The 72,089-nt window shown below is 38.4% G+C and overlaps 1 protein-coding gene, 1 long non-coding RNA gene and 2 pseudogenes across 2 annotated transcripts; 2 read left to right on the top strand and 2 right to left on the bottom strand.

Annotated features, from left to right (window-relative positions):
• Positions 1–4,705: 4,705 nt before the first annotated feature.
• LOC141511154 (uncharacterized) lies at positions 4,706–8,033 on the bottom strand. Its single transcript, XR_012475270.1, has 3 exons — positions 7,911–8,033; positions 6,248–6,315; positions 4,706–5,100 (listed from the first exon to the last, which is right to left on the bottom strand). It is a non-coding gene; the product is annotated as an uncharacterized LOC141511154 (long non-coding RNA).
• Positions 8,034–9,187: 1,154 nt separating this feature from the next.
• Positions 9,188–10,031, top strand: LOC141511939 (jupiter microtubule associated homolog 2 pseudogene; annotated as a pseudogene).
• An 18,009-nt stretch (positions 10,032–28,040) lies between these two features.
• On the top strand, positions 28,041–40,974 carry NEK2 (NIMA related kinase 2). Its single transcript, XM_074222610.1, has 8 exons — positions 28,041–28,299; positions 30,406–30,623; positions 31,946–32,186; positions 33,042–33,124; positions 33,791–33,917; positions 35,840–36,059; positions 36,749–36,874; positions 40,018–40,974. Exons 1-8 carry the CDS (start codon positions 28,204–28,206, stop codon positions 40,242–40,244), a joined length of 1,338 nt encoding a protein of 445 aa, XP_074078711.1. The 5' UTR covers positions 28,041–28,203; the 3' UTR covers positions 40,245–40,974.
• An 11,074-nt stretch (positions 40,975–52,048) lies between these two features.
• Positions 52,049–52,586, bottom strand: LOC141511153 (NADH dehydrogenase [ubiquinone] 1 alpha subcomplex subunit 12 pseudogene; annotated as a pseudogene).
• Positions 52,587–72,089: the final 19,503 nt, after the last annotated feature.

Genomic DNA, 72,089 nt, shown 5'->3' with positions numbered 1-72,089 from the left:
ACTGCAGGGGTTTAGCATTTCCTTCTACAAATGTGGAAACTGAGGCAGAGTAGAGACTTGCTTAGGGTCATACATAATAAGTATATAAGGGCAGATTTGAATTCAGGAAGATGAGTCTTCCTGACTCCAGGAATCATCTAGTATCATCTGGTGTCTAATCTGATATTCTTTAAATTGTACTTAATACTTCTATATATTTCTGATCAGAAATTAGTCTCTTGATCTTTAGCTAATAGTTATAAAATGTCAATCTGCTATGTAAGGCCTGTCTCCTCCAATGTTGACTTGGTCTGTGTCAGTACTATCTGGTCATCTCAATGATAGCAGCAATAATTCCTTACCTTATTAACAAACCTCAAGACAAGAGACATCCTGAATGAGGAAAATCCCATTTTATTTGTAAACATTTACTCTACAGCATGTCTTGTCAATAGGAATTTTAAGCAAATATTATAAGATTTGAGAGAATCATATTGTAAAACCATGTCATCTATGTGAAATCTCATTTGTTATTTAACTCAGTTTTCATGATTTTTTGTCCTTTTTATATAAAATGCCCCCAACATTTTGTATTGGCATTGGCATTTATAATGATGCCATCTATGTAAGATCCTATAGAATAAAACTTTACTTTTAAGACTAACTTTTTTATTTCATTTTTAGCCTAGGAAATTTATGGTTAATGCTAGGGTGTACAGATTCAATTTTTGAATACCTGAATAAACACAATGGAGGAGAAGAACAGTTAATTATGGATAAAGGAAAGGGCACTTGTGGAACACTGAAAACTGCCTTTAGAGAAAACTCAGAATGAACTGGGAATGGAAAGAGTGACAGCTTCACAAAAGAGCACTATGGGGTATGGGGTGGGCTCCTCAGCTTTTCCAATATCCAACTGCATAGGGCCATATCAATCAAACTATGATGTCCCGGTAGATTCACCTGTTTTCCCCCTTTGCTAAAGATACTGACCTCTGACAATACAGTTTAATGACCTTTAGAGCTTTTGGAAGAATCCTTGGGCTAACAAGGAGAAAAGGTTTCCACTTCCCATGAACCTTGCCAGGGAGTTTGAGAAGATATTGATCTGGTTCATGTTCTGGCCCTGCCTCCCTCTGACCTCAGCATGAAAGGATAATGTAATTGAAACCATCCCTTCCTAGGCACAAATCTATTAAGTGCAGCTATAATTTTACAGTAGATGAAAACTTCTTGGAGAAAAGCCTCCCTGGGAAGTCAAGGGAATACTTTTTCCAATGCTTTCTGGCATTCTTTGTCAATTCTTTGTCAATCTCCCTTTGCTTTCCAGTGTTGTTTATGCCCAAGTAGGAAGGAGCTATTTCTATTTATAGGGCTCTTAAGGTCCTAATTCAACTCAATAAGCGTTTATTAGGTGCTGGAGATACAGAGATAAAAAAATCTAACTGTCCCCATCCTCTAACTAGAAGCTTATATTCCACTTCAGGGAAATGGGGGTGAGGTGGGAGGGGTTGGGAGGGAAGGGAATTCCTACACTCAGTTAAATAAATTGAAATACATGTGTGGTCAGGCAGTCATCTAAAAACAGCCTGACTAATGTCAGCCATGGATTAGTAGATGGCTGGTCTGGAATATGTTCTACTTTTCTCCAAGGGAGATTGTGATTTCTGCCTTTTTAGGGAGTAGGAAGAGGGCTGGAGAACATTTACTGCTTTGCTCCCATATGTACCAGATGGGAATTGAGCTAAAATTATATCTATCCATCACACCTCAAATATTGGTAGACTAGGGGTATAATACTTTGGCAGCCCAGGAGGAAAAACCTCACTTTCAGTTTTCCTGATTACTTTCAAAGGAAAAGTAATACTTATTATTGATAGCTTAGATCCCTCTCACAAAAGACCAACATGAAAACCAAAAAAAAAAAAAAATTACTAGTACATCTTGTTAGGGAAGTAAGCAGCCAACTGAAATGAGGAAATCATATGGGTGAGAAATGTCTAAAGAGTACACAAGAGTAAATATCCTCTCCAACTTGGGAGCAAATTACAAACAATTCAGCTCAATCCAAGGAGAGAATAATCTTGGCATTAGAAGGGGAGGAAGAGAGGAACCTCTCTCAGCATTCTCTAGGGTTATGAATACTGCAAGTCAAGGGATGTATGGGGGGGCCAATCCATATCTGTTGTTCCAGGGCGATCTCCTGTCTCCCATTCAAAAGTCTAAGCTTCCCCTTAAAACTGCCTTTTTCAATAAAGTCCTCAACCACCTGAAGAAGTCTCTTCTCCATTCAAGCAGGTATAAAGCCTCATTGGCTCAGAGAGGTCTCTCAACCAATCAGGTCAATGGAAGTGTTGCATAAAGACAAAAAAATACACAAAGTAGTTTTTTTGGGGGGGGAAGGAGATGGGAAGCTCTAGGAGGGAATCAAGACCTCTTGTAGGAGGTGGTCCTGGAATGGAGTCTTATTTAAGGGGCTGAGGTGGGAAAAGAGAGAAGCTTAGATTCATACAAAGTATGAATATCAAGTAGTCCAGATTGTCAATTGTATAGGTTACGTAAAGGAAAGTAATGCATAATCTACCTAGAAAAATAGATTGGAGCCAGATTACAAAAGATTTTAAATGTCAGCAATAGGAAACAAATGAAGTATCTTGATTAGGGGCCAGACCTGTGCTTTATGAATATCAATAAACAAAAATATTTAACCCTTTAGCCAAAAGTTATCACTTCCTCTCCTTAATTCTTGTGGTCTCTATCTATACAATTCTTATATCATTTATCACAGATTGACTACAATTATAATTACTTGTATACATGTTTTATTCTCTCAGACTATAAGCTTCATGAGAAAAGGATAGGATAAATTATTTCAGGCAAATAATGACATATTAAGCACTTACTCTACTCAAACTATTGTTCAAGGTGCTGGGGTGAAAAAGCCAGAAATGAAAGGGTCTCTCACCTCAAGGAACTTTCATTCTTCTGGGGGAATGAAAATTTGTACAGTGAAGAATATTATACAGAATTGAGGATTCTCAAAGGCAATGTCAGCAGAGCACAGCTATCATATCATACGTACTATGTGGAAAGGGCTGAGTATAATCTCAAAGTATAAACTATGTCTACTTTCTGAGGAACAATTTAATGAACTATGGAGAAATTCATCACTATGAAGCTGCTCATGATAAATTCTCTGGCCACAACAACCTACCAAAGATATAAAATGTCTGCCTCAGTCCTAGGTAGCCCATTTTCACTTCCCCATGGTTAGTGGTGGATAGGTAGAAAAGACAGCAAAGGCTACAAAAATAGCATGGTTTTAGATTGTCCATAAACATTTATTTAACTGTCTTTATTTTTTAAAATACTTGTCCAGTGACTAATGATTGGATAAGCCAAATGATAGCAATCATGACATATTTTTCTGTATTTCTTGGGTGGCAAAATTAGGGATAATTGAAAGACTGTGAGCTCCATTGGTGTTAACTCCAACTCAAGTGAACCAGAAGAAGGGTGAGATCCTTTTGGGGGTAGAACCAAGAAGATGCTATTACATCTTCAACTGGTTCTCAAAAGAAAAAAAATACATACAACACACTTTTAAGTTTAATATGAATGATTAACACTTTCTCCATCTTTTCTTAAATCTAAATGATACATAAGACAATAAATCAAGAGCTGATTTATAGCATCTGCCTATTTCCAAGGTGTAAATGCTCACACTGAAAATGTAATACTTAGCTCTCCCAAATTAATAAGACCTGTCTCTAGCTAACACCTTTGATAGACTCCTGAGGAAGACATGACAAGAGTCTAAGGTTTGGACTGATATCATTGGAGGGAATATGAACATTTATGAGATTACAGGTCCATTGTATCACAAATGGAGAATGCATCTACTCTGGGAGGTTTATCTACTACCAGAAGAGAGCAGTAACAGGAATGTCAAGGGAACTGGAGCATTGAAGAGCAAGCTATCACTAGGAAGATCATAAATGATCAGATTGGCCTCAACAGAGGTCAAATGCAAAGTGGCTAATTAGCAGCTTTGCAAAAAAATTGTATGACTCAATAGGGCTTAAATACTAGCCTGCCAATTGATTTTGTTAGTCATGATGCTAATGAATTTTGTTCTAATTATTTCATAATGCTTGCTATAATTCTCTTGTGATTAACATTCCCTTTTCTGTGCGGGAATAAAGGAACTGTTCCATAACCTATTTCATATTTGCATAATGGGTACCTTTTTTACTCCCTCCTTTTTTTTGTTTTTGAAAACTTACAGCTATGACCAATAGTAAAATTTCCCTGAAGTAGCTGGGGTGGAGGAAATGAGTCAATGAATTTGATAATTGGAGAACTTCCAATGAAACAGTGGAGCTTCTAAATAGTGACCTTAACAAGATGCACTGTCTGGGTACAGAGTAAGAAGGGCTTGGATACCCCCAACTTTTATGTATCTCAGCAGCAATTGTCTCTAGCTTCTGACTGACAAAGAGCAAATATCTCAGCAAGTGCTAGAATGCATACCAACCTCCAGTATAATATATTGAAATTCTCCTGATTAACTCTGCTAATATAAAGAATGCTGGACTTATATTCCAAACTTGTCTCTGCTACTTGTTAACTATGTGAATATGAGCAAACGTTTGATTTTTCTGAGTCTTATTTTCCCTGTCTGTGTAAGCAAAATGAAACTCACTCTATCTACTTCATGGAGTATTTTATTTTGTCTGTTTAATAAACTCTAGAGTCAAGATTTAAGAATTCAGTCACAAAGGAATGCTCTTTCTGTGTAGCATTTCTGTGTCAGCCGTGTTTTACTGTGGGCTGAGGATGGCAATCACTGGTCCAGGAGATAGTCTTGGTATCCTTTGTATTCCAGAAAAGTCAAAGTCCTCTTGAGGGAGCTCCTGGTCTGAGTGTTTTATGACAAGCTTTCATCAACTAATATTTGTCATGGAAGCCTCTGAAGAGGAAGAGTTGTTTCACCATGGTGGTTGCAATCATCTGTTACAACTAGTAAAACAGGAACAGAATAGAGGTAGTTCATCCTGATTAAAATGAGAAGATAAGCAGGTCCCATATCTTTCACAGCTGTGGGTGTGAGATGTATTCCTAAACAAGAGATGAAGGCAATAAAAAAAGATAAAGTAAATGGTTTTGATGATTTTGATTATATGAAATTGAAAGTCTTCTGCACAGACAAATTAATGTACCTCATATAAGGAAAATAATCAAGAGGAAAACAAGACTTTGCACCAAATATCTCAGATAAATGTTTGGCATTCATATCTAGATAACTAGATATGACCAAAAACTATTCCCTAGTAAAGGAATGGTCAAAAGAACTGAGCAAAAAGTTTTCAAAAGAAGAATTAGAAACTATTAACAATCATTGGAAAAGAATGTTCCAAATCACTAATAAGAGAAATACAAATCCAAACAACCCTGATGTTTTACTTCATACCCTATAAATTGGAAAATATAACAAAAGATGAGAATAGTCAATGTTGTAGGATTTGTGGGGAGAGCAAGAAGGGACTTCAGAGGTGAACTAATCCAATCTCCTCATTCAGCAGATTAGGAATACAGCAGTAGGTATCAGTAAACACTGGTTTATTAAAACTGGTTAGTTTGGATTAAAGAAGAACTTATAGGTAATTTGGGAATTGGGGAGGAAACCCTTACAACTAAGTGACTCAAAGGCAGGCTGGTATAGTGGGAAGAACATTGGAATTACAGTGAGATGGTCTATCTTCAAGTCCTGACCCCACCACTCATTAACTTTATAGAGCAAATCACCTAATCTCTCTAACCACCATTTTCATTTCCAAAATGTAGGCAACATTATTTATATTTGTCTAAGTATTTTTATGAGGATCAAATGAGATAATGTATGTGTTTGGTACAGAAAAATGTGTACATATATATATATACAGAGAGAGAGAGAGAGACACATATATATATATATATATATATATATATATATATATATATATATATGTTATTCTTTTGATAATCTCTAATTGTCTTCAGTGTAAATACTTAAGCAGATCTCTGATTTCAATGGTATGGGCATTCCTTCCACCAATGCAGATCATCATCCATTCGTGTCTTCTAATCCAATGAGATTCTTTTTCATTTTTGGCCATAGATCTTTTACAGTGAGCCACTTCCAAGTATGAGTTGGCTTTCTCCAAGCCCCTGGACAGTTGTGGGTACCAATGTAGCCGCAATGGGCCAGCCCATTGTTGCTACCCACCTCCCTTTCAGATCATAAATCCCCTGCATCATAGATGCTTTATGCCACTTCCTGGTTCTTTACTTGGCCTGTTAGAGGAAAAATATAATATAATATAATATAATATAATATAATATAATATAATATAATATAATATAATATAATATAATATAATGTAATATAATAATATAAAATATAATAGTAGGTCTGCTTGGACCCTCTATGATCTTGATCTCATCTACAACTAGTATCTAATAAAAGAACAAACTTTGTAAATAAGAAGGTGCACTATAATGAATGGATTGGGACTAGGTAGGATGATTCATGGAAGGTATGGGGGGGGGTGTTTAAGAATGAGCATGGTTTAATTGAGAAAACACTGAACTTGGAGTGAGGAGATGGTGGCTATATCCTGACTCTCACACTTACTAGTTGTGTGATCATAGGCAAGTTGTCTTAGTTCTCTGACCCCTAGTTTCTTCATCTATAAAAGAGTATATTAATACTTATATCACCAACTTAATATGATTGTGGGGGGGTATTTTATAAACTTTAAAACATTCTTTGAATGTGAGTAATTATTAATAAATTTGGGAAGGTATCATCCTCTACTCAACATTTATTCCACTTATGTAATCAGTTATCAGATCTTGTCACATCACCTTCACAACCTCTCTTTTATGCATCTCTTTCTCACCTTATATACTCACACAGTCAACACTTTGATGTAGACCCTAATTTCTTCTTATCTGATCTACTGAATAGTCTTCAGGTTGGTTTCCCTGTCTTAAGTCTTTCCCCACTCCAGTCCATTGTCCACTCACCTGCCAGTCATTTCCCTAACTCAATTTTCCTGCTCAATAAATTCCAATTGATTCCCTAGTACATACAGGATCATATATAAAATTCTCTGACATTTAAAGCCCTTCACACCATGGTCCCTTCTTACTTTTCAACCTTCTTATAGTTCACTCCCTCCACATACTCCACAATCCACTTACACTGATCTTCTAATAGCTTTCTTACAAGGCATCCATCCCCCAGTAGCCTGATTCTGCACTGGCTCTTCCCCATATTTGAAGTGCTCTCTCTCCTCACCTCTACCTCTGGCCTCCTTCAAGACAACTTACAAACCACCTGCCCCAATCCACTTCCTCAGCCCTCCTCCACTTCTAGGGCCTGACCTCTGAGAATCCCTTCCATTTAACTCTATGTATCTCATAGTACCTAATTATTGTCTCCCTTGCTATTGTGTGAATTTCTTGAAGGAAAAATCCATGTTTTTACCTTTCTTTGTTTCCCTTATCACTTCTTACAATCAGTGTCTGGCCCATGTCCAGTCATTTCAGTCATGTCTGACTCTTTATGACCCCATCTGGGGTTTTCTTTAATTGGAGTGGTTGGTCATTTCCTTCTTATTTTTAAAGTTGAAGAAACTGAGGCAAACTTAAGCTGGATTTGAACTCAGAAGAATCATCCTGACTCCAGACCCAGCACTCCATTCACTGGAACAAAGTAAGAAATAAAAAAAATTTCTTGTTTTAATAAATTCTGAAGCAGCTAGAGTGGGGAGTTAGGAAGACATGAGACCCTGGGCAAATCACTTAACTTCTGCCTAAAATTTCTTCAACTATAAAATGAGGATAATAATAATAATAATATAATAATAAATAATAATACAAACCTTACAGCTTTACATTTGTAAAGTGCTTGGCACAGGGTCTGGCCCATTGTAGGCAATATATAAAGGCTTATTCCCTTCCCTTTTTCTTCTCTTGGTGATTTACTGAGAGACTGGCAAAGAGGAGTAGAGGAGAGGTAATCCCAAGTGATTGTTTATTCAGTGATGTCACAGTCCAGAGTTTCTGAGACTCCATGGACCATTCCAAGATAATTAACCATGCTTCTAGCCCTTGAGGAGTCTTCTTTTCCTTTGCTTGTGATCTACTAGGGGAAATAAAATATAGAAACAGCTCTGAACAAGGTGGGCTGGTGAATGGCAATAAGATGGAATCAAAGCACTGTGGAACTTTAAAGGATGGAGAGCTCACTTCCAACATGTGGTTTGTACAGTCCCAAAGCATGGAAATGAGTCAGATTTTCGAATCTAGAATAAAAGCTGGGTTAGACACGAAGAGGGGTGGACCAGATGGGACTTTTCTGGGTAGGAATAAAAGGATACTTGTGGAAACTGGTGGACAACCATGAGAACAAAATCAGAAGTACAAAATCTCTGGTTGAAAAAGGACCTTGGTGACCATCTAGTATAGTCCATAGCCATAAAGGGGCTTCCATTAATAGCAAACCTGATGAGTGGCCCTCCAGCGTGGTCAAAGTCTTCCATTGAGGAAAGCAGCCCATTGCACTTTGGAATAGCCTGATTATTGGGTAGATTTTCCTGATATCTAACCTAAATTTGCTTCTTTAATTTCTACCCTCTTGGTCCAAATCTGGTCCAATCTAATCCCCCTTCCACATCATCTATCTTTCCTGGGTCAGACCTTCTTCTCCCACGGTTTACTAGAAGTGGTAGTATGTGGTAAAATAATGCTGCCCTGGGAGTTGGAAGACATGGGTTCTTATTCCAGTGAAGCTTGTGTATACAGATGATGAAATCGAATTTAAAGGATTTGTCCATAGTCACATAGCTAAAGCCAATGGCGGACTGGTCAGTGAGTTTGTATACACACATGTACACACACATAACAGCATGGGAGAACCCTCCTGGTGGATTTAAGAGATTTTATGGACAAGATGCACACAGGGTGGGTCTAAATGGGGTAATGACGGATAACGTCAGATGAAACATCACCCTCAGTGAGATTCTAGTTCCATTGGAGTATTAACATTTCAGAGTATTTTACTCAGGAATTTTTCCAGTTTTGAATTGATCTTTCCTCTCTAATCAAAATTTGTCAATTTCAGGTTATTTTGGTTGCTTTGTTATGTCCAACTCATAGGACATTTTTTCCCTACTAATTTATCATCTCGCACTAAATAGAGACATAAATACATAGGCATTTTAAAAAAAAGTAAAATTTTGTTTCTTGAGGCTGGAGACTATGTCTTGGGTAATATTCTCTCTACAAAACAATAGTCAGAGAAGTAGGTGAGAGCGGCCAAGTCCTGCTTCTGATTTAAAGAGAAAAAAAAAAGTTTGAAAGAAGTAATTAGATGGGAACGGCGCCGGGAAGGACGCCCCACGGCTGCAGCCGCTGCCAGCATGTTCCAGGAGCGGGGGGCCGAGGGCAGCAAGCCGAGCTCCAGGGTAATGAAACCCCCTGGAGGAAACTCAGGCAATCTCTTTGGAACTCCACAAGATGTTACTCCTTCAAATAGACCAAATACAATGGCATCTGATATCTTTGGAGCACCCGAGGAACCTCAGAATACACCCAAAAGGGTCAAATCCTCCAGGAGGCAAAGGAAGTGGTATCTTTGAAGAACCTACTCATGTACAGGCTCCATCTCGTTTGAATCCCCCTGGTGGGAAGACCAGTGACGCTATCTTTGGGTCTCCAGCACACCCAAACAAGCCCAAGGATCATATTGTTTTACATGAAGGTGAAGACAGAAAATTGCAACTTAGAGCTACAGAGAATACAACCATCTTCCAAAGAACATGATGAGAAATGTGACAAAGGAAAGGGAGGAACGAGCCAAAGAAACTGAGTCTAAACTCATGATTGACAACCATGAGCCCAGGTTGGGCCCTAGGCCTCGTTCTCACAACAAAGTCCTCAGCCCACCAGGTGGCAAATCCAGCATCTCACTAATACATCATCTTCGGACTAGAAACTCTTAGGGTGTCAAGATTTATAGTTTCTAATTAGTACAAGTTGGGGTGGAGTGGGGAGGGAAGGAATTGATGATTTATGTGAAGACTTTCATGTAGCTCGCTGCTCAAACTTGTCTTTTAGAAACATCAAGGGCTACATAGGACCGTCACAGAGCCTTTCGGGAAATAGAGAAAACAAATGTTGTCGGAGCAAGGAATTCTCTGGGTTTGCAACCAAGAATTAGTTCCAGATATGAGAGAATCTTTAATGAAAGAAAATGGGGAAAGAGTAAAATCTTCATAGGTACCAGGAACATCTGTGTTTTGGTGGGCAAATGTTCATCTAGGGATGGTCCTGTAGCAGAAATCATTGACAGTGTCACTGGGGAACTAAAAACCCATGTGAATGACGTGTTGTATAGCTGCCTGAGGGAATGCTCCCCTCCCTTTCTGGTAAAGGGATACGACTTGTGTTTCAGAAGGGTAATTAATCATTTACCTCAGAATCCTTAAATTGTAGTGATACAGGACCTTTACCTTTTATGGGAGCACTACTGATATTTGAGAAAACGGGTGTTAAATCTATTTGTGTCCTTTTAAGTTTGCCTTCATGATGCATTGTTCTTCAGACATCCTGTGAGGCTTTTTGATCTCTTTCCCACAACAGTCTGGGAAAGACTCACTAAGATGCATCTTGAAATGTTATTGCACTTGATTTGACCTCTACAAGTGCTTATTAATTAATTTTCATTTTCTCTTGTTTATGGATCTATCCTCCATGGCAGATTTTTGCCACCAGATCATCCGGGGCATTTGTAGCTTCTGTCATTTGGAAGGCTCTTGGCCTGATTTTAAATCCAGAGCTCTGTCATATATATGAGAGAAAGTTGGATCCTTTATTAACTGATTTTTAAAGTGAATAATATCTCCCCGCCATTCTCTCTCATAAGCCTTAGCCTTTGACTGCCTCTGAAGTCCACTAATTGTGAACAAACTACTTTCACAAACCACAATTCTTTCCTGACCAAGAGGAATAGGGCCTTATAGTCTTTTTTTTAAAGGCCTTATTAACCTATTTCTTTTTGATAATTTGGTTATTCATATTTTTCTAAGACTCTTTTTTTACTGTAAACAGTTGATGGGGAGACCAAATCACTGAGAACCTTTAATTCTTTGAAATAAACATTTTGGACAATATTTAAAAAGTCAATTTTAATACTGTTCAAATACCAGCTTGACAAACTGCTGATTTTGAAACCATATGTGAAACCTTAGTTATAGAGGTACACTGAAGAATAAACGGAGTCGCAAATCTCTACAATATTCTGTCTAGTGAAACTGGAATCATTAGATCTAGAAATTAACTAGATTGGTAGCATAATATCAAGTGGATAAATAGGAATTTTTCAAGTGGAAATAATGGCCTACAATTTTCTTGAAATTTTCTTCAGTCCAACTAAATAATAATAAACTTTATAATTCCATAAAAAAAAGAAGTAATTAGATAACAGTAGGTGAGGGAGGTGATGTGGACAGAGTCAAGATCTTGAAGATTGAGGGGGGAATGAAAACTATCCCAGTTAAAATAAACTTAGACTCAAAAATTCAAGATGAGAGAGGAGAATCATCAGGGTGAAATGAAAATCTAAGGCTTCCTCGACATTCCGTTCATATCATTTGATCCATGAGTGATAAACAAGCTATGTTAAGAAGCTGGAGGTCCCTTCCTGTATCAAGAGACCAGACAGAAATGTAGCAGTTATATGAGTTTTAATTTATGCTGGATCCCATGTCAATGCCACCATAGTAGAAGGAGGCAGCTGTTATCTAGGTCCAGAGGTGAAAAACACTATTTTCCATATTACCATTATGTTAATATTTAGTTTCTTGGACAGATGACTTATTGGCCTCAGAATTGAATAGGAGGAAGAAAACAGACTGACACACAAAGGACATCTGAGGACACCATAATGAAAACAAACAACATGGGAAATGCTAAACAATTTCTCTTTCCCTCCTGCAGGAACAAATAGCTCCTAAACATTTTAGTCAGTCAAGAATTCTACTTTTTTCTTGCTTTTTTTTTTTTCCCTTTGGACTGTAGTCAAGTCTCATGGGAGAAAGATTGTGGTTTTCTGCTGTCCTTCTTAGGGCTACTGGCTAATGGTATTTGTCTTCTTTGTTGTGGAAACATTTTTTATCCTTGGGGATCCTCCTTGATCTCCAGATACCTAGGCCAGTATTTGTAGATGGAATAATATATTTCAAATCCTAGTATTTTGTTGCCAAATTAGGTTAGGAAACTTTGGCTTAAAGATTATCTCTCCTAGAGGGTATTTTCAATTAATTAGAGACATTTGAACACTGAAAAGCTTTTAAGAAATGAGAAATAAATTTCTACTGAAGGTTAGGTTGGTAGGGACTGATTGGTATCTCTCAAATCGTATTAGGTAAGTATCTGTCTATCCGATCACTTTGTATATATCTGGATCTGAATTTAAAGGTGGCTTTGCTGAGGCTGAACTAGCAAATTGCCTGGTACCTTTGATGACCTCCCCAAAGCTACTCCCTGAGAAAAAAGACTTGTCATTTATATTTTTCTGGTGATACTGCATGGCTACAAGTTATGAAATAACTTCCCAAAAGAAATCAAATTCTTAGATTGCAAATATCTTATTGTAATAGACACATTTCTGCTCTGGAAAACTGAAGGGGAAATGGCAGTGGGTGTCCAGCCTCTGGATCCTGTCTGTCCTGCCACCCTACCCCCCCCCACTTATAGTACTACTATAGTCTTCTTCCTACTGCCTACTAGAGTGGGACTCTAGGCTCCCTGGAGATAGTGTGGGGCATTCTAGATCTGTCTCTGTCTCTGTCTCTGTCTCTGTCTCTGTCTCTGTCTCTCTCTCTCTCTCTCTGTGTCTCCTTCCTCCCTGTCTCTATGTCTCTTTATGTTTCCTTCTCTCTCTCTCTCTCTCTCTCTCTCTCTCTCTCTCTCTCTCTCTCTCTCTCTCTCTCTCTCTCTCTCTCTCTCTCTCTCTGTGTGTGTGTGTGTGTGTGTGTGTCTCCTTCCTCTCTGTCTCTATGTCTCTTTATGTTTCCTTCTCTCTCTCTCTCTCTCCTTCTTCTCTCTCTGTGTCTCTATCTATCTCTCTCTCTCCCTCTCTCCCCTCCTTTCTCTCAGCCCCCCATCTCTAATTCTCTCTTTCTTTATCTACACACACACACACACACACACACACACACACAAAATTATCTATCATCTATCAATCTCTCTGCAATATTTGCAAGTCTTAATTTTATGGTGTAACACAAAATTGTATTTTATCTCTAGTGATTCCTCCTTCGATCTACCCTTGCTGTATAGCATTGCCTTAGCTCTATCCTCCAGGAACAAGCAGAATAATCTTATCTTTCTCCAGGAGACAGCCCCCATACACTTGAAGACAACTCTGATGTCCCATTTAAGTCTTCTCTTAGAGGGATAAAACATCTCCCATTCTTTCAGCTGATCCTCATGTAGCCTGATTTCAGAGTACTTCCCCTATCCTAGTTACCCTCTCCTGGATACTCTCCAACTTGTAAAATCAATTTTATTTCACTTTTAGTTCTGAATTTCCTCTTCCTTCTCCCCTTACCTCACTCAATAAGAAAGTAAGAAAAACAAAACCCATTACAAATATAAATATATTTCCTAATGTAACTTGGTTCCCAGAAATGAAGCTCTGGGTTTATATACTCCTAGGTCAATCTTAGGACTTCCTAAAAGTCACTTTTTGGCTTGTGTCCCCAAACCTGCGAACATCAGAATTTGCCTGATTTTGCCTCCAGTTGAGTTTCTCCTGAGGACATCTGCAGGTAACTCATCTCCTTCTTCATAGAAAAAGTTAAAGGTCTCTCAGTTTTCTTGCAAGCACATAGTTCACAATGCATTGATAGACTTCATTAAAACTCACAGAGAACCACAAACCACAAAAGACTCACACTAGAGCTCAGACACTGGACTTACTAATGCATAGTGAGCATGCTTAATAAATCATTATCAATCCAACCTCAGACACTTAAACTAATTAGCTGTGTGATCCTGGGCAAATCACTTAATTCTGCCTCCAAAAAAGAAGAAGGAAGAAGGAGAAAGAGAAGGAGAAGGAGAAGGAAAGAAAGGAAGAAGAAGAAAAAAGAAGAAAAGAAAAGAAGAAGAAGAAGAAGAAGAAGAAGAAGAAGAAAAGAAGAAGAAGAAAAGAAGAAAAGTGGAAGAAAAAAGAAAAAAGAAGGAAAAGAAGAAAGGCAGAAGAAAAGAAAAAGAAGAAAGGCAGAAGGAAAAGCAGAAGAAAAGAAAAGCAGAAGCAGAAGAAAGGAAGGAAGGAAGGAAGGAAGGAAGGAAAGAAAGAAAGAAAGAAAGAAAGAAAGAAAGAGAAAGAAAGGAAGAAAGAAAGGAAGAAAGAAAGAAAGAAAGAAAGAAAGAAAGAAAGAAAGAAAGAAAGAAAGAAAGAAAGAAAGAAAGAAAGAATTGTTAGCAACTGATGAATTTCAGTCTGGCAAATCTCACATTCTAGGGCATCCTTACTTCCCCCTAGGGACCTACACAGTCCCCCAAACTTCTTATACTGAGATGGCATAGTGAATTGAGTACCAAACAGCATATGGAAAGACTGAGTTCAAATCCTATCTCAGATACTTACTAGCTATATGATTTCTGTCTAACTCAGTTCCCTCAAATATAAAATGAGAATAATAGAACTTGCCTCCCAAGATTGTTCTAAGAATCAACAGAAAAATAATTGTAAAGGTCTTTACAAACTTTAAAATGATAGCCATGAAGAACAAATAGCATCATTGTCTTTTTGGATCTTTGCTACATTGGTAGATAGCTCTTTAAGAACTTTGTAGGTAACGGCCACAGCAACATTGTGATGATCAACTATGAAAGACATTTTAATCAATATTGTTTAGACTTTAAACTATCTAGATGAAGAAGGCTGGAATATTGCCATGACTTGGGAAATGATGAGCTAGCAGTTTAGAAAAATATGGGAGGACTTGGACGTAGAAGGAAGATGCTATCTACCTTCGGACAATTAGATGACAAATGGAAAAAAGAACACTCTTCTAAACAATACAAATACAATTCCAAAAGAAACGCTATGGAAAGTGCCATTTACAGACAGAGAAAGAACCCTGGAGTCTGAATGCAGACCAAGGCATTCTATCTTCTATACCATATACTAAAATTTAAAAAACAAATTCTCATGCTTTTCCCTTTTGTTCTGATTCTTCTTTCACAAATGACTAACATGATTTTATATGTATAATCTGTATCAAATTATTTGCTGTCCTGGGGACAGGGGAGGGAAGGAGAGAGAAAAAAATGTAGAATTCAAAATTTTATTTAAAAAATGAATGTTAAAACTATCTTTACATGTAATTGGAAAAATAAAATAAAAAATGAATTTTATAGATATAGCATAATTTGCATAAAGTTTAGTATAGAAATTGATGAAAATCTTTTATGATCTCTTTGTACAAGGCTTTGGTTTGCATTTATCTTTGCCTATCTAATACATTTAAAAAATGTCAGTGGACTGATTGACTGGACAATAGAAATGAGGATTAGACCATAATAAGGTTGGAGTTAATAAAGTCAATCAATTCCCCCCAGCCTTGTGCAGTCCATATTATAGTTTATAGTACTAATGAAGGGCAAATTTAAGGTTTTTTTTCCTGGGCAGCTAGAACTTAGTGGATAGAGTACTGGGCCTGGAGACAGAATAGTCATCTTCTTAAGTTCTGCAGTATAGGAACTCAGCATTATTTAGGAACTCTTTTTTCCCCCCTTTTTCTCCAGGAGGCTTGGCTCAGTTGCTTGGTGTTATCTAGTTCATCCTCTCCTGGAGCCACATGGTTCCCTGGAGGACCTCACACATATGTAGGTAGTTGTGTACTGAAGCCAGCCAGCTGTTAAATTTTCAGTGTGAGCATTTACACCTCAAAAATCAGCAAAAGTTACACATCAAGATTGGATTTTTTAATTTTGTTGATAGTCTAGACTTAAGAAAGTGATGGATAAAATATTTTTAAAGTTTTTTAGTTTTTTAAATACAAAATAAGAAAAGAAAAAATAACCATGTATACAAGCAGAACATAAGAAAATATTCAATATAAAGCAATAAATCCTGAATTTCAAGAAAACCTACATAATAAATATTATACATTATATGCAAAACTGTCCATATTTTTTTTTGCTTCCTTGTAGGTTTTCTGTTATATGCTGTGTACTTTTTACTTTATTTTTTCCTGTTTCTCCACCTCCCCCACCCAAGTCTTCAATTAAGCATGGATATACGAACACCTACATGTACACACAATATCTATAATCATACACATACACATATACATTCATCTGCTTATATGTAAGATCAATGTGCTTATTTCCACTTGTCATCTCTTTGCTGGAGGTAAATAACATCTTCCTTCATAGGCTCAAGTCTTTCCATATTTTTCTACCAGCTTGTTATTTTCAACATCACAGAAATATTTCAACCTTCTTCTTTAGAGTCTAGATATTTTAAATAAATATTTAAAATCTAGAATTTAATATTTATTAAAATGGCTGATAGTGTAGTTTTTCTATTTTTTCTTTTGATTAAATCTATTTTAGCTTTAACTTTGTCTAGGAGAGAAAATTTTAATAAAGCATATTGAACTTAAAAGTACATTGTGGATACTTATTTTATCTCCTACAGATCACTGTGAAACTGTAACCCTTTGTATGTAGGTTTTCTCCGGGAAAATGTGTTTTGGTTGCAGGTCCCCCTGCAACTTCTCTCTGCTTTTTAAAGACTTAATTCAGAGGTATAGCCCAAAGGACACTAAACAGAAGACAGTCTTGAATGTGGTATCAATGAGAGTGTTTACTCTTTGTTCAGGAAAATATCCTCAAGGTCCAGAACAAGGGTCTTATTCTTCCTGGTCCTAGACTTCATGCCTCACTGAATTCAACCTAAGATATTAGCTTTTTCCATTGCCATAACCCCAACATCTAGACAGAGGAGAGATGGAGTCCAAGATCAGAATGAGACATACATTTTTCAACATCACCAATATGGAAATGTTTCCCTCAATAGTGTATTTTTGTTTCAAGGGTTTTGTTGCTTTCAAATCTGGGATGGGGAGTTTGGGAGGTGACTATAGAGTTGCCTATAGCGTTGGGAGGTAGTTATAAATTTGGAGATAGCAATAGTATTGCCAAAAACAAAGGGAGAAAAGAGGGTCATTGAAGTCTTTTTTTTTAAATGGATAGAAGGAAGTACCAAAAGAAACACAAGCAGGACGGTTTTTGAAATTATATTTTGAATTTAATATGTACTTAAGAGAAATGGCAAGCTATATTCAAACTTTTTAAATCTTTCCATGTTATATTAGCATATAGAAATTTTCATTTTATTTGGTATTGTTTAGAATTAAAAACAAAATTTAAAATAAAATCCTAGATCTTTTTCCAGATAAACTGTTTTTTGGTATAAAGTTCAGAATTTTATTTGATATCAAGTTCAGAATTAAAAATAAAGTCCTAGATCTTTTTTCAGATGGCCTGTTTCCTGACCATGTCTTGCTCTTGTGAAGCTATTTTTTAAATCCAGTGTAAGATTTGACATTCATATATACTAAATTTCACATTCTTAGATTCAATCTAACATTTTAGTCAAACTTTTTGGATTATGATGCTGGCATTCACTATGTTATCTGTTCTTTCTAGCTCGTTGACATTTACAAATTTGATAAGCATATATTTATCCAAGTGTCACAGTGACTATCCTGGCTCCCACTGCCCAAAGGTCAGCTTTACATTTCACCCCTTCCTCAGGTTCTCTAGTTCCCTTATGGGGACTTAGGGATGTCCAGGCTGTCTGCCTTTGGCCCCAGATAATGTTCCCCAACTGTAGGTGAGCCCTTTAATCCTCAATTCTATTTAATCACTTAATAGTTGATTATTTTTTAAAGGAACATTTACTTCAAAGTAAAAAACAAGAACAAACATACAAACACCTCCCCCCACACACACACTTGGAAGCATCATCCCAGATGGTACCATTTCTTATTTACTAGAGAGAGGAAAAGGATTAGGGTCACAGTCAAGTTTAGTTTGATATTGTACAGTCATAAGTTCCAAGTCCAAAATTCCCCTTGGGTTCTCATTCTGAGAACCCTGGCTTTTTTAAGGCTTCCCTACAAGACTGGTTGGTTACAAAATCCTTCCTGGAATTCTGGTGCTAAGCTTGCCCTTCACCTAGAACTGAAAAAACAAACCCAGCTTGAAGTCCATTCAGTTCATATCACCCCTGCAGTCAGTAAACATAGATCTTCATGCTCTGTAGACTTCAAGGGAAAGAAGCATCCCTGTCTGGCAGTTTTTAGTCATATAGTCAATCAAAGCAAGCTCTTTCCATTCACATGGAAGGGATGCTTAGGAAATCTTCACTTCAAAGGTAGAGAGCTCCATATTAGGTGATCTGGGTGTATATAGCAAAAGTCCTTTTTACAAGTCCTTGTTACTAAGGGGCAGCTAGGTAGCGCAGTGAATAGAGCACCAGCCCTGGAGTCAGGAGGACTCTGACCTCAGACACTTAATAATTACCTAGCTGTGTGACCTTGGGCAAGTCACTTAACTCCATTGCCTTGAGAAAAAATTTTAAAAAAGAACTTATATTCTTAAAAAAACCCAAATCATCACTAAAATATGTTAAATAGCAATGGAATAAGCATAGATTGGAGATAGCCCCTTCCGGGTCAGTCTTGAATCATTAATGGCTCTTTCCTGGGTCTGCCCAATGAATTAGTTCTAAACTCTCCTAAATTTCAGCTTGATCTTGGTTTTAGAGATCTGAACTCTTGATGAGGCCATGGCTTAAATTAATGTGTGTAATTTCCCTCATTACTATATGAGTACTGATTTGTTTTTCAGTTATGTTTGACTCTTTGTGACTCTATTGGAGATTTTCTCGGCAGAGACATTGCAGTGATTTGCCATTTCCTTCTCCAGATCATTTTACAGATAAAGAAACTGAGATAAATAAGGTTAAGTGACTTGCCCAGAGTCAGTCATAAACTAGTAAGATTCTGAATTTGGATTTGTACTCAGGTCTCCCTGACTCCAGGGCTAGTGCTCTATTCATTGGGCCACCTAGCTGTCATTACTGTTGTACTTCCTTGCTTTGATAAGTGTTTGCCTACTCTCCACAACTGTCCTTTGTATAAGTATATGTAAGGAAGAGAAGTTAGGTGGTACAGAAGGTAAGCAGACGGGGCCAAGTGTCTGAAAGACTCATCTTCCTGAGTTCAAATCTGGCCTCAGCCACTTGCTAGCTATATGACCCTGGGCAGGTCATTTAAAGTTGTTTGCCTCAGTTTCTCATCTGTGAATGAACTGGAGAAGGAAATGGCAAACCAGTTCAGTATCTCTGCCATGAAAACCCAAATGGGGTCACAAAGAGTTGATCATGACTGAACAACTAACAAATGAGAAGGGAAGTTAAACCTCAGACATTAAGATAACTATTATGCTCCAGATTTAGAGCAGAATAACTTTTTTACTACCTCTCCCCAAGCAACCAGGAAAATTATCTTCTATCCTTATTCCTTCCCCTCCTCTAAAAAAAAGGGGGGAAAAAAGAAAAGATTTGTAACCTTAGACTGAAGACATTTTGTATGTTAATAGCTAGATAGAATTGCAAGTCCAATATTCTGCTCAATAATAGGAGAGTGTCCCTTCTGCTACATCAGTACTCTTCAAGTTATCCTTCTCTATCTACTAAGGCAGCAATCTAGGCTCCCTGGAGATGGGGGGAGACATTTCAGATCTATCCCTATAACCTTGAAATACCTACATTGGTCTTAGGTAGCCAACATTTTTTATATCTCTAATGATGACCTCTTTGCCTCTGCCTCTTTGCAGCTTCTACCCACTGCTCCAAATTCTAATCTCTATGGACAGGCAGAATAAATTTAATCCCTCTTCTACAATATAACCCTTCAGATATTTGATGATGGTTATCATGTCCCAACTAAGTCTTCTTTTCTCAAGGTAAAATAGCACCTAGTTCTTTCAACTGATTTCCATGGTTCTTTATCCCTAGAATAACTGTGGACTTCACACATATTCACACCCACATATATGTTTGTGTGTGTACTAACCTATCCCAAGTAGGCAATAGGGGGTCAGAAGATAGAACACCAGGCCTAGATTCTGAAAGAGTCATTTTCCTGAGTTTGGAATTGGTCTCAGACACTTTCTGTGTGACTGGGTCAAGTCACTTAACCTCAGTTATGTCTACCTCAGTTTCCTCACCTGTAAAGTAGAAATAATAACAGTACCTGCCTCTCCGGGTTGTTCCAAGGTTTGCAAAGTGCTTAACAAACTTAGTAAACTCTGACACACAGCAAGCTCTATCTAAATGGTAACTAATGTTATGAATCACATGACAGATTAGCCAAGCTAGGTTTCAAAGCCACCTTGGCACTACACCAACATACTGTGATTACATAATTTTAGTAGCAATATTAGTGCTGTTCTGGTAAAATTCTGAGGGAATATCAAGCAGTTCAAAGATTCTATTTTCTCAGGAGCTGTAATAATCCCCAAAATAAGTAGACAGGCCCAGGTAGAAGAAGATAGAAATAAAACCACAGAATTCTCTGACATGATTTGTTCTCTATGGTTCATCTCCAAAATCAGACAAGAAAGGGAAAGGGTGGAAGGGTCTTCTGAGGAATGTATTATATGATGGTGAGAAAGGGAAATAGGCCAGATACAGGTCTTAACCATATATTATATTAGGAAATCACTGAAAGAGCTAAGATACAAGAAAGGTGAACGTGTAAGTCATATTTAGAGAGAAATAAAGTTCAAAGTCCCAAGAAAGACTTAGGCTATACAAAAGAACATAAAAGTAATATTTTGGCAGTTGGATGGATACAGAATTTCAATCATCTGGGTCTTCCCTTTACCGATGCAGAATACAGCCCTTTCATATCTTTTCATCCATTGCAATTCTTGTATATTTGCCCTTGAAATAAACCATTATACAAATAGGACAAAGAAAGTACATGAAATACCATTGGAGATATAGAACAAAAGAGTGATTGAGTTGAGTAATATTAAATAGGAAAAGCTTCTTCGAAAATGAGATTTTTGAGCATGGATATGAAGAATGAAGGGATAGAAAAAGAATGTGAGGATAAACATGGCCAAGAGTAAAGAGAGTAATGCTCACTAAAAGACAGAGATTCAGTTGACATGAATGTACTTGATTCTGGCATGTCACAAATTATCAGACATTAATTAGCTTGATTAGTCATATCCTTAGTTACCAATGTCTTTAGAAGTCATTTCCTAAACTATGTTTAATAATGGCTCCAAATCATTTTTAAGCATCTCATCAATGGTGTAGAATGTATATAGAAATATAGCTTGTTAGAGCTGAAGGGGACCTTCCAAATCATCTTGTCCAAGCATTTCATTTTATAGATGAAGAAACTGAAGTTCTGAGATGGTGTATCACTAAGTAGAATAAACATCTCCCCCTTGCCCCTTCTAACTTTCTTCATCCATTTGTTTAAGCCTCTCTATTTTTCATAGAAGTTCACTGGGTCCTGTCTAAATCACCACATATTCCTGAATAGTACAGGACCAAGTTTTGATTAGATGTACAATACAACTATCTGCAAAGAGAACTGAGGTCTACATTTTATCTCCATCTTCTCAGTGAGGTGAATGCCTCTTTTGTGAACCTTCTTTCTTGCCATTCCCAGTCCTTCAGCCCCAGATCTAGTGATGTCTCCAGGTGAAGCATAACTAGGAATTTCTGTGCCTAGTTAAAAAAAAACCCATAAAACCCTGGGTCACTTAAAGGAGTTGGAAAAGTGAAATGTGGAATGTATTACCTGGGTAGACCCCAGGAGGCTAGTGAGTAGGGGGGACAAGTGGAGGAGCTGGTTGCATAGTGGGCAGGGAAGCAGGGCACAACCGAGGAGCCCTGAACAGCCCATCTGAAAGCTCATTTTAAATTTAATAGAATAATCTTGCTCACCAGGTAGAGGCAGCTAAGTGCTACATAAGTGCTGGGCTTGGGTCAGAAAAGCCCTTGTTCAACCCAGTTCAGCCTTAAATACAAAGAGGTCAAGTCACAACCTCTTGAATATCTCGGAGTCCTTAACTATAAAAATGAGAAAAATAAAATAAATGACGAAAATAAAATAAAATAGCTCCTAGAGCTGGTGTGATGATTAAATGAGATAATTATGTTTTGCAAATATCATCTATTATTATTATTAATATTGTTCACTAAGTTTAGCCATTTCTCTATTGCTGGAGGACTGCAAGTGCTAGCATCTGCTTCTAAATTAGGTGATTCTGCCGCCAACATCTCAGACAACCTACTTTAGGGTGGTGGTGGAGGGAGGGGAGTGTGAGAGTGGGGAGGGAGAAGCCGTAAGATCAGGCGCCTTTTGTCACTGCCTCACAAAAGGGAAGAGCTGAGAAGGCATTGTTCCTGACCCAACTTGGTCCTTGCCCTGGTCATGATGCTCCCTCATTTGTACTTGGTGTTCTGCTGACCTAGACGAGACAGTCCCTCCTTGGGCACAGATCTCACCGCCCCAGGGATGGGATTTGCTATCCACTGTCATCATCCAGTAAATTCTGAGTTTTCCCCAGAAGAGGCCCAGGCCTGTTTTGAATTGCTCAAGTCAAATCAGGAATGAGGTACCTTTTTCCCAAAAAAGTTACCCTCCAGGTACAGCTAGAGACAGGCCTGGAGTCAGAAGGACCTGAGTTCAAATGCAGCCTCAGACACCTAATAATTACCTAGCTATGTGACCTTGGGCACTGAACTCCATAACCCTGCAAAAAAACAAAAAAAGAAAAAAGGCAACCATTTGACTTCTCTCCATACAGGTGTTATCCAAAACTAAGAGTTTGTCCTGTACACTCTTGACCCAAGACTGTGTGCAAGGGACAAGATGGTGAGTGCCCATTCTGCAGTCTCCACGGCCTCTGTCAGACTTCGTGAAAATCACAGTTGAAAATAATTTAAAATAAATTAAGCATTTTTTTATTTCATTGATAAGGGATCCTTGCATGCTCTGGCTACTCTATATTAAATGATTTTATTTGGACCCCATTATAATGAATCTTAGAAACAATAGTAACATCTACCATGCTCTAAAAGAATTCAAATATCATTTCTAATTCCTAATTCATTCCTAATCCTAGAATCTTATATCCTTATGAGGACTATTTTACTATTGTTTCTACTTATTAATATTAATTACCTGCTAGGCTTTATCCAGGGATTAAGAGTTATTCTAATAACCACACAGGAGGTACAGATTCTTTATTCCCTACCAGACTCAATGTTCATTGCTTACCTGAGACATCCAGGTGCAAATGACCATTCAAGTCACATGCAGGTGCCTAGGTTTCTCTGTCATGTACACCACTAGTCAAAACAAAAGTTCTTCCTCCTATTGCCCTCTCCATAGCTCATTTGAACAAACACCTATAAGCCTTCCTTCTTCTTAGAGGTTGCCTCTGTTCTGTGCAAATTCATGTAAATATTTTTTCTCCTAGGAGGAGAAAAATGTCACGTGACTTTTTTTTTTTTACAAGCATACACATTTGCCTTAATCGATGTAAACTGCTGCAGGAAGCCTCATGTGCGATAATCCTGAGCATTCACATATGACCCACGGCAGGTGACACAGTACATCCTAAACACCAAAAAAGGATGTAGTTGTAGGAAGAGATTAACCCAGTGCCATCCTACTCATGCAACTCTAATCTCTGCCTCCTCAATAAACCTTTTCTGTTGCCATACCTTTGCTCTTATTTGGTATGCCTGGGCTCTAACCATTCTTAGAACCAATTAAATGCAAATTATGCTTTTGATAATCCCAATGTTGGAAAAACTTCTCTTATTTCTCATCTAGCACTCTCTCCTTGCTTGGCTCTAAAGTATTTGCCAGATAATACTAGGTATTATAGTTAGCTATAATTTTGTCCTATTTCTCTATAAAGCCTCTATAAGTTATTGCCTCTGTAAACTTCACAGAGGCAGGGATAATATTGTAAAGTGGCAGCATAGTGGACCAAGCACTTGCTCTGGAGCAAACTTCAAAGCCCATCTCTGATGTTTATTCCTGGTGTAACCTTGATCTGCAAAAATGAAAGAAGTGGACTAAATGACCTTTGAACTAAATGACCTGTGGTTTTAGATTTTTTGTTATCCTATGAACTAAATTGTGTATGTCCCACAGCACCTGGCATGATGCTCTGCACATAGAAATCAATGACGAAGGTAAGAGGGAAGGAAGGAAGGAAGGAAGGAAGGAAGGAAGGAAGGAAGGAAGGAAGGAAGGAAGGAAGGAAGGGAGGGAGAGAAGAAGGATGGATGGTTAGAAGAATGGGTGGAAGGAGAGAAGGGTAGAAGGAAAGAGATGGATGGAAGATAGAAAGGGAGAGAGGGAAAGAAGGAAGAAAAAAGGAAGGATGAAAAGAAGCACTGAAGGATGGATGGATGGAGGGATATAAAGGAGGGAAGGATGGAAGGATATAAAGAAAGAGGGATAGATGGAAGGAAGGAGGAAGAGAAGAAAAGAGGGAGGGATCAGAATTTAAGCCCCGCAAGAGCAGAGATTGTTTAGTTTTTTCCCTTTGTATTCCCAGGTCTACCACTATCCAAGGCACTATAGAAGGTGGTTAATAAATGCTTATTGAATTTGATTGAGCTAAATCCATGATAGATTAGCAGAGCTAGTATTCAGTCATCTGTCCATAAATTCCCATGTTTCCTAAATAAAATTTAGAAAATTATAACTTCAAAAGAAAGAAAAAAGAAAACTATAACTTCATCACTAAAAGATGGTTTCTACTTATAATCTAAGAAAATAGCTAAAGTAAATGGCTCTTGTTTCTTTATAATGGAATTTAAACTGCAATACTCTGGGTACTTTTTATCTCCAGGCACATGCATAGACAGCCACCTAGTGGATCTTTAATCCAATATAAAGCAAAGCAAAGAAGAAATGTAGATGCATAAAATAAAATGTGGACCTTAAGAGAGTTTCCATTCACCAATGATCTATGCCAGTGAATAGCCCTGGGACAGTGGTAATCAATCAATCAACCAGTTCATGCAGGCAATAAACATTTATTTAATGTCTACTGTCTGCAAGATTCCTGAAGATACAAAGAAAAAGGCAAGACTTTGGACATGCACAAAGCACTCACCCTCCCCACCTTGAGAATGTTATCTAGTCAGAAAAAAAAATTACACATAAGTTAATACTGGGATAAGCACTTGTAATCAGAGTGGATGAACAGACTTTTTAATTATATAAATATTTTATTTGTTTTCTGATTACATATACAATGCAAGTTTCTACCAATCTTTTTTTTTTGGCAAGGTTTTTGAGTTTTACAATTTTTCTCCCTCCCCTCCCCACCATGAAAAGGCAATCTGATATAGTCTTTACATTTGCATTGGAGACATTTTTTAGTGGTAAGTCACTTAACCTTTGTCTGCCTCAATTTCCTCATCCACAAAATAGGAAAATAATAGTACCAGGAAGAGCACCAACCCTTCCAGGGTTGTTAGGAGAAAATGAACCAATATTTGTAAAGTACTTTGCAAATCTTAAAGGGTTGTATACCTGATAGCTATCATTATTATTGCTGTTGTTGTTGTCAGAAGACATGGGTTCTAACCCTAGCGTGTGTATGCAAGCACACACACACACACACACACACACACAGCCTGTGACTAGGATGAGAGCATGAATGTTAATTAACTCACATTAAGGAGCTCACACTTATACAGAGTTCTATGTTACAAAGTAGCTTCTTAGCAGAACCATGTGCCATGGTTTGCATGGTCATACAAGTATTATTAATCCATTTTACAGAGATGGAAACTGAAGCTCAGAAGGATTCAATGACTCTCTGTTAGGAAGTGCAATTGAGCTTTGAATCCGGGTCTTAACTTCAAGGTTCAACATTCCTTCCAATTCTCAATGCTGCTTAAGTACTTTTTCTCATCTGTAAAATGGAAAAGTTATACTTTTGAGATGTTAGATGGCATAGTGGATAGAGGGCTAGGCAAGATCTGAGTTGAATTTTTTGCTCAGATTAAAGGTAGAACACAGAGGGGTTTCATAACTAGCCTCAGTTTCCTCATTTGTAAAACGGACAAAAATAGCAGCTGCCTGAAAAAATTGTGAGGAAAATACTTTGAAAACTGAACTATTTGTAGAATTATTGATCTGAACTATTGATATTATTAATATACTAATTAGAATGCCTCAATAGATTTGTGATTTCATTATCTAGGATACTTCTTCAATCAATGGAGACATCACCCTTAAGAGATGGTCTAGAGAGTTGTAACATGGTCGAAAATGTTAAATTTTTTTTTATTGTCACTATCGTAGAAATAATTTTAAAATAATAACAGCAATAAATGATAGATAACAAAGAGTAGTACAGATTATAATGCTATTGGAATTCATAGATTAGAAGGGTCATTGTGGATAAGAGGGAAGCTTCACTGAGTAGATAAATTTATGCTGTGTTTTGAAAGAGGAATAGAATTTGACAAACAGGGAAGAGAGAAGAAGATACTCCAGCTTGGGGATATGATGTGAGCAAAAAATGTTAAAGACAGTTCAAGGTGTATTATGGGACAGTGGAAGACCAATTTGATTAAAAATGAGCAGTTGGATGAAAGGTAGAAAATATAGATTAGAACAAGAATAAAAAGTATTTTTTGTAGCAATATTAATCTATTGCCAAAATAAAAAGAGCCTAGAAAGCACCTCGTCAGCAAATATGTGAATTACTTGCCAAATGGAGAAAGATGGTGGCCAAAGACAACACCAATTAAAAATCACAGTTTGTAGAAATTTTGTGAAAGATAATTTATAAATTTATAAATATAATTTATATAATTTATAAATAATTTATAAAGCAAAGTAGTAGATGATAAAATCAATCAAAAGAAAGAAAGTTAATGAGAGCTCCAAATAAGCAATGTGATCTTAAGGGAATTTTTTTAAAAAAGAACGGAAGGTGGACAACAAATAGAAAAAAATCTTGAAAGATCTGTAAGGATTTATATAATCAGTTTTTCACCGCCAGTGACAGTAGAACTATCTTATTCACAGTCCTTGATGTATTTATAGGAAAGGTAGAAAAGATATTAGTCAGCTGGGGGACACTGGATGGAGGCTGGGCCTCCCAAGTTTAAATCTAGTCTCGGATACTTACTCTGTGGACCTAGGCAATTCACTTAACCTTGTTTGTCCTAGTTTCCTCATTTGTAAAATGAACTAGAGAAAGAAATGACAAGAAATGACACTCTAGTATCTTTTCCAAGTGATCACGCAAAGTCGGATACGACTGAAAAAAATGACTGAACGAAAGAAAAGGTAATGAGAACAAGAAAGGAAAAAATGAGGGGCGGCTAAGTGGCGAAGTGGATAGAGCACCTGCCCTGGAGTCAGGAGTACCTGGGTTCAAATCCAGCCTCAGACACCTAATGATTACCTAGCTGTGTGGCCTCGGGCAAGCCACTTAACCCCATTGCATGGCAACGGGGAACTGAGCTAAATCTATAAAAATAGTCACTTAAGCCCACTGCCTTGCCAAAAAACCTAAGAAAAGATAAAAAGCTGCCGCCGGTCCACTTGTCATTTTTCTGTCGCCCTTGGCTTTGACACTTGAACTCTCAGAGGACTGGGCGCCGCGGTCCTGATTCAGCGCAGCTGCGGGGGGGGGGGGCCCAGCCGCACCCACAGCCGCACCCTCCGCGGGCGGGCGCGTGCGCGAGCGAGGAGGCAGTGCGCAGAGGTCATAGGGCTGCGCAGAGGTCATAGGGCAGCGCCCCGGGACGCCGGCCACGCTCCGCCCCTTCGCTTGGCCCCGCCCCTTTCCTCTCGGCCGCGGGCCGACGCCGACGCCGTCGCTTAGCGACCGCGCTTTTCCCGAGATGCCAAGGTTGTTGTTTGGGCTCTGTCCAATCAGGAAGGCGGGGCGGCGGCGCCGCCGGCCAATAAGCAGCGAGGCCAGGCCCGCGACGGTTGAACGCGGCCGGAGGACTCGCGGCCTGCTCTGCGGCCCCAGCTGGGTGTCCGGCGCTCCTCGGCCATGCCTTCCCGAGTGGAGGACTACGAGGTGCTCTTCACCATCGGGACCGGCTCCTACGGCCGATGCCAAAAGATACGGAGAAAGAGCGACGGCAAGGTGGGAGCCCCGGCCCGGCCCGCCGCGGAGCGGGAAGAGGTCCGAGGGGGGCGGCGCCGCGGACCCGCCATCCCCGAGGGCAGGAGCGGCCCCGGCCCCTCCGGGGGGAGGTCCCGGCTCGTGCCCCCCACCCCGGCCCGCTTCTGTCGGGGTGTCTCCGCCCCGGAGCTGCTTCCCTTTGTCTCTCTCTGCACCTTCCCGTGGTCTGCTCGGGTGTGTTTTCCCGCCTCAGAGCTTCCTCCGAGCCTCCGGCCCCGCCCCTCCCCTCCCCCTCTGCTCTCCTTGGGGTCGGGGCCGCCCGGGGGGCGTGGCAGGGGCCCCAAAGTGGCCCCAGCTGGGTTTGGGCCCATCGCCTTCCATGACGCAGCAATGCTTCCCGAGACTCCTTTTCTTTTTTAGGTTTTTGCAAGGCCATGGGGTGAGGTGGCTTGTGCCCAAGGCCACACGTCTAGGTCATTATCAAGTGTCTGAGGCTGGACTTGAACTCAGGTCCTCCTGACTCCAGGGCTGGCGCTCTATCCACTGCGCCACCTAGCCGCCCCAGTTCTAACTCTTAAATCCTCTGATTGACATGAAATACCGACGTTTGGATCCCAGCTCTGACACCCCTTAGAGCCTGAGCCCCCCCATTTGTGAAAGGGAATCCCCTCAAGTTGGCTTCCCCGCGCTTTTCTAATCTAAGTCTCTATGGTGCCTGCTGCCATACTTGCTAGTACCTATACAAAGATGGGGGGCGGAGGCATGGCGATTGCTCTCTATAACTATAAAATAAGTTTCAGGATGGCGCAGAAATATGAAAGAGAAGCGAGCAAAATTGAGATAAAAGATGTGCCATCTATTCTCTGAAATGAACCACCGTCATCAGAAGTGGGGAGGACGTGATCACTTCATTTTAACTTAAGAATCCTTTTTCATCTCAATGATAATGTTATTGTAACCATTTCTCCTTAAGTTAAAATGTGTCTCCTTACTAAGTATTCTTTCTTGACTTTATTCAATCTCTAATGTCTGAATCTCTCCAGTGACTGTCGACAAACAGGGCTCTTCTGCATTTATCTCTGATTAAAAGTTTCTGCTGCTGCTGCTGCTGCTGTCTCAAAACAGAGTAATCCACTAGGGAAGAAAACTAAGTGTATGACATTGACCCCCAAACTGTATGAGCAGCTTCCTTTGAAATTGGGAGAAAGAGGAGTCTACAAGTTAATATAGTATTGCCACAATGAGTGAATTACTGGAATCATCTCAGATAGTAGTATTCTAGGGGCCTCTAGGTGGCGCAGTGGATAGAACACCAGCCCTGGAGCCAGGAGGACCTGAGTTCAAATTCAGCCTCACACACTTAGTAATTACCTAGATGTGTGACCTTGGGCAAGTCACTTAACCTCATTGCTTTGCAAAAAGCCAAAAAAATAGAGATAGTAGTATGCTAGATTAATTGCATGTAGAATTTGAAATTGGAGTTTAAGTTAGTACAATAGGATACTTCACTAAATTTACATTTTTAGTAGACCTGATTTCAGTTCCTCATCCTTTGGGTGTCTATGAGCAGTATATCAATCTGCTGTGCTTTAGTTTCTGCACCTATAATAATGATAATAATAATGATAGTGGTAGTAGCTAATAGGTATATAGTGCATTAAGGTTTGCAAAATGCTTTATATGTCTTTATATACACATGCTTAATAAGTAAAATTAAATAACATAAGCTGTCTTTCATCTCTAAATTTTGATCCTATAATCTTAAATTAGGCATTACAGAGCAACCTGCAGGGGTTCCAGTATGAGGAAGGGCACTTCTTGCATGTTTTTTTAATAAATGCACATATATTCCATTATTTATGGCAGATATTCATTTATCATGTGTTACAGTGAAGACTGAAACCCTCTGGTAGACTGGAACACTTTAAAGACAATACCTAAAGTACAAAATATTTCCCTGCCTCTATTAAACATGAAAAGTGTGTCTGTGTGCATCTGTCCGTCCCTGTTCATGTCTGTCCAAACAACAAAAATAAACTATATGAGTTCATTGATCAGCAATTTTCAATGCTTAAAGATTATATAATACTTAATATACTGAGTTGACATTGGAAATTCTTATTTTAGGTATTAGTTTGGAAAGAACTTGACTATGGCTCAATGACAGAAACTGAGAAACAAATGCTTGTTTCTGAAGTGAATTTGCTCCGTGAACTGAAACATCCAAATATTGTCCGATACTATGACCGTATTATTGATAGATCTAATACAACACTTTATATTGTGATGGAATATTGTGAAGGAGGGGATCTGGCTAGTGTTATAACAAAATGCACCAAAGAAAGGTATGTATGGTTTTCTATATTGAGCTTGAAATGGATCTGGTTTTTGTTTAAAGATTTTTGTTTTGTCACACAGGTGAATTATTATTATTATTAGCAATTTCAAGTCAACACATACACACACACACACATACAATGCCTATTATGTAAAAGGCACTATTTATCAAGTGCTCATAAAACTGAACTAGATGCAAAAAACTATAAAGTAGGATATAATAAATGTCTCAGGAAGATCTGAGTTCAATTCCAGCCTCAGACACTTATTAACTTTGTGACCCTCATCAAGCCATTCATTTTCTCTTTGTCTTAATCCAGTGGAGAAGGAAATGGCAAACTCTTTAGTTTCTTTGCCAGGAAAATCCTATGGACAGCTATAGTCCATTGAATCACAGAATCAGACAGAACTGAAGGATTGAACAACAATAACAAATCACCTTCCATGTGATTTTTTTTTTACTATAGCTATTAATGTAAGTGTACATGGCATTAGGAAGGTATAGAAAGAGCTGGAGAAGATTCTGAGAGGGCAGAGGTTGGAAGGAAGTGAAAAATCAAGAAAGGCTTCATTAAGGAGAGGGACCCTTTAAAATAAGGGATAGATACTAGTCAGGTGATTTCATTGGTATGGAGAACTCTAGTGTGAGGAAACTCCCTTGACAAAATGCCATTTGGTACTTTCTGTAATTCCTTAGTTTTACAAATCTGCTGAGAACACTGAGAGTAAGCAACTTATATACTATATTAGAGGCAGGACTTGAAACTTGTTTTTTTCTGGCTCTCGGCTTTTCTTCCCTTTAAAACCCAAGGGTGAATTGAGAGATCTATCTAAATTTTTAAAAATCATATAAGGACTCAACCACTATGAATCAGTTTGGAGACCCCTGAGTCTTTATCTTCTCTCTGTTGTGATAGGTCTGTTTATACTTTTGATATGTGTGTATGTGTATACATATATGAATATATCAATGTTCATTTACCCTTTTGAGTAAAAAATGGTGTGGATTTTTTTTTAGAGAAAGTATGGTGAGAATAATAGAAGCAGTAAAAATTTAGGATTAGAAATTTTGAAATCTTTTGGAATTGCCAAATGTCAGTGAAGCTTATTTAATTGAATTTGTTTTTTTCATAAATTTTAGAAATATGATCTATAGTCACTATATATTAGCTATGCATTTTATCTGATAATTTGAGATGTAGGAATGTTGACTCAGCATTGTTCTATTTATAATACAATATTATAGTATAATTATAATAATCATTCATCATTATTTCAGAAGTCTCATGTTATTTGCAGTAGTTTATTTTTATCTATTTCTCTGCTATAGACATTACTCAGATGAAGATTTTGTTCTCCGCGTAATGACCCAGCTGACCTTGGCCCTAAAGGAATGTCATAGACGAAGTGACGGTGGCCATACTGTGTTGCATCGGGACCTGAAGCCAGCTAATGTTTTCCTAGATAGCAAGCAAAATGTCAAACTTGGAGACTTTGGACTGGCTAGGATATTAAACCATGATACAAGTTTTGCAAAAACATTTGTTGGCACACCTTATTATATGTCTCCAGTAAGCGTTTCAGAATTTGAATATCTTGGTCATATCTTAGATAATGCACTAAAGTGTTTTGTTTTTCTTGGGGATTAGGAGAGGAATGAGAGGGTGATAAGTTAGATTCAAAAATAAAATTAATTTAAAAAAACTTTAAAATTTTAGAATTCAATTTGGTTTTGTTGAGTGCCTTTCACAGCAGTTAGTTTGAAATGTAACTATATTGGTTCTGCTTGGTAAAGAATTATAGTATTTTAAGAATACATAGCTATATTCATATTTCATAGAGAATATTTGTGATCAAACTTGTATTATTAAAACTTAGTCATTTAGACTGGTTAATAGCTTTCTTATGATAACAAAACTATAAATCAGTCAATTACTTTAAGTACAACAAAAGGGCAATTGTACACAGATTGGCAATGGCATTTTCCCAAGGGATCAAATTCCAGTTTTGAAATCCTCCATTATAAAGGAAAATTAAAGGTGGCTCTTGCCAAAGTTGAAACCCGCCTAGTTATTTCATTGTAATTAGATCTGTTGTATTTCCCCCATGGGGACTATAATCAGTATTGAGAAAGTTTGTTGACTTAATCTAGTTAATATTGTGGATTAATAGAGAACATACATTTATGATCCAGTTTGCCAACAGTCTACTTTGGAGAGAGAGTTGACTTGGCTATAGTTTTCGGATAAAAACAGACCTAAAAATCATAATATGTTAAGGTTACTTATTAGTGAGAAAGAGGCCAAATCTTATTTGTAGTTTGACATTCTATGTTGAATTATAGTTAGCCAGCATGCCTTGAAGGAGTTGCATTTATTTCAGAAATCAATAGCAAAATAACTTTTTATTCCCCCCAAAATTTTTAGGAACAAATGAATCGTATGTCCTATAATGAAAAGTCCGATATCTGGTCATTAGGCTGTTTGCTGTATGAATTGTGTGCCTTAATGTAAGTATGATGAACCATTGACAACAACACACTCTACAGTTTTCTATTACATATTGTTGTATAGCTTGTCTCTATGCAAAAAGTCCACATTCCTTTTATGTAGCTAATTCAAATTATATTACATACAGAGCATGAAAGAATCTGGTCTAAAATTGGGATAAACAACTATTTTAGACTTTATTTTAAGCTACAATACATAGCACTGATACTGTACTTGTTTAAACTCCTGTAATTCATATTTCAATTTGAAGTCTGACTGAAAGATAAATAGGTTTGAAATTAATAGTAGTATTGCTTTTTTTTTTTTTGATGATGATGGAATATAGGAGAAATCTGAGGCAGGAAGGCAAAGAAGAAACTCCAGGGGATTTATTTCTAAGGAAAAAAATAAAGCATTCCCTTTATCAAAGGAATGCTTGATTATCCCTTCTCCATCTTTTCCCTTGTAAATATTATAAAGAAAAATAATTAATTTATAAACTGAAATCAAATTATAATTTAGCTGGCTTATTAATTTTGGTACAATCACTTATTTTTCCTCTCTTCCTCCCTTTCCTCAAGTGATTGATGGAATAATTGGGTTAATGATTGTGCTATATACAATTTTTGTGTAGCTTTTTAAAATAAATATTCTTTGGATTTTCATTTTCACTTTTTTTCTTTCAGGCCTCCTTTTACAGCTTTTAGCCAGAAAGAATTAGCTGAAAAGATCAGAGAAGGAAAATTCAGGCGAATACCATATCGTTACTCAGATGAGTTGAATAACATTATAACTAAGATGCTAAATTTGAAGGTAAGGATGATTGTGTTATGATTGAACATGCTTATTTTGGTGTTTATCTAATTTTTTAAAAAGAAGTACTGTGTAATCATTGAAATGGATATACTTAGAAAACTAGCCTGCTATTTGAGACAAGTGAGAACATATGTAAGTTTGACAAATTAACTGTCCTCCAGGGCTTGCCTGCTGTTGCTTTCCTTTTTCTTTCTGCTCTACACCCAACAGATGGCAGGCAGGAAGAGACGGGAGCAAGAAATGTGATTTCAGACTCAGTCACTTCCCCTGTTCTTTGCCAATGGGGGGAGTTAGAGCTAGGGTTCTGTTGAGAAGGGAGTTGGGATAGGGCCGGCACAACATGAGTGTTGCATTTAGCCCAAGCAGAAGGGGGGGGGGGAGAACAAGCATCCAAGCATCATATGAGAAAATGGATTTGATTATATAGGGACAATATGACTTAGAATAGGGAAAGTGATAATGTTTGTGGAGTAGGAACTTAGTGAGCTTGAGAAGAGGGGTGACTTGCTCCAATAGCTAGTAAAGTAGGAGTGCATGGGGTGTCCAAGGAGGACTAGCACCACTGCTATGAGGGATGGCTGAAACCTTTTTGAGGCTGCTCATCTACTTTTAGTGTCCACATGTCACCTAACTCTCACCTGTGGCTCCAAAAAGCTATAACATGCATTGATAGTCATATCCTGACAGGCAAAACAAAATTGAGGGTAACTGATAGGTCTCAAACCTGACAGTAAGTTGGGGGATGTCTGTCTCAAGCATTGAAGATTTGCTCTGGTAGAATGGGCAGATGAGAACAATTTGTTCCAGTGCCCATGAAGGTTGCTGAAGCAGGTTCTGTGGAACCTTTGAAACCTGATCAGACATTGAAGACACTAAGGTCATCTACTGCACCCTGGGCAATGGCCAGTCTTGACTTTTGTCTTGCCACTGGACTCTGATTCTGGAAGAGAGAAGAGAGTGACTGAAGACTGCAGTTCTACCTCACAAAAATCCAGTTTGTGTGCAAATCAAGACATTACCCTGGGATGTCACTGATCTTTTTTCAAAATGAAGGATGAACACAATAACTAGAAGAATTATGTTTGAACCTGAGTCTTCTGACTTCAAATTTAATGTTTTTTTTCCATGATACTATGTTGCCTCTCTGAATCAGAATAGAAGACTATCAAAGGGATTATATTATTATATTATAAATGCTGATTATACAGTGCTTTGTGATTTGCCACATGGTTTCCATATTTAATTGTGAGGTATATACTATTATATTATTATTCCCACTTTACAGATAAAGAAACTGAGATCAGTTAAATGATCTACCCAGGTCACACAACTAGTAAGTATTTGAGGCTGAATTTGAACTTGGGTCTTCCTAATTTCAAGCCCAGTACTCTAACTCACTGTGCCATCTAGATATCTGTGATTCTGATTGTGGTTTAATTTTTAGTAGATATTAGCATCTGGTAGAATTGGGCCGAGTCCCTTATGAATTCTTTATTCTGAAGAAACATCTAGGCAAATGAGGGTTGGTGTCAGAAGTTGTGCTTGGCATACTTTTGTTTATCTAAATCCTGTGCCATCCCTTAACTATAAAGAGTGCATCCAGGTTAGCCAACTTTTGTTATAAATGGGCACTATATTCAAAATTCATGTGACTATGTGGCAATGAAAATAATTACCTCAGATTATTAAACTGTTATAGGAAATGGGTCATGGTTAAGAAAAGGGACCTATACCTTACCTAGAGTATATCATAGGACCTATCTCATCACTAGACTGGTTTTTTCCTCCATATGTGTTCAAGACTTGTACATAAAGCAATGGTTTTCTTACTTTAGAAGTAAAATCTGCCTTCTTAAATGTAACTGCTCAGAGAAATTTTATCGTGATTATTTGTGTTTTATATTTTATATTTTCTCAAGGATTACTGTCGACCATCAGTTGAACAAATTCTGGAAAACTCTCTCATAGCAGACTTGGTAGCTGAAGAAAAAAGAAAAAATCCTGAGAGGAGAAGGCGACGATCTGGAGAACCTGAAAAGCTGCAGAATTCAGGCCCTGCAATAACTGAACTGAGACTAAAGGAGCTACAATTACAGGAGAGAGAAAAAGCCATCAAAGCAAGAGAAGAGAGGCTAGAACGTAAGAAATAGTATTTATTTTGAAAGGTGGGGGAAAATGGGTCTTTTTGGATTGAAAAAAGAGAGAGCATATTTATTTTTCATTGATCTCAAATAGTCCTACTAATTCAATATTAAACAGTGAAATTAATTTTTTGGTAGCCAAATTCTATATGGTAAAAGCCTTGATAAGGAACTTACATTAAAATGTAATTTTGTAAGTTTCAATTGAAGTTATAGACATTTTAACATAATTTATATAGATTTCTTTTGTGAAAAAATGACTAAATTGTGAAAAAGCATGAAATGATGAGTTCTGTACAGTTTGCTTTGATGCTTTGCACATCCTTTGTCTTTTTTTTTTTAATGAAATATTGGCAGGTGATGACACGAGAGTGTCAGGTTTGGAGTCAGGAAGACGTGAGTTTCAAACCATGCCTTAAAACTCTTATTAGCTTTGCGATCCTGGGCAAGTCATTACACTCTGTTTGCCTCAATTTTCTCATCTGAAAATAGAAATAATAATCATCTCTCTTGCAGGGTTTGTTGTGAGGATTAAATGGGATAATACTGATAAAGTACTTATTATCATACAGCCTGGCCGAGCTGGTGCTTCATAAACATTGATTCCTTTTCCTCCAGGGCAAGTGACAAAAGATTAACTGTCATACGGTGTGTACTTTTTTCCTTTTTTTTTTCCCCCCCTTAAAGAGAAGGAACGTGAACTTTGTGTCCGGGAGAGACTGGCAGAAGACAAACTCATCAGAGCTGAAAATTTATTGAAGAATTACAACATGTTAAAGGAACAGAAGATCTTGGCATTGGCAAATAGCCCAGGTATGAGATTTAAACTGAAACCATCATGCCCAATGAACACGTGCTGTTGTGAAAATACTTTTAATAATTGTTTGTGTGCTGCACAGAATCCTATCTTCAGAATAAATTTTTAAAATTTTATTTGAACTACATTGTATTAGAAATAGGAACCTGTAATGGCAGAATTTGGTTAGACTCTCATCTGAGAGTTTGTGGGATAAAGTGACCTTAATTTTATGTATAAATTAAATAAAGGATCTGTACTTTCCCCTCATTCATTTGTTAAATGGAAAATGTATACTTGTTACACTAAGATTTACCTTTTAAATGAATTTCAAAACTTTACTGGTGTAATTTCCTTTTTATAAATTAGAACTTAATGATGCTAATGTAACATAACAAGCATTGCTAGAAATTAGAGCCTAAATTTTATCTAAATCTAACTTTCTTCTTTAAAGTATATTTTAACTAATTGGGTAGAGAAGACCTTGTTCAGACCTACTCCAGGTTGAAGTATACTATATTTGCTAAAGAACATATTATATAGCATGAGCTTCATTTGCCTCCTTTCCCTTTGGTTATTTTTTTGTTTCCTGCCATATTATTTGGCTTTCATGAGACTTGTGATTATAATATGCATAATTGTGTCACCTTCTGACTGGTTCCTCCATTTCTTTAGAATTCCAATCCTAATTTGATTTATGATCTCTTGAAGACACAGGGAGCTCTCCTTCATATATTTCAATGATAGCATAAATTGTTGACCACTGTCCACCAATCTTAATGTATATCTGGGAGAAGCAGGTTGTGAAACCACCATCTCATTTTCTTTGATTTTGTGATTTTAAACAATTTCCAATAAAATGCAGTGGAAAATTGTTCTTATTATGTTTCTCTTCCCTGAACTATTCAAGATAATGTATTATGAATAAATTACTTTCTGAATTCTTTAGAAAATTGATTATAGCCCCAATATAGTGTGCAAAGACATGCTGTACAATAGTATTTGGTATAGTAGTTTCCATTTGGAAATTCACAAATCAAACAGAATTTAGGTTAGAAGGTGTCTGTGTGTCTTTTAAGATTCCAGGATTTAAAACCCAAAATGAGAAGCAAAACTAGAATCTTCTAAAAATTTAACTTGTCATACACTATACATACAGTGCTTTAGAATTTGCAAAAAAAAATTGCAGTCATTGTTTCATTTGAACTCACAACAAACCTGTGAGATAAATGCTACAGGTATTATTGTCATATTACAGATGAGAACTGAGCCTCAGGTTAAATCACTCAAATAAGGTCAGAGTTAATAAGTGTTAAAGGTAGAATTTAAACTAAGTCAACTAGCTTCAAAATCCAGCACTCTCCTCATACTACCACAATCCACCCTTTTGCAGTATTTTGAATCTTTTAGTACTTTCCAACATTCACATTAATTCCTAACTTAGATTTTTAGCAGTAAACTTTCCAAAAAATATATTTGGTTTAGGATAGACTTAATTAGGGTCTCATTCCCTAATGAACAAAATTTTTATTCACTTTAACAAATTGTTATTCTATGCATTTTATGTGACAAATCTACACCAAAGCATATTTTGATGTCTTGCAGAACATTGAGGAAAATGTTTGGTTCCCTTCCTGAGTCAAAGAATGATTGTTTACAGCATGTTCTTTTTTTCTTCTGATGTATTTTTCATTTCCCTATACCTATCCTATCTCCAAAAGTTATCTTTTAATCTTCTATCTTCTGATATCAAAGGAATAAAGTCTCAGTTCTTTATTATTGCTAGAAAATTCATTCCAGAAAGAAATAGTTGAATTAATTATATGAAATTACTTCAGTATACTAGTTAGAACAAACTTGAATTTAACTCTAAACAAGGTGGCCACCACACAGGAGCTCAGAGGGCTTTGTGGCAGAAAACTGGCTGGAGCATGTTCCAACTCATCTGACCTTGTGTGTTCTAGAGTGCCTACACGTTTGAATAGTTTTGGACATCTCATAGACCATACAGAAATCTATTTAATAGAAATATGAGAGGAATAAAATTGTCATTTTGAATCACCATCCATGAGGCACAGGAGGCATTTCAAACATATTAAGGTTTTTCTCAGACTATGCCAATAGAACATGACATTTATAGAATGTCATATGGAAAGTATTTTATGATCTGGAGATTTCCCCTCTTTATCACATTGCTATCCATTAGGGACTTTTCCTCTTTGAATATTAAATAATATAATTCAGGAATTAAGCCCCTACTGGTTATGATTAACAAGGTGTTAGGGATGCAAAGTTAAAACAGTTTTTACTGGTATTAAAGAAATCTAATGTGAAGAAACAGACCTCCTTTTGAACAAAAGATGAAGAAAAGTCTTTCTATTCATCTTTATTCCTATCTCTTTAAAATATTTTTTTTTCATTTTTCATTTAAAATTTTTAATGCCAGGGGCAGCAGCTAGGTAGCACAGTGGATAGAGCACTGGCCGGGTCTGGAGTCAGAAGGACCTGAGTTCAAATATAGACTCAGACACTTAATAATTACCTAGCTGTGTGACCTTGGGCAAATCATGTAACCCCATCACCTTGCAAAAACCAAAAAATAAAATACTGTCTCAAACTCTGGATCTTGTGAATCTTCATGCATATTAATTCTATTAAATAAATTACTACTTTCCATGTCCAAGGCATTCTCCTCTAAAAATTAAGTTTGTTGTCACTTAAGAACAAAACATTTTTGTAATGGGGAAAACAGTCAAGTTCATTAAAAAAGTAATAAGCCTTTATTAAGTATAAAGTGAGAAGAGATGCAATATTCAAACAGTCTTTAAGAATAAAATATAAATAAAATGATGGGTGATTTTTTTTTAAGATTGAATCAATGAACCATATTTTCCCCCCTTTATTTCAGTAGTTAGACTTCTTTTGATTAAGTAATTCAGTGCCAAAAATCTGCCAAATAATGGAAAGACAACTGTTTTTCTTTAGTTTATGTTTCTTGGCTTTCTAGTATTTATTCTGTTGTTTTCTGAATTGAAAGCTCCCCCCCGCCCCGAAACATCTAACTGGCATCCCTCTATCACTTGAGAGAATAAAGTTGAAAAAAGTCAAATCAGTATGAATTTCCTAGGTAACTTAAAAACTGTTTTCTTCTTTTCTTAAGAACTATTTGATTTTCCCTCATCTCTTACCAAGAAGAAAGTTCACTTCAGTGGGGAAAGTAAAGAGAATGCCCTGAGTGGTGAGAATTCTGAGAATTATGTCACCAGCAAGTCCAAGGACAGAGACTTGAAGAAGAGACTCTATGCTGCTCAGCTGCGTGCGCAAGCCCTGTCAGAACTGGAAAAAAATTACCAGCTGAAGAGCAGACAGATTCTGGGCATGCGCTGACCAACGCTGCGCTGCCAAAGACTGGACAGTATTTATACTGTGGCCAAGTTAGAGATTGATATTCAACTGCTGTGTCTTTGATATACCTGGTTCTGTGAGCCATGTCCTTTTTTTCTCAAATCAAAACACTTGGGAAATGTTTTTGGTATTATTCAGGTTTTAAAAAAAAAAAACACAACACATAAATAAGAACGATAGAGAAATGACACTTGCTTTTATTGAATTTTTAATCCTGTGTACACAACAAAAATAACAATTTTTTACTTTGATAAGTATATTTTTAAACCTTAAAAAGGAAATTAATAATGTTAAGAGAAAATGAGAAGGTTTATGAGTTTACCAAAAAGTAGCTCTCATCTAGATTATGCTTAACATGCCTGAAATTTATTTGTGGGGAGGGCTGTTGTACTGTGATTTCAATTTTCTGAAGAATTAAACTGATGAGGCCTGTGAAATGTAGCAAGTGAGAAAAACTTAACTTGATTCTGCTTTATCAGTGGGTCACTGACTACATTGTACTTCATTCAAAACCTCTCTTTGATTTTAAAAAGTGGGAGTTCTTTGTACAGAGGGCCTACACAGGTTGTATTATATAAATTCTGTATCTTTGAAACTATAGTGTTCTGCCATTCCTCTGTTGAGTTTGTATACTGAGTAGCAGCAAAGAGAAGAGTCATTTTCTACCCATCCTCCTTTTCATCACCAAATAAAGTGTTCTGGAATTTTCTTATATTATTGAAAACCTCATTTATTAATACTTCGAATAAGAAAGTCAGATTCAGAAGGTGTGTAGTCTAGGGTAGAGGGGTCAAATATGCAACTCATGGCCAATTGAAACCCACACCACTGAAATATATGACCTGAGCCAGATTAAAATGTAATGGGGGATGGGGCAGCTAGGTGGCACAGTGGATAGAGCACTGGCCCTGGAGTCAGGAGTACCTGAGTTCAAATTTGGTCTCAGACACTTAATAATTACCTAACTGTGTGGCCTTGGGCAAGCTACCTAACCCCATTTGCCTTGCAAAAACCTAAAAACAAAATGTAATTGGGGGATAGTTAACAAAATAAATGAAAATTCAGTAACTATATTAATATGTGGTTTTCTAAATATATTGCAGGCAATTCTTACATACGGTTTAGTATCCCTCCCTCTCCCCCCCCCCCCCATTTCTGCTTGATTTTGACTCCACTGCTCTAGGGGATAGCACATTTAATTGATAAATAAGAGGCTAGATGGTATTGGCCATTTTACTTACTTAGTACATCGTTGATTCATTCTAAGCTAAAATTTGTTAATAGAACCTATCCTTGAAGGAATCATCCCAGAGAAGCAGGATTATCATTCAGGAAGACCAGAGAGTGGGGTTTTAAAAAGATTTTGATTTTTCTTGTTCTTTGTTAGAGGTCCTCAGTATGCCTACCTCTAAGTGCAACTGATTGAAATGATGCTTTCTTGGAAATAGGAATGTGGTCTATAATCATTTTTAATTTAAAGAAATATGACTGAACTATTACACAACTAAGCATACAGGCTTCCTTTCATGCTATTGGTCCTAGGATCTGTGGAAGACAATTGATAATTCTGTCCACTCTCAAAACATTGATAGCAAATCATTATGGTATGCCCTGTGACTATATAAGTTAAATGGTAAGAAACCAAACTGAAAAACCTTAATAGGTCCATTATGATTATCAGTGTTGAGGGAGCCACAACTTGCAGAGCAGGTGGGTGAGAAGCCTGTCTTCCTTTGAAAAAAGTTTATTTTGTCCTACAACCTAAGTAGCCTCTGTCATTCCCACATCTAAAGAGGGATAAAATGCTTAGAAATGAGAAAGGGATAGATTTCATTTGACTCTGAATCTTCTACATTCTGCATTTACTGGACAAATAAACCTGTTTTTTTCTTCATCCCTAACTGGGCATTCTCTTGCATGGAAATAAAGATGGAAGGTTAGAAGAAAGAGGGAAAGTAGTTCTACTTCTATTGTCACCATATTCAAAAAGCATTTTGGTAACAAATCTGCTTAAAAATAGTTATTTAAAAAACAACAGACATAATCCTTGGCCTCACAGAGTTAACATTATAGATATTGTTGTTGTCCAACATTAAGTTATAGTTGAATATGAGGACATTAAACAGTGACTTAACACTTGCTTTGAGTAGTAACCACCTAAAGATGGCACTGCTGTTCTATCAGCTATAAGAATGTATACCACTAAGATGAGGATTCAAGTTGGAGCTATAGATGGGTGTTTATTATAGGTGGATGTTTATTCTTAAAAACCTACAAAGATGTTTTAAAGGAGATAACCTGTTAGGAAGACTTATCTATGCCTAGCCTAATTCATTTTCCATACTTTTTAGGCCCAGTTCTCCTACTTATAAAAGATGGAAAATAACTGATTATAACAAAACCTCATCATAATGGGGAACCTCCAAGTTATAGAAACTCTTACAATGCCAATTAAAACTCATCTCTGGGTTAGTAAATAAAAACAAAGGTGCTGTCTATTCACAGAAGACCAGTGACTTAACCCATAAGCTAGTGACCTAAGAAAGATATGAAGCCAGTTTTTCTTGACATTAAGCCCAACACTATTATATCACATGGTCTCATATAATACTTTTGAAGTTTATAAAATGCTCTTTTTTTAATTTAAATTTATTTTTTATTAAAGATAATATTTGAGTTTTACATTTTTCCCCCAATCTTGCTTCCCCCCCCCCCCACAGAATGCACTCTGTCAGTCTTTACTTTGTTTCCATGTTGTACCTTGATCCAAATTGGGTGTGATGAGAGAGAAATCATATCCTTAAAGAGAAGAGACATCTAAGAGGTAACAAGATCAAACCATAAGACATCTGGGGTTTTTTTTCTAAATTAAAGGGAATAGTCCTTGAACTTTGTTCAAACTCCACAGCTCCTTATCTGGATACAGATGGCACTCTCCTTTGCAGACAGCCCAAAATTGTCCCTGATTGTTGCACTGATGGAATGAGCAAGTCCTTCAAGGTTGAACATCAACCCCATGTTGCTGTTAGGGTGTACAGTGTTTTTCTGGTTCTGCTCATCTCACTGAGCATCAGTTCATGCAAATCCCTCCAGGTTTCCCTGAAATCCCGTCCCTCCTGGTTTCTAATAGAACAATAGTGTTCCATGACATACATATACCACAGTTTGCTAAGCCATTCCCCAATTGAAGGACATTTACTGGATTTCCAATTCTTTGCCACCACAAACAGGGCTGCTATAAATATTTTTGTACAAGTGATGTTTTTACCCTTTTTCCTCATCTCTTCAGGGTATAGACCCAGTAGTGGTATAGCTGGCTCAAAGGGTATGCACATTTTTGTCTCCCTTTGGGCATAATTCCAAATAGCTCTCCAGAAGGGTTGGATGAGTTCACAGTTCCACCAACAGTGTAATAGTGTCCCAGATTTCCCACATCCCTTCCAACAATGATCATTATCCTTCCTGGTCATACTGGCCAATCTGAGAGGTGTGAGGTGGTACCTCAGGGAAGCTTTAATTTGCATTTCTCTAATAATGATTTAGAGCATTTATAAAATGCTCTTCTTTCCTCATAACCCAGTAAATCACACTACACAGTCATGTATATAAAAGACCTTTATGTAAATTTCTGAGATTAGACAAGAAAAGATCTCAAATCTCTTCTCAATTTTTTTGGGGGGGGTAGTGGGGTTGCAAGAAGAGGAAGGCAATTGGAGTTAAGTGACTTGCTTGGAGATACCCAATCAGTAAATGTCTGAGGCTAGCTTTGAACTCAGGTCCTCCGAACTCCAGATCTGATACTCTATTCATTGTGTCACCTTAGCTGCCCCTTCCTCACAAACACTTTTTTTTTTGGTTTTTGCAAAGCAATGGGGTTAAGTCATATGCCCAAGGTCACATAGCTAGGTAATTATTTTATTCTGGGGGGGGGGGGGGTTTGCAAGGCAATGGGGTTAAGTGGCTTGCCCAAGGCCACACAGCTGGGTAATTATTAAGTGTCTGAGGTTGGATTTGAACTCAGGTACCCCTGATTGCCGGGCTGGTGGTTTATCCACTGTGCCACCTAGCCGCCCCAAGCTAGGTAATTATTAAGTGTTGGAGACCAGATTTGAACTTGGGTCCTCTTGACTCCAGGGGTGGTGCTCTATGCACTGTGCCACCTAATGGACCCCTCAGATACTCTTAAAAATATTCAAAATTTTTTAATCTCAGGACTTGGGCAAAGCTATGAATCCTTGGAAGATGAAAAGAATGAGAGGACAATGCAGCATAGTTCCCACTAACCTCTGTATGGAAAGCCACAGATTTTGAAGGGTTTGGACTTCTCCACTAGGTTCTAGAGGTCAGGCAATGTAACTAGGTGGTGCAATGTTACCACTTTGCAGTTTGTGAATGTACTTTATTCATGTAATCTCATTTAAGCGTCACTATGATTCTGTAAAAATATTTTGCCTCTTTGTGATACCAGAGCTTACTTGTACAGTCTGACATAGTAGATATTTAATGTTTATTGAATTGAAATAGAGACTGATAACATTATTATCTCCATTTAACAGATAAGAAGACTGAAACTTGGAGATTCCCATGGCTGCACAGTTCACAAGTGTCAAACTAATACATTTCCTCCTTGCTCCAGATCCAGCCCCTTATTCATTCTACTATGTTGCCTAAGAGGAAAGATTTGTCATCCTCCTTCAGAGCTATTGTCTTCTGACATCTGGACTAAGCAGCTTGATTAGACTGATAACCTTGCAAAGACTCTTACCTGTAAGATAAAGGATAAAGTCATAACCTGGGTAACCATACTGCCTTGAAATTGGGGAGGAATGACCTGACATGCAAGTGAATTGGATTTAAGTGTATGGAGAGGTGTGCAAAGTCACCAGCCTCACTTTCTCCTCCTGAGCCATCTGCATGTGAATGGTTAAGTGATTGATAAGATATATTTGCATTTTAAAAGGTGAATTATTAGCTGCAAATAATTTTTAATTGGTGGAATGGGTGGATTTATGTAAAATATTTTGGGGAAGGGAAAATAAAAGGGTTTCCTAGAAATGACACAACTCTATTTCTTCAATACAAAAAAGAAAACACAAAATTTCAAAAGACAGTATTCAAATTGTCCAGTAGAGGCACTCTTACCCAAAGAAATCCTCACCTAAAAAACAAATTGGAAACTGCTCAAAATATTGATATTCAGAGTCCCTTAGATATCAGGTCTGAGTTCTACAATTTAAGAACCCTTTCTTCTTTGAATAAATACTTCAGAAGAATACAAAAATAATTCTTAGGAATTAATTAGGATTAATAATTGAAAAGAACCATCAATGTCCACCAATGCTGGAAACCCTTCTACAAAAATCTTTTCTAACTAATCATCCAGGCTCTTCTTAAATCCTTTTTGACTCCAGTGGGTTAATTGTTTCACCAGGCAGCAAGGTAGGAAATTGGAGGATTCTTCCTTATAGTGAGTGAAATTGAGTGTCCAACCATTTCTACTCATTATTCTTCCCTTTGAAGTTAGATGTGACAAGACTATTCCCCTTTTGCAAGATCTTTGGTCCATAGACCAAAACTTAGAATTTAGCCATGAAAGGGACTCAAGAAGTGCAACCTCTTAATTTGACAGATGAGGTAAGAGAAGCTCAGGGTCACTGTTAATAAGCAGCAGTGCTGACTCCATGGAGAGATACAGTGTCTTGGACTTCTTGCATATGTTCAGTTCTAGGTACCACACAGGTGGAAAGACCCAGGGAAGAGGGACTAGAACAGTGAAGGGAAATCCTGCACATGAGGAGTGATTGAAAGCACTGTGGGTTGTAGAGAAAGTCTCAAGGGAGACATGTTTGGGACATTTCAGTAGTTGAAGCACACTTGTATGGAAGAAGGGTTTGGACTTCTCCACTAGGTTCTAGAAGGCAGTAAAATTTAGGTTTGATTAAAGAAAAAAACAAACTTCCTAATAATTAGAATGACATAACTAGGTGCTACAGTGGATAGAACACTGGTCTTGGGGGTCAGAAAGACCTGAATTCAAATCAGTCTCAGATGCTTCCTGGCTGTGGGACCCTAGGCAAATCACATCACCCTTTTTGCCTCAGTTTCCTCATCTATAAAATGATCTGGAGAAGGAAATGGAAAACTACTCCAGTATCTGTGCCAAGAAAACCCCAAATAGGGTCCTGAAGAGTTAGACAAGAGTGAAACAACTCAACAGCAACAAACACAGTAATTAGAAAGGAATAGCCTACCTCTCCATCCTTGGTGGTCTTTAAGCAAAGAAAGCAAAGGCTTGAGGGTCACTTGTTTTGTATATTGTTGAAGGGATTCTTGCTTCAACAAATGAAGTCAACAAGATTTTAAGTATTTAATGTGTGTCAGACACTTGCCATGTACAGAGATAGAAAGACAAAAATAAGAGACAGTCCCAGAGAAAAGGGACTATCATTCAGGAAGACCAGAGAGTGGGGTTTTAACTGAGACCTGAAGGAAGCCTAGGAGTACCAGAGGTACAGATAAGGAGGGAATGCATTCAAAGCATAGGGAAAGCCCATGAAAATACAGGGAGAAGGGGTGTCTTATGTGAGGTACAACCGCAAGGTCAGTGTCAGTGGATCACAGCTTATGTAGAAGGAAATAAGGTGTAAAACAAAACAAAACTGGAAAGTAGGAGGGGGTAGCTTTATAAAGGACTTTAAAAATCAGGCATTTATATTTGATCCTAGATGTCATAGGGGACCACTGGAATTTATTCAATGTGTGTGTGTGTGTGTGTGAGAGAGAGAGAGAGAGAGAGAGAGAGAGAGAGAGAGAGAGAGAGAGAGACAGATGGAGGTGGGGGGAGAAAGAGAGACATGCAGAGAGAGAGACAGAGAGGAAGAGGAGTGAAGGAGGGAAAGAGTGAGAGAGAGAGAGAGAAAAAGTTTTTAGAAAGTTTTTAGAAAGATTACTTTAGCAGTGGGTGGACTGGAGTGGGGGAGAGACTTGAGGCAGGAAGACTCACCAAAAGGCTATTACAATAGTCCAGGCATCAAGAGATAATAGCCTAGAACAGGAGGGGACATTCAAGGGGTGGGAGGTATATGAAAGATGATGTGAAAGTAGAATCTATTAAACCTGTAGCTAATTGGGTAGGGGAGTTGAGTTAGAATGAAGAGTCAGGTCAAGAATGACATCTATATTGGGAGCCGGAGTGACTGGGAGGATGATAATGGCCTAATCAGTAATAGGATAAGAAGAGGGGAGGATTTTAGGGTAAAGATGAGTTCCATTTTGGACATGTGTTTAAAAGCCATGGAGAGCAGGAGAGAAGTTAGGATGGATTAAAAAGATAAGAGAAAATCATTTACATAGACATGATCCTTGAATCCTGAATAAGGATCAGGCAAAAGAAACTGAAGAATGATCAGACAGGTAAAGAGAAGGAGAAAGAGCAGGTCATAAAATCCTAGAAAAGACAGTATCAAGGAGAGGGGCTGATCAACAGAGTCAGAAAAGAGGTCAAGGAGAATGAGAATTAAGAAATTATTTCTCACTGGATTTGGTGAAATGGACTGGCTGCAATGGCCTCCGAGGTCCCATCCACTCCTGGAGTCTCTGGTTCTATAGACCTCAGTACCCTGGCTCCAAATCCAATGCTCTTTCCATTTAGCATAAAGATTCTTTCTCAGAAACTCAATTTACTTGTCTTCAGCTGGAAAGAAAAGGGTGCAATTTTACAAGGGTTCTGTTTTTATTTCTGTTCCATGCAGTGAATGTTCATTTGTATAATGATTCCCCAGAAGATATTTTATTGGCAGTTATAACATATTGAACATAGACTTAGTTGATAAAACAAAGAAATAAAAATATATTAGTCATAATATTAACTCTTTCCTCTCCCCTGCTCAACCCTCCTCCCTCTCTGCCTAATCACTATCACTATAGAGACAAAAGTAAGAGAAAATATGGTTCCAGCCATCAAGGATCTCATAATCTATTGAGGGAATATAGGATAGTTTTTTTATATAGAGTCTTATACAGTCTAGATGGTCTTCCCAAAGTCAGATGAGGAGGCTGTAGGACCAGATGGATGGAGCACTGGACTTAGTGGTCACTACTGTATAATCTTAAGCAAGTCACTTGCATTTTATTCTGGTAGTAATAGGGGATCCTGAAGATTTCTCAGCAGTGGGGGGGGGTAGGCCAGGGAGAGACGGAAGGAGGGGTACGAAATGGTCCCCACTCCACTCCATCCTGAATTCAGCTGCCAAAGTGATCTTCCTAAAGTGCAAGTCTGACCTTGTCACTCTCCTGCCCAAACTACAGAGGCTCCCTATTACCTCAGGGATCAAATATAAAATCCTGCTTGGCTTTTAAAGTCTTCACAATCTGGTTTTTAAAAGTTTCCCAGGCGGCTAGGTGGTGTAGTGGATAAAGCACCGGCCTTGGAGTCAGGAGTACCTGGGTTCAAATCCGGTCTCAGATACTTAATAATTACCTAGCTGTGTGGCCTTGGGCAAGCCACTTAACCCCGTTTCCCATGCAAAAACCTAAAAAAAAAAAAAGTTTCCTGTCTTCTCTCCTCAGATATCCCACCTGACTGCTCATTTTGTGTTTCTTCAGGGTTCACCTTTCCCCACTCTCTTTTTCAGGTTTTTTTTTTTTTGTGTGTGTGTGTGTATTATCCTCCTTGCAGGCAGGGGTCATCACTTTTTATTATTTGTATGCTCAGTGCTGAACAGTTAGATATAGATGCTGGCCTTGGAGTCAGGTGGATTCATCTTCTAGCTTCAGAGACTTATTGGCTGTGTGACTCTGGGTGAATCACTTCACCCTGTTTGCCTCAGTTTCCTCTTTTGTAAAATGAGCTAGAGGAGGACATGGCACACTTCTCCAGTCTCTTTGCCAAGAAAATCCCAAATAGGGTCATGAAGAATCAGATATGACTGAAAAAAATCCCCACTGAAAACAACAAAAGCACCATACTGGGAACAGCAGGGACTCGTTTAATGCTGTTGTATCATTAACCTCTGTACAATCCATCTACACTGGCCTTCATGCTGTTCCTCACACAACACTCCATCTCCAAACCCTGTGCCTTTTCAGTGGCTGTCCTGCCGGTCAAGAATGCTCTCCCTCCTCCTCCTCCTCTCTGTCTCCTGACTTCTTCAAGACTGTTCAGTCTACCTGCAGCCTTCCCTCAGAAATCACCTCTCATGGTGTGGGGATGGACTTAGTTGTTTGCATGTTGTCTCCCCACAAATGTTTGTGGACTGACTTATTGACATTCTCTGTGAACCTCAGCTTTCTTATCTACTAAGCAGGAATAATAAAATTTGTACCAACTCCTTTAAAGAATTGTTGCAAAACTGAATTAACATAGCATTTCTCTGTGCATATGTATGTGTGTAAACATACTATGTACATCTGATATTTTAAAATTTATATTTTGTAGACCATTAGAATTTCCAAGGACTTTAGACAACAATATAAATCTCTTTTTGTTTTTCCCTTTTTATTGCCTCTTAGAAAAAAGCAAAACATAAATTGTTCCACCAGTCCTCAGGAAAATATTCAATTTAGAGGACTCTATATGTGTGTATGTGTGTATATATATATATATATATATATATATATATATATATATATATATATATATAATATATTATATATATTCACAGATTTATACATATGTATATATTTATATGAGTATGTATATGTGTGAATCTATCTAACTCACTAGCTGACTTTCCATGAAGCTCTGTGGTTAGAATTGGGTGGGTTTAGATTGGAAGGCTTCCCAGAGGAAAGATTTGAGCAGAATTTTAAAGAAGGACATAGATCATCAAATGCTATATTTGGAGTCAAGAAGCCCTGGGTTCTAATTCTGATACTGATGCTTATTAGTTGTATGATGGTGAGCATACAACTGGACCTCTCTGAGCCTCAGTTACCTTCTCTTTTACATGGAGATGATGATAATAAATACTTGCCATACTTATCTTGTAGCATGAACCATGTGAAGTTCATCTGAGATAACTTATGTCAAGTGCTTTTGAAACTCTGGTGTGGTATATAAATTTCCACTATTGTTATCATCACTAGAAGAAGGCTGGGGAGAGGGGTCATTCTGAGGAGGGCAGTGGCATAAGTTGCAGTGGGGAGTGAGTGTGGAAATGTGAGGGTAGCTGACCAGGTTTGCTTAGAAGGAGTTGAGAGACCAGCCTGGAGAATGAGGGGAAATGACAAGTCCCCCACAGGGTTCAGCTGGGAAGGGCCTTATTGCTTACTCTAAGGAGTATTATTTTGAAAAGCAACTCACAGTTCACCTTTGGAGCCCAGGGAAGAATTAATTATTAATCTTCATAACAACTCAAAGACTGCTATCTCCAAACCCCAAGCCTCAACACTACTTTTCCATCACACACATCTTAATCAACAACAACCCAATAACCACAGTAGTGGAAGTAATGTCATCCTTTATCAGCCATTACCAGGGCTGAAGGCAAAGTTCACAGCCTGGAGTTTGTGGACCTGGAGCTGATAACTCTCTCTAAGAAAATCAGATGCTTTAATCTAGCATTAGATAGAGGAGTAATATTATATTACTCCTCTTGGCCTCATTCCTAGGAGTGGCATTCACTGGCTCTTTCTCTCTCTGTAAGACTATTGTGAAAATAGTTTACTTTTCTAGAGCCCCTCACCCTTGTAGGTTCCTGCATGGAGGGGGTGCATAGGATGCTAGCTTAAGAAACACAGGGGGAACAAGCAGAGGGAAGGGACTTGAGGCAGCCTAGAGAGAGAGAAACACTAGGTGGGGAGCAGCAATGTCCAGAATGGTCCGCCATGGTCTCGTGGACGGCCTATGTAACTTTTTTTGGTAGATGACTTATGACCTTCCTCATCTTATCTATGGAATGGGTACTGTCTTGGGCCTAAAATGGAGGAATTTAGGCAGATATGTCTCCTGCCCTCAGGAAGCTTACAATCTAAGACACTGGTCCATGAGGATGATAGCATCATCATTCTTATCATCAAAATGCTCCAGCTAGATGTGGATCTGTTTTTATCCTTTCTTTTGCATCAGGTGCTTCTCTTTGCAGAACCTGTCATTTAGACAAGGTCAGGATCTCTGTTTTTAAGTATTTGAAAAACTATCACACCAAAGCAAGATGAGGGAGCTAGGTGAAATGGAGCCGGGGAGTCAAAATTACAGTCCAAGATAGCTGGCAAACACCCTAGAAGAACCAGGGGGACATTGAACAAAATCCATAAAAATACAATAGAACAGAGATAATCTTAACAAGTGGTTTTCTAAGTCAATATGGGGTCTTCAGGGAGCCTATGTACCCTTTAATGGAGTTTGATTCCATTAGTGTAGTGAATAAAAATCTGTGGGACCCCAAGCAAGTCATCAACCTCAGCTTTCTCATCTGTGAAAAAGGGGACATCAGCACCTGCCTCACCTCACGGACTGTCATGAGGATCAAATGAGATATTCAGTGTATTTAAGGCAGCCTTGGGCCTGGAATCAGGAAGATCCGAGTTCAAATGTGGTCTCAAAGACTTCTAGCTGTGTGACCTGTGTGACACTTCACTCTGATCAGGTTCCTCATCTGTAAAATGGCGATAATAGCAGCATCTATCCCAGGGTTGTTGTGAAGATCAAATGAGAGAATATTTATAAAGCATTTAGCACAGTGCCCGAGAATATAGTATTAGCTATTTATTTATTTATTATTATTATCATTTTTATATAGTGTTATATAAATACTAGCTGTTATTATTATAATGTTTGTCCTTCATTTTCTTTTTTTTCTGAAGACACAATGCAACTTTATTAAGGATTTAACCATCAAATGTACAATCTACACAGGCACCCGGTATCATTTGACAAAGCTGGGTCTATTTGTAAGGTGTTGAAGGTGGGACCCATTCCTGAATCTTCTTCTGAGTAGTGGAGTTGGGAACATACTGCTCGGGGGTACCACTCAGGTTGAATTTGTGGTTCTTCCAGATGAACTTATGAGGAGTGGGTGGGACAGTTGTTGGAGGGTCCTCGGTCATGCAGTGGAGCCACAGGTGCCATTCAGGGGGTACCATGCTTCCATCCACATCCCAGAATGTATTTTTGCCATTCATTTCAGTAGTATAGATAACCCATCGATGATGACCAAAAAACTGCTTCTTGTCTTCATAATATTTGTTTCCATATTTGTCTTCCCCTACTAATGTGCCAACCCTCACATCATTTACCCTGAAGAGCTGGCGCAGGTAGCCAAAGATGCCTCTGTGGCCGCTCACCTGGCCCAGGCCCCGGCTCAGCACCCTCAGGTACTCCATCTGGCCCCTGCCGCGGCCGCCCCCTGTCCTTCATTTTCAAAGAAGACCATGACATCAGGGAGGTGATGCCCTGACAAGCACATGAATGGGATTAGAGTGAGGGGGGAGCTGTGCTAAGTCATCAGCCTCACTTTCTCCTCCAGAGCCTTCTAAGTTCAGTGGTCAGATATGAATCAGGACAGCTGAAGATAACCCTAGATGCGGGGCAATCAGGGTTAAGTGACTTGCCCAAGGTCACGTGGCTAGTAAGAGGCAAATGTCTGAGGCTGGATTCGAACTCCCATCCTCCTGACTCCAAGGCCAATGCTGTATCCACTGTGCCACCCAGCAGCTTGCAGTTATTCTTGTTGTTGTTATTATTATTATTAGTCTCACAGAGAGAGAGTCAGTGAATGCCACTCCTAGGAGTGAGGCCGAGAGGAGCAATATAATATTACTCCTCTATCTAATGCCAGATTATAGCATCTGATTTTCTTAGAGAGAATAGTAGTAGTAATAGTGTGCTTTTCAAACCTCAAAATATTACATAAGTACTAGTTGCCATTATTATTAGTTATTATTATTATCATTATTCTCTTAATACTATTTGGTCCTAGAGAAAAGAACTATGAAGAAAACTCTCCAGCTTTCTCATTTCTCAATATTATGTCCCAGGTTGGTCTGCTTGTCACTATTATTCATAAGCTGCCCCAAAGTGGCAATGTGTGTGAAAATTGTGGGCCAACAAGCCAAAGAGTATTCCTGAACATTACCCTTAGAGAAATGACCTGAGGCGCTAGGACCCCCCCCCCCAATACCCTTCTCCCTTTGTAAGGACTATGACTAAAGCTAGTGGATTTGGTGGCCCTTTTAGTGTTGATTCCTCCCATTAAGGAAGAAGCAGTTTGGGGACCACAAAGAAGTGGCCTTAATCCTTCAGTGTCTCCATTTATCTTACCAGCCCCCAGGTGTCCAAAGCCTAGGCACTGCCCCCACCCCACCCCCAACTAAAACACAAGAGGTTTCCCCTTCTCCTTAGTCAGTGTGACCCTTGAGCAACTTCCTGATGGCTATCCCCTTTCCTTTTCTGACTTCCTTTCTTTTTATCTTTGAAAAATGATTTATTGATATTCTTGTTTCTTTCACATCATTACTTCCCAATGCCTGTCTCTCTTATTAATAAATAGCCATAGTAAATAAACTAGAAGTAAAATGGAGCAGAGAGGTGGTACAGTGGATAGCACATTAGGCCTGGAGTCAGGAAGATCTGAGGTCAAATCTATCCTCAGACCAAGCTGTGTGACCCTGGGCAAGTCACTTAATCCCTATTTGCCTCATTCCCTGTCTGTAAAATGGGGACATACCAGAGAAGGAAATGGCAAGACACTGAAGTATCTCTGCCATAAAAACCTCATGAATGAGTCCATGGGGTCATGAAGCTTCATCTGCTATTGAACAACAACAAATAGTAAACTAGAACAAACCAATATATTGGCCATGTCTGAAAATGATAGCCTCATTCTGTACTTCTGATAGATAATATACATTTAATGCCATTTTTACCCGTTTTCCCAGAAAGGCAAATCTGGTGATCCAGTTCCCAGATCAAACATCTCTGGTTGTGTGACTGAGGGGGAAAGTATGTGATTGTCTTGTAAAACACACCCAAACCCTGCCGGGGAAGCCTTGCCTTGCTCAAAATGTTCCTCCTGCCTTTTCTCCATTCTCCCCAGCCTTCATGCTCTCTTCTAACTTGGACCATCCCCAGATCTTTGCTCCATCTTGCCCCCTTTACCAGTATCTTCTCCCCTCCCAAAACTCACTCCCCCTATGATTATCTAAGTGAGAGACTGAGGATAGTGGTATGAACATATGTGTGTAAGATCTTATTCATAACGGCTCAATGTGTGTCTGTGTGTGTGTGTGCTAATAAGAATATACTAGAAAATACTCAATTTGTTGGTGACATTGGGTGGGTGGGGGTTCAGGATGAGTGATTATGAGTTTCTGTTTTTTCATTTCTTTATTCTCTCATTGGTTTAGGGAAGTAACCAGATTTCAACTAAGAGTGACTGTGTAATGACACTTATTGGGAAATTGGTGGAGGTTTATAAACAGGATTTTCTGTGACTCTTGGGTTGTTTAAATTTGTGTCATCCAGAGGTGAAGATCCTAGGGACGGGGGAAAGGGCAGATTGAGCTTGAAATCCAAGCTCCCTTAACTATCTTCTGAAGTCACTCTTGATTACTACACTGATTTGAATTCTTTCAGTGTTACTTTCCTTTTCATAATTGTGGTCATTATATAAATTGTTCTCTGGGGTTGCTCACTACACTCTGCATAAGTTCTTACAATTCTTCCAAAGTTTTTCTAGTTCTTCAGAGAAATCATTTCTTACATCCCCTTGAATTTAATTGTATGTCACAAATCAGTCAGTCTCCATTTGATGGTCACCCACTATTATTCTTGTTCTTTCTTACTATGAAATGTGTTGCTATAAATATTTTTGTATATATAGGATCTCTCTCTGTCTTTGACTTTTGCAGGTATATGCTATTAGTGGCATTGCTAGATCAAAATTCACATAGGCAGCTAGGTGGCACTGTGAATAGAGCACTAGCCCTGGAGTCAGGAGACCTTGAGTTCAAATCTGACCTCAGACACTTACTAATTGCCTAGTTGTGTGACCTTGGGCAAGTCACTTAACCCTGTTGCCTTACAAAAAGAAAAAGAATTTTAAAAATTCACATACAGTCAGGAACTTTTATTTTTAGCACAAGAACCCTAGACCAATTCAAAGCTCCTCCCAACATTGCAAATTTTTTTCCCTCCCCTCAAGCCAGGTTCACCCTACCTTCCAAGGTTAAACTAAATATATAAGCTTATATTGCAATTAGGTTGAGATTATTTGGGTTGGATAAAACTGAGTGCTAAAGAGAAAAGGCTCTGGGGCTTCTCAGGGCTCCCACCTTAGCCCAAGGTCACACATGTGCCTTATAGCCCGGGCCTCCTGGAGACAAGCATCATTTGATCTCTCTGATCCTCATCTGACCCTCTCTAAGGGCGATCTGAAGCTGTGATTTCATCACTGGAGAACTCAGAGTAAAAAATTCCCCACACTGATACAAATCAGTATTTTTTTTCCTAACTTTGTCTTAAAGAATTGTCTAGAGCCCCGAGGGACATTCTTAACTTCAAGGCCTAAACTCTTCCCACTAGCCAGGTTAACAAAATGAAAGGGAAAGGACACTCAGTAAGGTTACAGCAGAGATTCAGATGAGCATAGCTTCCCTGCTGTCTTATTGGTCACATATTGGTCTAATCTGAAGAAGGGCAGCTCCTTCTACATACTCTCATCATCTGGTTTGGTGTTTAGACCACCCCAGGTTTCCCTCAGTGGCCAGGTCTTGGTCTCCTGAGCCAGTTAAGTCTGATGCCTTTAAAAGAAAAATAGCCCAGTCAAAGAGGTAGATACCCCCAGTCGATCAACAAACATTTATTAACTTAAGTGCCAGACCTTGTGCTAAGTACTGGGGATACCAAAAAATGGAATGGACTGTCCTCGAGGAACTTACATTCTACAGGAAGAAACAGCATGTGCACACAAAGTATATACGGAATAAATGTGATATATTCCTATGGGTGGATGAATGAATGGAAAGCCCATTTGGGAGAATTAGGAAGACCCCTTGAACTGAGCCTGGAAGGATGCTAGAGGAGCCCGGAAAGCTCTTTGCCTGCAGTGAGGGGCAAATGTCTGCATGGAAATGGAAGTGAGATGTCAGGAGAAAGGAACAGTAAGAAAACCTTGACTAAACCAAAGCATCCCCAGAAGTGGATAATGGTTTACATAATGAAGGTGAGTAATGAAAAAAAAAAAGGCTGAAAGGGTAGGTTGGAGACAGTCAATAAATATTTATTAAGCAACTACTATAACCAGGCCTTGTACTAAGTGCTGGGGTTACAAAGGCAAAAGACAACCTCTGCCCTCAAGGACTTCATAATCCAAGGAGGCAGACCGTGTGCAAAAAAATCATGGAACAAAAATGAAAAAAAGAAAAAGAAAGTGCTATATACCGGATGAGTAGGAAATAGTAGACAAAGGGAAGGCACTAGAATTAAGAGGGATTAGGAAAGGCTTCCCTTAGGAGGTAGAACCAAGTTGAGAAGGGTTTAAAACAACACTGGAGTTTTTTAATTTGATCCTAAGGGTACTACAATAACAAAGACATAGGGACCTTAGAAACTACTGAGTCCAACCCCTCTAATTTACAAATGAGGAAACTGCAAAAAGAGGTTAGGTGATTTGTTCAGTCATACCCAGATCTTTTTCCAAGTCTTCAATGATCTATTCCCTACACCATACTGACAGTGGAATTTATTGGACTGAATGTTTCTGGACTATCAGGTTGGCACCTGTGTGGAGGATGGAAGAGACTTGAAGCAGGAAGACAAATTAGAAAAGAACTGGAATGATCCAAGGGGAGAGGAGGCAAGTCACTAGAGTAGTGGTCCTGCTGTGAATAGAGGGGGAAGGGGATGGATGTGGGAAATGTTTATGGGGGTAGAATTGACAAAACTTAGATATGGGAGGGGGAGAGAGGGGAAGAATTAAGGATGACTGGGTTTGCCAACCTAGGTGACTGGAAGAATCCTGGTGCCAAGGACAGAAATAAGGAAATCCAGAACTGGAATGGAATAATGATTTCTGCTTCCCGAGGTGGTGAGTTTGAGATATTTACAGAACACTCAGTTCACATGCCCCATAGGGATGTCCATCAATTGAGGAATGGTTAAACATACTGTGGTATATGATTGTAATGAAATATTAGGGTATTTAAGAAATGGCAAACAGGGTGATTTCTGAAAAATCTGGAGAGATTAACATAAACTGGTGCATAGTGAGAGCCAGGAGAACACTGTTCAGGGTAACAGCAATATTGTTCAAAGAAGAACTGTGAATGACTTAGCTTTTCTCAGCAATACAATGATACAAGGCAGTCCCAAAAAACGATTATGAGGCGAACTATCCACCTCCAGACAAAGAACTGATATGGATTGAAGCATGCTATTTTTCCCTTTCTTTTTCATCTTTCATTTAGGTCTTCTTGTACAGAATGACTAATATGGAAATGTTTTACATAATTGCACATGTATAACTTTTATCTAATTGCTTACCATCTTAGAGAGAGGAGAAGGGAAAAAGAGATAGAATTCAGAACTCAAAAATGTTTAAAAATCGAGGAAAAAAAATATCCTAAAGGTAGGCAGTGATATGGGACTGGAGCTCAGGAGCAAGGTATCTAGTTCTGGGATGCCATCTGCATTGACATCATAATTGGACTCATGGGAACTGAGAAGGTCATCAAGAGAAAGAGTATGGAAGAGAGGTCAGAGTCTTTGGGTATACCAACTGTTAGATGATCCAGCAAAGGAGAATGAACAGTGGTTAGATAAGAGGAGAATCAAAAGCAACGCTGCCTGATCTTTCCAGTGTTGTGTCCCATCTGATCAAAATGGTCTCATAATTGGTCCCTTCAGACTCTAGTCTCTTTCTTCTAATCCAAACTCAAATGGAAATGTTCTCTAGTCAGTACATAAAGATTCCTATAGCAGCATTTTGACTTAGTTATAATATGTAATGCTATCTATGTTTCATTGTATTTTTATTTATTATGTTAAGTATTTCCCAATGATGATTTAATCTAGTTCTGGCCCATGATGGAGTGTTGATGCAGCATTTGGGCCCTTAGCAGTGTGTTTGATACTTCAGCTCTCTAAAACACTTAAGTTAATTCCTGAAACACAGATTGGACCATGTCATTGCTCAACTCAAAGAGATGGACAAGTTTTGTTTGTTTTTTGGGGTTTTTTAGATTTTTCAAGGCATTGGGGTTAAGTGGCTTGCCCAAGGCCACACAGCTAGGTAATTATTAAGTGTCTGAGGCTGGATTTGAACTCAGGTACTCCTGACTCCAAGGCCAGTGCTCTTATCCACTGTGCCACCTAGCTGCCCCTCAGTTGTTTTTTTACTGACTCTTCATGGTCCTATTTGAGACTTCCTTGGCAAAGAAACCAGAATGATTTGCCATTTCCTTCTCCAGCTCATTTCACAACTGAGGCAAAAAGGTTGAAGTGACTTGCTCAAAGTCCCACAGCTAATAAGGGTTGAGGCCAGATTTGAACTCAGGAAGATGAGTCTTCTTGACTCCAGACCAAGCACTGGGAGACCTGACTGCCATATTGCATTTATGATAAAATATAAAAATCCTCAGCTCTTCACAATCTGACTCTAAGCTATATTTTTTAGACTCATTGCAGATTTTTCCCTGTAATACACTCTACACCAAAGCCAGATGAACTTCCTTGTGGTTTCCATATGAGATATGACATCTCTTCTTTTACTTTCATTACACAGACTTTTCCTTGTATCTGAAATGCTCTCTGCATTTTAGAAGCTATAGCTTCCTTCAGTGCTCTCTCTTACAAAGAGGCCTTTCCTTATTTCCCTAATTCTCCCACTTCATGATCACTGCATGATTATGTTGCATTTACTTTTCTGTGTACTTGGTTCCCCTGTTAGAATGTAAGCTCCTTGAAGGTAGGTACTATTTGATTTTTTTCTTTATATCCTCAGCATATAGCATAATGACTGACACATTAGGTCCTTAATGAATACTTATAGAATTGAATGATATCACTTATGGGTATGCCATTGAGTACAGTTTGTGAAGTTTGGAGCAAAGAGTATAAAAGAACATCAAATTTGGTCAAAGGACCTGGGTCTGCCTCTTACCACTTCCGTTTCTGACCTCTGGACCCAGATGGCTCTAAAGGAGAAATTTAGACTGGTAACTTTGCACAGCCCCCCTTCACTTAAACCCAATTCACTTTCATGTTGTGATATCACATCCCTGATGTCATAGTCCTCTTTGAGAATGAAGCACCACTTTCCAGGTCTCTATAAAGTGAACCTGACTGCCATATTAACCTGCCAAGTTGTTTGTCTCATGTCTTTAGAATGAAAGCATTGGACCTTATCAGTGAATCAAACTCAAATAGAAATGGATCCCTGATGGTTCCATACAAATTGACATATCTATGATATATTGCATTTTCATTAATTTTGTTAAATTATTTCTCAATTATATTTTATTATGACTCAGTAAAACTCTAAACCTGAGTTTTGAAGGAGGCAAATGACAAGTTTGACTCTTTTGGATGATATATATCTAAAGTCTCTTCCAGATTCAACATTTTTTTGGTTCTATGACCTCTCTGTCCCTTAAACCCTACCCTTGTTACCTCTAAAACATTTTCTTACACTACTGTCTTACACTACAGGATGTTCTCTTTCCTTCCATCTTTTGTCTGTGGAATGCCTAGCCATCTTTTAAAGCCCAATTTCAAATTTCCTTCCCTCCATAACCTCACAGTCATCACATAATATACAATATAATGTCCTTATTCTACTATACTATTATGGCTTTATACTATACTAGAAGTGATCAATGTAATGGTAAGTGACCATTTGACCAGCATATCTAGCCAGAAAACAAACAGTATTCACTGCTGCCAAAGTATTGTGGGAAAGATATTTTTTTCAGTGTATGGATTCTCTGCCAAAATCTGCTCTGAGGGGCGGCTAGGTGGCGTAGTGGATAAAGCACCAGCCCTGGAGTTAGGAGTACCTGGGTTCAAATCTGATCTCAGACATTTAATAATTACCTAGCTGTGTGGCTTTGGGCAAGCCATTTAACCCTGTTTGCCTTGCAAAAACCTAAAAAAAGAAAAGTGATGCTTTCTCTGAAGGATACTGAGTGTACCATTGCAGGGCAAGAGGATTAGACTTGGAAAATACTGTATTTCCCCATGTATAAGACATACCCTTTCTTGAAAAATTTGAGGTCTATTAACCAGGAGTGTCTTATACAGTGATTGAAGATTTTTTTACATGCATTTCCTGCTTTTTCTCACTTGTTTTTATACTCATTGTTATATTGTTATACTCATTGTTATATTACAAGTTATAGATTTTTTTAACTTGCATTTCCTGCTTTTTTGTGCTTATGGTCTTTGTGTTCATTGTTTTGCAATTGTTACCACTATATTAGGTTATGCTTTGCCATGTTCTGCCCAGAAATGGCTCAGAAAAGATTTTTGTCCAGTGCTGAATTTAAGTTCAAAGTGATCCAGTTTGCAAAAGTGAATGGAAATCATGCTGCTGAACCTCAGTTTGGTTCTCCTCCCACTGAGAAAACAATCCAAGACTGGCTACAGGAAGAAGAAACCCTCCTGAAAACACCCGGGCAGAAGAAGGCCATGAGAGGCAAGTCAGCCAAATGGCCTAAGTTGGAGAGGAAATTGAAGAGATGGATGAAAGAGAAGAGGGCCATTGGAATTCCTGTGTCCTTAAAGACTGTTCAGCAGGAGGCCAGAAGAACTGCTGATGAAAAAGAAGTGACTGATTTCCAAGGATACAACTGGTGCTTCAGATTCATGAAACAGAATGGACTAAGCATGTGTCCACACAACAAACTTGCCTGGGGATAGCTTGTGGTCAACCCCAGACCAGAGCACAGGCAGGAAAGCTAACAGTGCCTCTCCTAAAAAGGTGATTCGTCATCAAACACAGATGAGGACCTGCTAATGGATGGGAGTTATGATGAGGAATTGTATGAATTTCATGATGAATAAAACTTGAGTTCAATAACTTTATGTCATACTTTTTTTTTTCAAATTTCAAGCCCCAAAATTAAGGTGCGTCTTATACCTGGAAGCATCCTATACATGGGGAAATATGCTACCTCTTTTCTTGGCTATAACTATTGCTACAAAGACTCCTGGGGGCATAGACACACCTAAGAAAGCACAAACCTTCAAAGCACCAGCTTGCCCCTTTTGCCAATCCAGAGGGAGACAAACAAGTCTATAATCCTGATGCCATACCATCCACTTGCCTGGAGAGCAAAGAGATCAGAAAGAGCAAAGCCAGAGAGCTAGACCCATCAAGACCAGTCACTAGACTGATCTATGTATTTACTTTTTTTTTTTTTTTTTTTTTTTAGGTTTTTGCAAGGCAGATGGGATTAAGTGGCTTGCCCAAGGCCACACAGCTAGGTAATTATTAAGTGTTTGAGATTGGATTTGAACCCAGGTACTCCTGACTCCAGGGCCAGTGTTTTATCCACTGCACCACCTAGCAGCCCCTTATGTATTTACTTTTAATCTGAATTTGTATTCCAAAGGAAATAAATAACATTTATCAGTCCTCTAGAAACTTAGCTGGTGATTGCATTGAACACAGTGCTTAAGTCTTTTAAAAATTTTTCTTTGTTTGTTTTATACAATATTGTTTTCTTGATTCTTCTCTCTTCCCTCAGAATCAACTCATACTGCCCAGAATTCTCCTACATGGTCATGTTCCTTTTTTTTTAATAATACAATATTATTCCATTATATTCATAAGCCACATTTTATTCAATCATTCCCTAACTGATAGGTGTTCCCTCCATTCTAGTTCTTTGCTTCTTCCCTTCCCCCCCTCCATTAATCCTTCAGAAGAAGGAAGTTTGTTCTGCTTGTGACTAATTACCTCCTCAGGATTATCTTCCCTCAGCAACCTGCCCCTTTTCTGCCTGTTTCCTATTGAGTTTGCTCTATTTCTACCTCTTACTTGGTACATTTCAGGTAAAAGTGAAATCCATCTGAGGTTCATTCTCCTACCCTTTCCTCCATATTTTCATACTATTTTCCTCAGGCATCTCAATTATGAAGAATAAATATAAATAAATTCTAACCTTTCCTCTTCCTTTCTAGACATATTCCTTTTATCTTCCTTTCTATGTCCCTTCTTAAAACCCTTAGAACAGAACTAATCCACTGATCCTATTCTAAGACTGCTTTTAAGATTGGTACCAGTTATTTAAATTTCATTATTGTGCTGCTTGTAGGACTAATCTCATGGCTACTGCAGTCTATTATGGACCACCTTGTGGGGTTCGTGACTACTAAATGGTGATAAAAGCTAGTACAATTACTGTGCTCCTTCAGTCACATACCCTTTCTCTCTCACTGGAGAACTATATGCTGATGAACATCACTTTAAGCTGATGTTCCTAGTATTGTTGTAGCTGGGTAGCTTTGTTTTGTTGTTTATAATTAATTTCTATGTACCATCTACACAGTATGTCCTCTTTGGCTGTTTATCTTGTGTCCTATGTATCACTAAAATTCTCCATCAGAAACTATATCATATAATACTGTGTCTGATTATAAGCATCATTAATGCATAATTGTTTTCTTTGGTTTTTATTGATATGGCAAGTTGGTTACCTGGGATGATAGCAAAATCACCCTTGTTGATCAGTGTCTTAAAGCACTGATATTTGTATATTTTGATGTATAGTTACAGGTTTTTAAGTTTATCCTGGCTGATTTTTGCAAGTCAAAAATTGTTTAGGACTAGGTAATAATTTAACATTTTCTCCCCAGGCAGATTGAGAATTTTCCTGAAGAATAGCCATGTGATATTGCTTGTTCACTGAGATGTGACTCTCCTGATTAGTGGAGAGACTCCTAAATTCATGACAATGAGCTTGGCATTCATGAGGGGAAGATAGTTTGGAGATGAGAAGAAAAAGAGACTTCAGGAGAGACCTTCCTACAACAGGTGGGGAAAGCCAGTCCCACAAGATATCCTTTGATCTCCATCACCTATAAACACCAGCATAATCTTTCACTATTTGGGTAAACTGAGACTTTGTCACACAAAGAGCCCGCTTTCTATTGTGTATTCAATCATCCACCCTAACCAACAACTTCCTGATTTCTGTTTATTCAGAGAAATATACTTGTTTGATACCTCCAATTGTCTTTTGTATAATTGTTTGGTGGGAGGGAGATAAACTGGCTGGGAATAAACTAATTGTTACCCTCACCTTTAGAACAACCAAGGAAAGTATTTTTATTTTAAATTTCAAAATAACATTATACTTCTAGATTGCAAAATCTTTATATATATATATATATATACATATATATATATTAGTTGGAAATAACTCTAGTCTAGTTAACTTCTTGGAAATAGAAGAATGAAGATATAATCTCCCAGACATAGTAACTTCCTACTTTCCACAAAGGCAGAAATCACAGTCTCTATTGAAGACACAGAGGGGCATCCCATATATCTATTCATGTTATGCAAACCTCCCCAGTTCCAATAACCTGGATTCACCTATTGGATGTGGGCCCACTGGTCTAGCTCTGTTATCTGGCAGTCATATGTTGCCTGGATGCACTGGATTAATATGTCCCATTAAAGTAATTTATTATATGTGTGGCTTATACCCATACTAGACTATAAGTTCCTCGAGGGCAAGGATCTTTCCTTATTTAAACATCATCCTTGCAATATGTCTAGAAGAGTGATCTCAGTTGAATAGTAGGTGCTTATATATTTGTTGAATTTTATTTTCTGAAAAGGACTTGTCCAAGGTTAGAATGTCTCAAGGTTGGCTCCAAAACTCTTTTTAAGGCAGACTAAATAAAGTGCATTAACAAATATGATTCCTCTCTTCTAGGGGTTCAGGGATCATAGGATATAGATCTGGAATACCACTTTGGCTGCTAACTATGTTTGTATCCAGGACCTGGCTCATAGTAAGAGTTAATTAATGCTTCTTGCTTTGACTTAACTCACCAATAGGATGGAAGCTTATCAAGCTCTGGGATTGTTCATTTTTGTTTTTGAGTTTATGGTTGCACACTATGTATCTAGCATAGTCTCCTGTGCTAGCTGAATTAAATTGAGTTGTCTAACATTCCATTTCCAGTAGGTTTCAGAGGAGGATTTTTCAATTCAAGTCTCCTGACTCTGAGTCCAAAATTCTTTCCACTGACTCATGTTGTTCTTCCTATTAGTCTAAAACAACTATACCATATATCTAATTTCTTAACCTCTCTGGGAGAGGGAAGGGGAGGGAAGAAGAGACAGAATTTGAAACTCAAAACAAAAAAAAAATGTTAAAAATTGTTTTACCATGTAATTGGAGATTATATATATATATATATATATATGTCTCTGTGTGTGTTAATATATATCAATGTTTATATCTATATAAATATAGATATAGATATAACACCAGTGGTAGTTTAGGATATTTAAAGAGCAATAAGAAGTCTTTGGATTAATATCAATGTGAACAAATACAAATAAAATGAAAAAAAAAAGCTAACACTGCCCTTGTTCTCAAAGAGCTTCCATTCTAATGGGGGAAGAATATATCCATAAGTGGATTCATAAGCTCATAGAAGGCACAGAGTAGATGGAAGGTAAGCCTGTGGGGGAGAAGCACAGCACCTTAGTCTTTCCACCCTGTAGCTTTTAAGGGATGAAGAATGTCCTCCTGAAGAATGTCGGGCATTTGAACTCAGTCTTAAGGGAAACCTGGGATCCCAAGAGGCAGAAGTGAAGAAGGAGGTATTCTAGGCAGAGGGGACCTAGCCAACACTAAAGTATGGAGACAGGAGCTATTTGAGTGCCAGACATCCCTGCTCAAGGGTTAGCATCAATTGCTTGTTAAGAGAAAATCAATTCAAGGAACTAAATTATAGATTGGAGCAAGCTTAGAATTAAGAGCAAATGGACTGAATGTATTAAGTAATATTTCCACCAGTTTCTGGTGGCTTGATGAATTGTCTTTGTCCATTCTAGATTTATATATTTTTTCCATGGAAGTTGTTGTTGTCTTTCATTCTCAAAGAGAACCAAAATGACATCATCATGGTGGGGGTCAGGGTATGGTGTGTCTGCCCAAGAAGCTCTTGGAAAGCCTTGCCATAGATTGGGCACAAGTAGTCCATATCAACATTTGGAGGGGAGATATCTCTAAATTTGAGCCTCTCCCATTTCTTTTGAACTACTGCAATTCTGCTTTGCTCATAAAACACAGCATCTTTTTTGATGTGGACCCATCATGCTGGGTTGTCCTATGTCAGTATCCTACATATTTCACAATTCAGTTCTCCAGAGAATCTTTGAGAGTGTCCTTAAATTACTATGTAAAGAAGCAATACTGTTTATCTCTAAATACTGTTCTCTCCTGAACAGTACTATGAAGATGCTGACAAATTCTTTATTATCCAACATTTTCAGTTTTTTTTATTAAGTTCAGATCTAGGATTTCATTGGTGTGAGGAGATTCATGGGATAGACATTACTTCTGCTGATTCAGAGAAGCAAATGACCCACAGGTTAGCATCTAAAAGAGTTGGTTTTGGATCTCTGAGAAATTAAATGATTTGCTGATAGTCCCATAACTAAGATGATATATCAAATGTCAATATTGAACCCAGGTCTTCCCAGGGTGCCTTTGCATGTAATCTCTTCAATTTTCCTTATCAGTCACCCAAAGCTTTAATTAAAAGCTTATCTTACTTTATATTTTCTACTGGTGCTTTCCTAATGAAAATTAGGCTTCTCTCTTACTTTGTTCTACTCTTGGAGAATGATGTATTTGTCTTCTTGCCAAGGCAGAGGTTCTTGTATAACCATTTCTACTCCTCTAGGACCTTGCCTGAACCATTTTTCATCTCTTACTTCCTACTCCCAATTTTATGTCACTTTCTTCCTCTTTACTGGGTCTTTTCTCTTTAGCTAATCTCTCCTAATCTAAAACCCCTTAAGGCCTTGACTCAGTTCTCTTTTCAATTTGTGATTCATTATTCCCTTTCACTGATAAAACTTCTCTAGAGTATTCTGTACTCACCACCCATGCTTCCTCTCTACTACCCATTTCTCATCTGACATTGATTTCTGTCCCCACAGTTCCACCAAAGGTTCTCTCTCCAAGCTCTTCAATGATTTAAGTGAGAAATTAAAATTGCCACAGAAGAGCAAAAGATATCAGATTTTTGTACCTTGGCGCCCCCTTTTCCTGTCTTATCCTGTTGTCTCCAGGAGCAAATACAAAATATTCTGTTTGTCCTTCAAAGCTCTCCATAAGCAGCCCCCTCCTAGTTTTCCAATGTTTTTATGCCTTATTCACAGATATGAACTCTTTGACACAGAGACAATGGCCTTCTGGTTATTCCATGAAGAAGGCAGTCCATCTCTTGTCTCCAGGGATTTCTGTCCTCCAGTCCTGGAATACTCTTTCTCCTTTGTTTCTACTTCACACCTTCTTGTATTAAATTCTAATTAAAATTCCACCTTCTACAGGAAGCTTCCCCCAACCCTTCTTTTTTTAAAATTTTTTTTACTTATTCAAGGCAATGGGGTTAAGTGACTTGCCCAAGATCATACAACTAGGCGATCACTATGGTCTGAGGTTAGATTTGAACTCAGGTCCTCCTGACTCCAGAGTTGGTTCTCTATCCACTGAGCCACCTAGCTGCCCCCCCATCCCTCTTAATTCTAATGCTTTCCCTCCTTTATTTCTTTTATATTCATATTCATACACAAACACACACACACACACACACACACACACTTATGTATATCTGTGTGTTGTCTTCCCCTTTAAACTCCTTGAAAGCAGGGACTGTCTTTTGCCTTTTTTGTATCAGCATTTAACACAGTGCTTATGTGGTTATTACTGCATAATAAATGTTTATTGAATGAATATATTCTACACTTCAAATTATACCAGTTTCTGTTTCCCCAAAGTGTCCTGAATTTTCTAACTATTCCTTATGACTAATCATCTTCTCTTTCCTTCTACTCTTGGCCTTTGAATTCCTATATATCTTTTAAAGGCCATCTCCAGTGCCCCCTTTTCCAAGGACCTTTTCTTGATCCCATGGTGAGAAATTTGAATTCATTTGGATGGAGGCCATTAAGAAGAGCTCTGGCTAGAGAAAGGAGCCAGGTTGATTAGCTGATGTCACTGCAGGGTGGTGTGGCCAAGTCTGGGCTAAATGAGGGAGAAATTCAGGCATCAGATCTGAGAGTCAGACCCGTCAGCAGGCAAACATCAGAATCAAGTTCAGTCACTTATACCATTTCACCTGAAAGAAATGACAAATCCTTGGTCACTTGTAACATTTTGCCTGAAAGAAATGACTAATCCAAATGATATAGATGACAGTGGAAATTAGAACCAAAGGTGATCTCGGTCAAAATTTCAGATGAAAAGATAAGGGTGGATCTTGTTGTTCAAAGTCTTCTTTTGAAACTATAAGTTGACAGCATTGCTGTCCTTTCCAAGTTCATGAGTCATGAACTCTTTCTGAGTTCATAAGATTCTTGATCCTGAAAAGCTTATCATTATTTAATTCAATTAAATGCTTCTTATCTTAATAATTAAATCAAATTCTATCTAGTCATTTACTAGAAAAAGAAGACCTATGAATGGGATATCTTGACACCTCCCCCATGGTTATAGGTCCTTTTTCTTCTTCTTCTCTACCCACACATCCCCATTTTTTCTCCCTTGCTGTGATTTAGGGGAATGACCACTTGCCTTGCAGTCAAAGGACTTGGTGGGGGGTGGTGTGAGTGGTTAGGTGGCACAGTAGAGCACTGGCCCTGGAGTCAGGAGTACCTGAGTTCAAATCCACCCTCATTACCTAGCTGTGTGGCCTTGGGCAAGCCATTTAACTCCATTGTGTTGCAAAAACATTAAAAAAAAAGGACTTGGGTTGGATCTGCTTTGGACCAGTTATTTGGCTTTTCTTTCCTTTTTTTATAAAATGAGGAGGTTGGACAAGGATGGACTTGAGGTCCCTTCTAGCTCTAGCTCCTACTCTAGGATCCTATCCTCACTGGTTTCCCTCATGTATCAATAATCAAATTATAGGAAAACCTATGACAACTGGCTGCTCTGTAGATCTTCTCCCAGTCCTGGGACTCCTCACACCAAAGCTGCCTTGGACTTCTCTATCTATATTAAAGCTTTCAGTTGGAATGTAAACTTCCTGAGGCAGGACATTCTTACTTTTATACTTGTATCCTCAATGACAAACACAGTGTCTGGTACATAGTAGATGCCTAATAAATGCTAGTTCATTCATTCATTCATCTTGTGCTCAGGACAGAATAAGTACCTAATAATTGTTTATTGATTGCTAATGGAAAGAATAAATGAGATCAACAAGCATTTATTAATTGCTTACCATGTGGTAATTGCTTACTGTGCTAAGTGTTGGAAATATGAAAAAAAAAAGCAAAAAAGAGGTCCCTACTGAGAGAGAATCAAAGTTACAGATAACCTAACCCACAAATAATCCAAAAGCCATTTGCACCTAATTTTGGAACTGCCTTATACTTTAAAAATATCATCCCTTTAGTTTAACTTCCCAATTGTGATTTGTCTAGGTTATACAAATCATAATTCACATAACATTATAGAATTTTCAGATTACTTTCCTCATGGCATCTCTATGAGATAATCAATGCACTAGCCATCATACCCATTTTAAAGATGGAAAAACTGAGACACAGAGAAGCAAAATGACTTGTCCCTGGCTAGCAGCTTTTATTTGTTTGTTTTTTCCATTTTACTATGCAACCTGCAGTTTAGCTTATTTTGCATTTCCAAAGGATGTGAAATCTGGGTGGGGGGGTCAGATAAGATGGCAGAAAGGGAGGGAAGATGAAAAATAGGGGAAAGAAAGAAATCTGGCCAGAGATTTTTTTAAAAAGTAAGTGGGATCACCCTGACTAACCCATGGGAAAGTAAATGAGAGTTCATTGTGATTCTACCACATGAGCGGGTTAAGTTTGGGCAGAACACTAAGAGCTTGAAGTATAAAGTCCCCAGAGTCATGTGGCCCCTGAATCATAGATTTCCCTGGAGGGGTGGAGACTTGGCTCCCAGAAATCTCTAAACACAAAGTGATAAGCAAATAAAAAAGAAAGATCACTGTCAGCCAGTTCTGGGGCAAAATGCCAATGTTCCAGGGGCAGTGTTACCAGTTAAATAATCTGAGCCAAGTTTCAATTATTCTTCTGCCATTTGTGGAGACTGGGCCAGATAACTTTGACATCTCTCCAGCTTCACCTCCTGAGAAGGCCACAGATGCTATCTTCCACCTAGCCCACTCCCCCCACCTTTTTTTTTTGGCAAGGCAATGGAGTTGTGACTTGCCCACAGTCAAACAGCTAGGCAAACTTTAAGTGTCTGAGGTTGGATTTGAACTCAGGTCCTCCTGACTCCAGGGCCAGTGCTCTATCCGCTGTGCCACCTAGCCGCCCCAGCCCACTACCCTAAAGGAAAGTAGATGGGAAAAAGATGCTCTTTACAGGTCAAACTGGACTGGCTTTGGGACAGCTTGGGCTGTCTGGGAAAATGTCATTTGGCGGATTCTGTGCTGACACTGACCTAGGATCACGCTCTCTGATTTGATGACATGGGGACCAAGACAAGAACCACATGTGTTGGGACAAGGGAGGGGGTGGCCCGTCCAGCACCAGGTAAACTGTAACCTGGCTCCATGCCTTTTGTCGGTCACCTGGGTGGGTGCCACAGCTTAAAGCTGGGGGTAAGTTAGCAATGTGGGTCAGAATACAATGCTAAATGAGAACAAGATCACAGGTTCGATCTCTCTACATATGATTCAGGAAGCTTTATCAGGAAAAACCAACAAACAAATACCAAAAACATCTCTACCACAGACTGGAAGTTATGGATGACCTACATGAAAATTTTCACCTTTGGTGGGAAAGGACAGCCACACTTTATAAACTACTCCTGAATTTTTTGTTTGTTTGTTGTGCAGGGAGGAGCAACTAATTTCTGTGATGTGTCCTCAGGACAGGGTTAAAAGGTAGGAGAACAATAAGAAAAAGAAGAAATATGGTGAATGCAAGCTCCTTGAGGGAAACCACTGGGGCTTAATTAGCTTATATTTCTGTATATAATATGTATGTATTAAAATAAGCTTTATATATAAGGGTAGGGGTTCATCTAGCTAACCAAGACACTTAGCCTTGGTGGCTTTATTGACCAAAGAGATGAACCAGGCCTGGCCATTTCTCACTAAATCAATTAATTACAAGTTTTAGAGTAAGGGTAGAAAATGTACTTTAAAAGATATTAGATGAATTAAAGTGATATTCCTAAAGAACTTGGTCAGACCCCACTGATTTGTCTAAAACTAGGAATTAATCTGGAATTTGATTTTGAGTCTAGCATCTTAGTGATAAAAACCTCCAATCAAGAGAAATAATTAAGCATTGGATGAGAGGTGGGGTGGTAGGAATGAGAGGGCTTTGGTCTCAGCCTCCGCCTTCCCCTCCATCTTTTACTGGAGGAGGACCTAGTGAACTTCAGGGGATTTGGACTTTTTTATTGATATCTTAGAAAGTATCTAGGTAGCTCAGTAGGTAGTGAGCTGGACCCAGAGTCCAGAAGATCCCAGTTCAAATTCGGCTTCAGACACTCACTCGACATGTGACCTGAGCAAGTCACTCAACCTCTGTTTGCCTTAATCTACCATAGAAGGAAATGGCAAACCATTCCAATAACTTTGTCGAGAAAGCCCATATGGGGTCATGAAGAGTCAGACACGATTGAACAACAAAGCAACATCCCTGAGATGGCTGCTGGCACTATCTGCAGAGAGAGAGAGAGAGAGAGAGAGAGAGAGAGAGAGAGAGAGAGCTGAGAATAGACTGGGCACAATGAAGAAAGGGAGAATTAGGTGACTCTTCTGTTCTTGCAGGAGAGTGTGCCCTCCAGGTTAGGGAGATGATTTGTACAGAGTCTGCACAAGCAGGCTGAGACTCCACCACACTACCTGAGGCTCTAGAGTTAAGTTGAAGGTAGTCTTCTGATGCTATAGTTACATTTCTTTTTTTTATTTTTTAAATTTTTTTAAATTGAATTTAAGGGTAGGTTTTGATTTTTTATGTAAATCTGTGCTATGAGTCTGCTAGTGCAATCTTTTTTTTTTTTTTTTAGATTTTTGCAAGGCAAATGGTGTTGAATGGCTTGCCCAGGGCCACACAGCTAATTATGAAGTCTCTGAGGTTAGATTTGAACCCAGGTGCTCCTGACTCCAGGGCCGGTACTTTATCCACTGTGCCACCTAGCCACCTCGGCAATCTTTTTTTTAGAAAGATTTTATTTATTTTGAATTTTACAATTTTCCCCCAATCTTGCTTCCCTCCCCCCACCCCCCCAGAAATCAGTCTGTTAGTCTTTATATTGTTTCCATGGTATACATTGATCTAAGTTGAATGTAATGAGAGAGAAATCATATCCTTAAGGAAGAAAAATAAAATATAAGAGAGAGAAAAACTACATAATAAGAAAACTTTTTTTTTTTAATTAAAGGTAGTAGTCCTTGGTCTTTGTTCAAACTCCACAATTCTTTCTCTGGATACAGATGGTATTCTTCATCTCAGATACCCCAAAATTGTCCCTGACTGTTGCACTGATAGAATGAGCAAGTCCATCAAGGTTGATCATCACCCCCATGTTACTGTTAGGGAATACAATGTTCTTCTGGTTCTGCTCATCTCACTCAGCATCAGTTATGATTACATTTCTATAATGCTCCAAAGTCCCACCAGTGTG

This window comes from Macrotis lagotis, chromosome 2, assembly GCF_037893015.1.
Source record: "Macrotis lagotis isolate mMagLag1 chromosome 2, bilby.v1.9.chrom.fasta, whole genome shotgun sequence".
NCBI classification, from domain to species: domain Eukaryota; kingdom Metazoa; phylum Chordata; class Mammalia; order Peramelemorphia; family Peramelidae; genus Macrotis; species Macrotis lagotis.
This window is presented reverse-complemented; position numbering and strand designations above follow the sequence as displayed.

Bases quoted from the DNA above. Each gene is read 5' to 3' on its own strand.
- NEK2 (XM_074222610.1), top strand. From the start codon at position 28,204: ATGCCTTCCCGAGTGGAGGACTACGAGGTGCTCTTCACCATCGGGACC. The intron at 30,624-31,945 runs GTATGTATGGTT...TCTCTGCTATAG, and splicing joins ACAAAATGCACCAAAGAAAG to ACATTACTCAGATGAAGATT. The intron at 33,125-33,790 runs GTAAGTATGATG...TTTTTCTTTCAG, and splicing joins TATGAATTGTGTGCCTTAAT to GCCTCCTTTTACAGCTTTTA.